At 37.4% G+C, this 72089-nt stretch overlaps 2 protein-coding genes across 4 annotated transcripts; one reads left to right on the top strand and one right to left on the bottom strand.

Moving 5' to 3' along the window:
- Positions 1 to 32819: 32819 nt before the first annotated feature.
- On the top strand, positions 32820 to 48857 carry LOC107762573 (uncharacterized). 3 transcript variants are annotated; one of them, XM_075254109.1, is made up of 24 exons: positions 32820 to 33373; positions 35288 to 35359; positions 36256 to 36299; positions 36391 to 36502; positions 36618 to 36689; positions 37154 to 37216; positions 38298 to 38375; positions 38458 to 38550; positions 38740 to 38859; positions 40096 to 40182; positions 40588 to 40797; positions 40877 to 40924; positions 41491 to 41739; positions 43093 to 43199; positions 43424 to 43668; positions 43919 to 43987; positions 44082 to 44146; positions 45297 to 45466; positions 45547 to 45625; positions 46758 to 47013; positions 47326 to 47371; positions 47511 to 47619; positions 48194 to 48256; positions 48478 to 48857. In XM_075254109.1, exons 1-24 carry the CDS (start codon positions 33044 to 33046, stop codon positions 48556 to 48558), a joined length of 2868 nt encoding a protein of 955 aa, XP_075110210.1. In that variant the 5' UTR covers positions 32820 to 33043; the 3' UTR covers positions 48559 to 48857. The 3 variants fall into 3 exon arrangements, with proteins under 3 accessions (XP_075110210.1, XP_075110211.1, XP_075110212.1); XM_075254110.1 differs by lacking the exon at positions 38298 to 38375 and having other exon boundaries at positions 32822 to 33373; XM_075254111.1 differs by lacking the exon at positions 36256 to 36299 and having other exon boundaries at positions 32827 to 33373; positions 35288 to 35392; positions 36363 to 36502.
- A 13842-nt stretch (positions 48858 to 62699) lies between these two features.
- Positions 62700 to 65492, bottom strand: LOC142180994 (uncharacterized). Its single transcript, XM_075253104.1, has 7 exons — positions 65322 to 65492; positions 64874 to 65209; positions 64340 to 64372; positions 63842 to 64156; positions 63523 to 63687; positions 63238 to 63374; positions 62700 to 63153 (listed from the first exon to the last, which is right to left on the bottom strand). The coding sequence occupies exons 1-7, from the start codon at positions 65490 to 65492 to the stop codon at positions 62700 to 62702; spliced, it is 1611 nt and encodes a 536-aa protein (XP_075109205.1).
- Positions 65493 to 72089: the final 6597 nt, after the last annotated feature.

Genomic DNA, 72089 nt, shown 5'->3' with positions numbered 1-72089 from the left:
GGAATTGAGGAATTGTAATGATACTACAGATGTGGTGCAGGATGTTTCTCCCTGCATATTTGATTGGGCTATTTTCATCACCTTGTGGAAGACCGTTCTGTCATTTCAGCTCAGTATCAGTATTACCTAAGGTTTTGAGATTTGGCATTGATTGTTATGATGATTTGTGCGTTGCTATCGCACAGTATTTGTGTAATTGTAGGATGCTTGTCTATGCATTGGGGCAGTGAATGACATGAAAAACGGTTTACTCAGTGCATGATCAGAGATTCGGTATTTTATTTTTGGCCGAAGAAAGGCAATCGGACTATAAATGTTTAGGTTTGGGTTGATGGAGTAATGAGACTTGGTCTTTTCGAGCGTGGAGGAATTTTCATCAGTAATTTGGTGTTATCTCCCTTTATCTAATGTGTTAAGTTCGCCGGTGTTATGGTCTTTGCCAAAATCTCCCTCGGGTTAGGGAAGTGTGAAATAGTGTTGAAGAAGCGACTATTAGAGATCGCAGTGTGCGGAGGTTCAGGATTGAATCGGTGTTCTTGGTGTTGACGGCTCGAGAAAGATGATCTTTGTAAAGGTCTAAAGTTAGTAACAATCTGTTAGTTCAAACGCTACAGAGATAGATTTTTAATTTAAGACAAAGCGAAGGATGACGAAGGACATATGAGAAGTGTCATGTGGTGGTTAAATTTCTAGAACGCCAGGTGTAAGAAGCAGAAGTCGAGTAGTTGCTTAAAGGACAGGGTTTGACCAAAGTGGGAGAGTGGTATAGTAGCATATGGGTTCAGTGGTAGGATAACTACATGCCTTAAGGAGTTTAGAGTGATTTGGGACTTATGGTAGACGGTGACTGCGTCTACAGACTTAATTTTAAATATTGTCTATTATACAGCAGGAGATTGGATACAATAGAAAGGAGTTGCTTGATATGAAGAAGGATACAAATGACTTTGGATTTGAAGGTATTGTCGCACCTTTAGTTGATGTCCATGAGGCGTGAACGGACTTGTACAACTGGTGAATGAGCATGGGTTCAGGATGAGTTATTGATTTCATAGTATTTGTACCCAGTGCAGCAACGTTGGAAGATGTCAGCAGGTAATTTCCACATGTGGGTTATCTCCTGTGAGCAGGCTAACAGTCGCATGGTGTTGACGAAGCTTCTACGAAGAATTCTACTGGCCATCTGGTAAGCGGTCAAATATGTAAATATGGCTAGTGATTTAGAGTGTTCGTGAAATGTTAACAGAAGGAATTTCGAGGAATTTGGCGGGTTAATTGTGCAAGATCATGTCAACGATAAAGGAAGAATCTTGGGGGGTTCCAGGTTATGCAAGGGTAGCTTCAAGCTAAGTGGGATAGCCCCACCGCCTACGATTGGATTGTACGGTTATCTACTTATGAGGTTTCTGGTTATCGGCATATTGGTGGGTTATTTCGAATAAAGAAAGAGAACATCAATAGTGATGTGAGCAAAGGATTTTAGGAATGTGTGCAATAATTGGCCTTATCGACCCATGTTCAGGCTTTGGGAAGGTTCATGATTTACGCTTCGAGTATAGATGATTTACAAGGAAAGTGATTCAGTCGGGTGCTTCTTTGAGAGAGTGTTCATGTGCTAGCAGAGCCTTGGAGTTGATTATATTTGGGACCAAGTCAGGATGGGCGACTCTCAACAATGGTTCTAGTGGAGTCAAAAGTTAAAGTGTGGTGCCTAAGGATTTCGAGTCCATAGTATGGTTGAGTATCGAGCTTTAGCAGTGGATTATGAAAAGGGGGAGTATTCCATGTTATCTTTGGTCTGAGGTGTAGTGTTGGAGGAATGGAAGGAAATAATTTAGGATTCATAAAGGAATTTTCAGAATGAGTGTACCAATTGAAGAAGCGAATACGCACACAAGGAGGGTATGAGATAGTTCGTGGGTTTTTAGATAGCATGGTCTCGTGATGTAACGTCACTCGGGATGAGTGTGGAGTTAGGTTCGTGATGTAAGGAATGAAGCTATTATTATTTCTACGACAAGTTAAGGATAAATTAGAAGAAGTTAGATTGGTTAGCAATGGTTGAATTGGCATGATGGTTGTTGATACCCAATTTTTCCCAAAAAATATTTCAAATTGCATATATGTCTTCAAAATCATGCATTGATTAGCAATTGATATTTTTCCACAATTCTCCTATATTTTTATTAATTTATCCAGCATTTTATTTCCAAGAAATAATTACAAAATTACCTCACAAATGATTTCAAAAGCATTTCTTGATGTAATGTATTATTTTTGGTCCTATTAAGACCAAACTATTTCATAATTAGCCAAATTGGCACCTTTTGGCTATAATTGCAATAACTTTGCAATATAGCCCAATCATATGATTTGTACTATTTTCATCCAGAAATTAACCATGTGTATTTTTAAATACTAAATAAACATTTTAAAAATTATTTTCTATGCATGAAATTCACTTTTGGTTTCTACACATGAAATTCATTTTAATTAATTTACATTGGGTATTTAACAAATAGCCACTTTAATTTCAATTATATCCTAATTAAATCAGACCCCAACCCAATTAAAATGGCCCAAATACCCCAGGCCCAATACCTTATCCTACCCGACCCAATCCCTTGTCTAATCTGGATCGTTGATCAATTTTAATCAACGGTCCAGATTTCCCCTTTCCTTAATTAACCCTAGAGACTATCTCCCTTCCCCCTCATTTCTCTCTTTCACTCCGCCGTTACACTCTTCCCTCACCTCTCAAATTCTCTCTGCTAAAACCTAAAACTCTCACCAGCCGTCGACTTGCCGGTAACTATGGTGGTCTCACCATCATCCCAGCCCCCATGGCTCCTTCCTACGCCGGGTTACTGCTTTCTTGAGGTCCTCAAAGGAACTAGAGGCAGTTCAACTCACTCCCATGGTTTTTCATGTCATTCTCAAGCCAATCTTGGCCTATCCGAGTAAGATCCTGCCATCTCCGGCTAGAACATGTGGTTTCTAGGCCGATTCTCTTTCTCTTTGGGTTATCTCTCTAAAACCCTAACTATTAGTTCTTGATTTCTTAGATCTGTAATAGATATGGGTATATTCTGAGGTATTTTGATGTTTTCCTTAAACATTTTTCGATTTTTCTAAAACGACTCTTCATCTTCAAACCAGGGTTTCTTAACCCCTTTTCAAAATGGCTTTTCCTTCTGATTTTAGTATTAATCTATGATTTTCACTATGTTTAAATGTTTATTTGAGTTTTCTCTTTTTATCTGAGTTATTATGTTGAAAACCCTAAGTTTCTTGGTTTTAATCCTGGATTCTGAGTGTGTTTTGTGATAATATGTTCGCTTAATCTGTATATATGCTTGTTTCTCATGAGCCTTATGATTCTCTATGGTTTTACCCTATTTTGTTCATCAGTGTCTCTGACTTTTACTTTTTCCGCCTATGTCATGTTTATTCTATTAATTCATGCTATGCTCTATGTGAATCCCTAATTTTGTGTGATTTTACCCTATTTGGCTTATTAGGGTTTCTGATTCTTGCCTATTATGTGTTTATTCCGCTTGTTCTCATAAATTTGTGTCAATTTCTCCTAAATCGGTACTATTTGCTATTTTTGAATCTTTGAATCTCTGTGACTGATCCTTCACTGATTTCTTGTGATATTCTCTACTGATTTTAACCTTTAAGATATTTTCTTACATTAATCTATGGTCGAGCATGCTGTCAACTGATTCTTAAGTATTTTCCTTGATTAGAATCTGCTGAACATAGTCTCTAATTTTTTGTACTTGTACTATGCTGAAAATATTTCCTTATTTGTTATATTCAGCCTTATGTGATTTCCTTCCTTATTTAGTATTTTCCTATTACCGTTTAAATTTAACTCCTTAATTAAAGGAAGTACTTATACTGATTTGATTCTAATTAGTACATAGTTCCATAATTACTGCTGAACTATGATTCTTGCCTTATTTTCTACCCTTTTTCAAACTATAAGTACCTTTCTCTTTCATTAGCACAAGGACGAACACATTGGTTCAAAAACTCTCTCTCACATAAAAACTCTCTTCTGCTCTCTTTTCTCTGGTTACTTGCTATTGTTCTAAGTCAGCCGGCTGCAAGCCAAGGCTGATTACTCTACTCTCTTGCTCCTCACTTTGTGTTTACTACCTTCTTTACTAGTACGTTCTGATTTCAATTCAAGTTTCAAAAATAATATGGTCCTTTTATTACTTCAATTCATCTTGTTTCTAGTCTACTTTTACTTATGGTTTTGCTGTGAAACCTATAGTTGATATGTTTACATTATTAGCATGTTATGTACTCCCCTTCCTTAGGATTAGTATGAACATGTTACCCCCTCTATGTAGTCTGTCTCCATGTGATCTTGCTCTATCTGTTATGAATCTCCTTGTAAAGTAGTTTGCACTCCTAAACTTGTGTGATTCTGGGATTGATTTTAAATTATGTTGATCCTATACTGAACCCCTTAAGCATTGTTGATTCTGTGACTATGTCTAATCAGTGTTTCTGAGCATATCTATACCAATTCCAAAGACTTCTGCATGCTATGTGTTTACCATTATGTTCTTTACCTATCCCCAATTCCCATTTACCCCTATGTGAAGGCTTGTAGTGCTAAACCTGTCTTGGTTATTTGTTCTATGTGTGATGCTGAACCTGTTTTGGTTCTGAGGTTGGTCGAATGTTTGTTGATTGCCCTACTCTTTTCAAAACTATCTTATTGAATAACTCCTCTGTCGTTTTACAAAACTATTTTCAAGTCTCTTTTCAAATTGTTTTTCTACTTAAACTTTTGTTTCAAAACTATGTCAAGCACTCTCACTCTATTCTTAGATCCCTAAGTTATGCCCCTCTAATGTGTGACTGCTTAGGGATCCCTATGAGATCTCTCTAAACTCTGATGCATTAGAGTTGGCCCTTCCACACTGCACCTACTCAAATATAGTTGTGAAATCTAGGTGTGAGCACTGCCCGGGATCCCTTGAGGTCCTTAGGGAACTCTGACACACCCGGATATTGAGAAAGGCTATGAAACAATCTGAGCAGTTGAGGTTTTGGAAATCTGGGCCTACTTCCAGGCTCCCTATAGTGTAACTTCTTATTTTTCTTTATCTATTAATGTAATGCATTCAATGTTGGTTTGTAATATTCATTGTAAACGAATATTTGGGATGGATGGTGAAAAAGGGGAGGGTAGCTATACATGTTATCAAAGAGTAGAAAACATGCTTTAGGTTTATATTTTTCTGTATGTGCATTAGAATTCATATTTAGGACCAATACATGCAAAGCATATCATGCATTAGATACCATACTCCTAGGTTTCATGTATAATGTTTTAAGCATCTCATTTTGACATCCTTATTATCACTGAGAAATCCTATTTCTAGGATAAACGACAACATTAAAATAAACTGTTACTTATGCATATTTTGAAATCATGTTGTAACCTGCTGTGCATTTAGAAATCCTGCTTTAGGAATTCTGCATATAAACCATTCTGAACCTTATATGTGCATATTAGATACCATGTTTAGGATATCGTTCATACTCGCTCAGTCACACCTAGTTAAACTACTGATACATGAAAAAGGATATAAAACAGTCTCACGTCTAATTATCCTGTTTAAGTAAAACTGGTAATAATTCTGTATCTTATAAAACTTAGAACAACATGCTTTAGGTAAAATATCTACTACCCTATTTTAATAGTTCTGGTAATAATTGTGCATTATCCCACGCCTAGGCAAGCCTTAGGTAATCAAATTTCTTATAAAACTGGAACTGCCTCTTTGTGTTTACCGCTTAATAGTTAACATGCTTAAAATCAGTAGGCAAACTGATTAGGCTAATGCTTCTAAGTTTAAAAATAAATAAATATGCATGTCTCTTGTGTTCTGATACTCACCTAGACATCATGTCTTAGGATCCTGTTTAATAATACTGCCGTAGTTTATGTTTGAGTCGTGTTGTTTACATGCATTATATGCGGAGGTAAACCTGAGCCTCTTATTTGCTCATTCCTACTTTTATTTGCTAAAGTCCTATGTGTTCTTGCTTGTCACCTTAGTATTTTCTCCTTTAAACCTTAGGGGTCTATCTAGAACTGCCTATAGGTAGAGGTCCTAATTTCCTCTAGGACCATTAAGAAGGGATGGGTAACAGCACGCATAGAGATTGCTAAATAACATTCGCTTAATAACCGCTAAGGGGTGGGAAGGGTAGATATGGATATGATGACTACGTGCTAATGTCACGTGTATCCCCTCATTGAAGAGTGTTTACCGGACATTGCGTGGGGTTATCCTATAGGCTAACCAACCTAGGACCCCTCCTTCCCAAATTCCCTTTACTTTCCATGTGTATACAATTTGTTTAAGCCTTTCCTTTGTCTCATTATTTGATTCATGTAATGTCCGAAACCTGCTCTTATTTGTAATTATGTGTTTAAAACTATTTATTTGTTAATGGACTAGTTCATAAGTATAAGTTCGGTCGGGACCCACCGTTGTGGACCGAGAGAGGTGTCTAACACCTTCCCATCAAGGTTATTTCGAGCCCTTACCCTAAATCTCGGGTAATGCAAACCAATCCAAGAGTTAATCGCTCTGGGTGCCCTAACGCACCATAATCCGTTAGGTGGCAACTCTTCAAATATGCAATTCCCAAAAGGAAACAAGTTATTTCCCCCATGAACGTCGAAACCCATACTTCTCTCCGCGGAGGAAAAAAAAGGGGGCGCGACAACATGGCGACTCTGCTGGGGATACATTTAGGCTCTTACTATAATGAACTTGTCTTTTGTGAATAAGTCCAAGCATGTTTTACCCCGTACCCTTTCCCCTTATTTGAATTTAACTGGCTATTTTAAGCATTTATGTTTCTTTTATTCATGAAACTGACTTGTCTCTTTATTTTCCTTTTCCGTAACTGTATTTCAATTATTTAAATACTGTATTTATGTTTTCCTATGTGCAAATACCTGACTACATGCTATTAATTGCTGCATAAATCATACTCCACATCATATTCCACTCGTGCGTATCAAATCCTATAGCAACGCTTAATGAGTGGTTGCGCTCTTCCTATTTATTACCCTTAAATTCGGAAAGGTTTATTTGCGGTAAAATCAATCGATCAGCGGTGCAGTCGACGGTTCCGTGCCTTTCTCCCTCAAGTTGTTCGCTTGAGGGTACCGGTCTAAAACCCCATAGTAACCTTACTCTGATCGAAATTATGCATCATGGTCAAACCTAGTCGGATCAGTTATGTTGTCCACATAATGATCCTTTAAGATGAGCCTTATCCAAAGTCCACTGGGGTTTCCATAATTCCAACGGACACAACCACATTCTGTGCATTAATTTGGAGAACTAAATGCCAATATGCTAATCATGAATGTATAAATAGTTGAGTCTGGTGGGGGAAAAGGCCTAACCCTTTTGTTTTGCAGAAAATGAGGCTCGAGGTCCCCAGATTCGGTATGGTTAGCAACATTCCACCATTGCTGCTAGATTGGTGGGAGGATCTTTCCTCAAGTGACAAGAAACATGTAAGGAAGTACCTGGGTAACTTGACTTCCCTACTAGACATTGAGCCAAACAACAAGTTGATCGAGGCTGCCACTTTGTTCTGGGATAATGAGAGGTCTGTGTTCCGTTTCGGTGACATAGAAATGACACCACTTCTAGAAGAAATTGGAGGGCTTGCGGGATTGACTTGGGATAGTCCCGGATTATTGGTGCCGGAAAACCGTACCGGTAAAGGGTTCTTAAAGATGATGAGATTGAAGAAGAATGTTGATCTGGTATGCTTAAAGGAATCTTACATACCCTTCGAATATCTGTATGAGACGTATGTCCATAGAAAGTCCTACCGTACCTACCATGATGAGATCTCTCTCACTTCTCTAGGGCACATCCATCGCAGAGTGTTCGTGTTCATTGTATGCTTCTTGGGCCTGATAGTGTTCCCAATGAAAAGGGAAAGAATCCACACTAGGTTGGCCATGGTCGCCAAGACTTTGATGGAAGGGATCAATGGACAGACATACACTATAGTCCCCATGATCATAGCCGACATCTACAAGACTCTGGAGTGCTGCCAAAGAGGGGTCAAGCATTTCGAGGATTGTAACTTGTTACTGCAATTATGGTTGTTAGAACATTTTCAAAAGGGTCACTACCACCAAGAATTTCCGCAAAGGGCTTGGAACGACCATATTGCCTTCTATCACCCCAAGCGGATGAATTACATTCCAGATAGATTTTCTCAGCCAGAAAATGCCAAAGAATGGGTAGAGTTCTTTGACAATCTGACCGATGAACAAGTGCAATGGATGTTTGAATGGTTCCCGACAAACAAATTCATCATCAGATCCAGAGATGCTCCACACTTGGTGTTGATTAGGTTGAGAGGGATATACCCGTATGTCCCTTTCCGAGTTATGAGGCAAGCAGGTAGGAAACAGGTTGTACCCAGGGTTTCCAAGATGAGCCATTTCATAGAATACTTTCAAGACAACGACGTCCCTTACAAGTGCCAAGCCCAGCACATGTGGCATTGCAAAATCATTGTGGAAAAGAATATCGTCGAGCTAGACAGGTATCATTCAGGGTGTGAGCCTCTCTACCCAGCGGTTGGAGGTCAATCTGAAGGGGATGTTGATGCCAGGAACTAGTCGAGGGAATAAGATCATAGACGAAGAAGCTGAAGCTCAAGTCAAATACAACAGGCTGTGCAAGAGGGTCCACGACTCTGAGAATGAGCATCGGGAAATACATGAAAGGAATGTGAGGTTGATTGAAGAATGGAAAGAGATGGCAGTCACTTCCAACAGGAAATTGGAATATCTGGAGCGAGGAATAGTGGAGTTGGAAGGCAAAGTCATAAAGAGGATCGAGGATTTCCAGAACGCTGAAGGAGCTGAAGGAGGACATATGGCCAGAGCCTACTTGATGTTGGGTCTGCGCGAGCTGGGGATCTATATGATGGAGTCAGGAAGATCGAATCTGGGGAAGGTTCTTGTAGGACCAAATAGGCTAGATTTACTTGCTTTCCTAAAATGTAATAAGGCTATGTGCCAGTAGTGACTTATTTTTATTATCTTAGTGTCATTTTGGGATTCGTCTATTTTTATATTATGAAATGAAGCATTTATTGGCATTTAAATTTCTCCAAATTTATTTTTCGATAGGCCTACCTCGGGCATAACGAGGTTCCCAAAGTAGGACACGAATTTTACATTTCTGCAATATATGTTTAAATACTGCAAACATTTTAGGACCTTCACTGACTTGTTACCTTTTGTTTTTGCTTATTTTGATTATTCCCATCCCCTTTGGTTGGTTCACTCATACTGGCCTCATCAACATACCACACTAAATCTAGAGGCCCTCCACCTCCTCCTCCTTCAAGCAACACAAAAGGCAGAGGAAAAGCAAAAATAGATGACTTAAGTTGTATCCGAAAGGAGAATGTTGAGAACACAGAAACCTCAGATGGTCGTAGTACTCTGGACCCAAATGATCTAGTCTTGAGATTGGAACAAAAGATATTGGAATTACAAGGAGAACTTGAGCAGGTTCGCAACTTGGGAAAATTGTTACTCACCCTAAATGTCCCCGACATCCACCAATAAAACACAAAGAACCCAGCACCTCCCCAGAACGCACAAAACTAACATCCACAAAATCCTCCCGCACTAAATCAATATGCAACTCCACCCGAAAATCTCAATCCATTGCCAATACCGACTCCGCCACAACATCACCATCAACCAACTCAGTAACCACCAACCACCACTTAACACACTCCCCAAAACATACCACAACCCATTCCCGATTCCCAAAACTCCACCAATGACCATTATTACACCCAAGTCCTTGGCACCCATCAAAGCAACCTTATATACGTATAAACCGTACCTCACTCCATGCAACACATCTCCTATACACTAGAATCCTCCGAAAAGGACCTGCTCATTAAAAACATGGTTAAAGAACTCAAGAAGTTGACAAGCCAATTTCAAGGTGTCGAAGGCGGCAAAGGAATAGAAGGTTTGAATTATGAAGACCTATGTATGCAGTCGGATGTAGAACTGCCAGAGGGATACAAACCTCCCAAGTTTAAGATATTTGACGGCACAAGTGATCCAAGAGTCCATCTGAGGACCTATTGTGACAAACTTGTCGGGGTCGGGAAAGACGAAAAGATCCGAATGAAACTCTTTATGAGGAGTCTTACCGGGGATGCTTTGTCTTGGTACATCAGCCAAAATCCCAAGAAATGGTCCAATTGGGTATGTATGGCATCAGATTTCATGGACCAGTTCAGGTTCAATACAAAGAATGCATCGGATGTTTTCTACATTCAGAATCTTAAGAAGAAACCTACTGAGACTTTTCGTGAGTATGCTACTCGTTGGAGGTCGAAAGCGGCAAGGTCAGGCCATCTTTGGATGAGGAACAGATGAACAAAATCTTTGTTAGAGCACAGGATCCGCAATATTATGAAAGGTTGATGGTTATCAAAAATCATAAATTCTCTGATATCATCAAACTTGGAGAAAGGATCGAGAAAGGAATCAAGAGCGGGATGGTAACGAATTTTGAGGCACTACAGGCCACAAATAAGGCATTACAATCAGGTGGCATATCAAAGAAGAGAGATGTTGGGGCAGTAATGGTGGCCTAAGGCCCGAAATCTCCACTTACATATCAAACACCTCCACTCACATATCAAACGCCTCTATCCACATATCAAACCCCTCAACTCACATACCAAGCACCACCGCCCATATATCAACCCTCATCTCTCAGATATTCCCAACCAGCCACTGACCATCACACCTATAACTCCCAACCATCCCATTTCCAATCACCTCCAACTGGCCAAAACTTTCCAAGACCAAGACCCAACTTCGACCGCAAGCCACCTAGATAATACACCGCCATTGCTGAGCCCATCGACCAATTGTATGAAAGGTTGAAAGCCGCAGGTTACGTCACTCATGTTCCTACTGTGGCATTAGAAAACCCATCCCAATAGGTCAATCCTAACAAAACTTGTGCGTACCATTCTGGTATAAAGGGGCACACCACTACTGAGTGTCGAACATTGAAGGATAAGATCTAGACGCTGATTGATAACAAGGTCACACAGGCGAAGGAAGCCACACCTAATGTCCGCAACAACCCCCTCCATGATCATAGAGGTGATGGTGTACATGTGATAGAGACGAACAAAGAATGAGACTCTGAGGGGTCAATTGGGCTTATTTGAGAAGGTGATGACTTTAAAGTTGCAGTCACACATACTCCTATTGTGGTACATACTCAGTCATCAATCGAGGTTGAGGTAACTGCATCAGTTCCATTCGAGGTGGAGGTGGCTCCGCCTGCAGCCACCCCCGCTCCATTTGAAGTAGAAGTGGTCACACCTTTCACTGTGACAGTATCAACCACACCTCCATTCAACTCAAAAGTAATACCCTGGGATTATGTTGCCGAGGCTCGGCGAAAAGGGAAGGCCAAGGTAGAGGAATCTGACGCTGCACAAGGAATGACTAGGACTGGAAGAGTCTATATGCCTGAACACTTGGGAGGATCAAGCAAGGATGCCACTACCAGGTGGCCCGTCATTGAGACAAGGTCAGAGGACCCCTGGAGGAAAGTAAATACAAAGGAGTATTCCGTCGTTGACCATCTGAACAAAACCCCAACTCAGATGTCTATCCTGTCACTGTTGCAAAATTCAGAGGCACATAAGAACGCTTTAATGAAAGTGCTGAGCGAGGCTTATGTATCCAATAACATCAATGGCGGAGAAATGGACAACATGGTGGGGCAAGTATTGGAAAGTCATAAGATTATCTTCCACGAAAATGAACTACCACATGAGAGGCTGAATCAAAATCGGGCATTGCATATTACAGTGCAATTTGAAGACAAATTCATTGCCAGGGTCTTGGTTGACGGATTTTCAAGCCTAAATATTTGTCCATTGGACACTTTTAAAAGGTTGGACAAAAGTTTCCATGAAATACAGGTAGGAAGCATGAACGTGAAAGTTTTCGATGGGTCCCAAAGGGCTACGATCGGGGAAATCAATCTTTGCTTGCAGATGGGGCCAACTTGGTTCGACATCAAGTTTTAGGTGCTTGACATATCGGCCTCATATAATCTTCTATTAGGCTAGCCATGGATCCATGCCACTGGAGCCGTGATTTCCACACTACATCAAGTTGTGAAATTCGAATGGAATCGTCAGGAGGTGATCATTCACGGAAAAGGGAGTAACCCCATTTACACTAGTCAAACTATCCCGACTATTGGACATAGAAGAAGGCTAGGAGGGGAAACCTATCATCATATTGAACGGGTCAATGCCATAGAGAAGGATAAATGGTGGAGCAGTAAAATAGAAAGCATGTTGGCTTGGTCTGGATATGAACCCGACAAAGGATTGGGAAAGAACCTCCAAGGTATCACTAAACCAATACAGCTGAAAAATCATGGTACCACCTTTGGGCTCGGATACTAGTACACATGGCAAGAGTATAGAAATTGGTCGCCTCCATGGCATAGACCGTACTACCCTCTCGAGCAACCAGTGCCAAATTTGGAACAAACTTTTTACCAAGCTGATACGATATGGGGGACTGCAAAAGAGGAAGCACTAGCTAGGTTGAAGAATTTGTTCTTGGAGGATGAGGACATGGACTGCAGTGCCATAATTGAGGAGGAGGAAGAAGAAGGCCACACCATTCAGACCGTAAAGAAGGGAGTTGTTCTCAGGAATTGGACCGCTACACCATCCCGAGCTCGCCGCAAGTCCCAAGGATGACTTCCCACTGCCAAATATACACATCCTGATCGATAATTGTGCCAAACATGAACTCCAATCCTTTGTAGTTTGCTTCGTGGGTTATTACCAGATCTGGATGGACGAAGAAGATGAAGAGAAGACAGCTTTTATTACATCATGAGGGGTATATTGAACTACGCTTGACCTGATTCCCATTTAAGAGGGGATGTGTAGGCAGCCCTATGGGTTCGGTCATATCATAATAAAATTTTTATTTCCCCAAGATCAAAAACTGGGCCAGAATTTTGAGGAGGGCCCTCAAAATTCCAGAGCAAGTCCAGCCAACGCCAACACGTGTCAGACGATCAGTAATCAATTAAGAAACTAGGGTAGAATTTTGAGAAGGATTCTCAAAATTCCGAAGAAGGTTCAGCAAGACCTATTATCCGCAAATAGCCGAAGGATCATCTACTAAACTAGGGTAGAATTTTGATGAGGGCCCTCAAAATTCTAAAATAAGAGAGTTGCAATACCTTTGAGACGTGTTATAGTCACTAGTTCATCTAAATGTATCAATATATTTCTGAAATAACTCTATTTTTATAAATAATTGTGTATTTTTCGAAAAACTCTATTTCCATAACAGTCAGGTGTTACCTAGGGGAACTCGAAAGGGGCTTTCAGGGTGGAGCAAATCAAGGCCGGCAGACGAAGCACGAACCAACCTCCCCCCTACAAAACTTACAATTTTTCTTTGAACGCAGGCATATCTGACATGGCAATAACATCCGCAAATACATACACGTAACAAATTCGCTATCAATCAGTACATCAGACCCCGAATGTATCCCCAGCTAAGATATACACTGATCTTATTTGCTACTTGCTCCTTGCATGAGGCTAATACTTGCCTCTACACCTGCATGAGGCTAATCCTTGCCTTCACACCTGCATGAGGCTAATCCTTGCCTCCACACCTGCATGAGGCTAATCCTTGCCTCCATACCTGCATGAGGATAATCCCTGCCTCCATACATGCATGAGGCTAATCTCTGCCTCCCTATTTGCATAAGGCTAATCCTTGCCTCTACACCTGCATGAGGCTAATCCTTGCCTCCACGCATGCATGAGGCTAATCCTTGCCTTCATACCTGCATGAGGCTAATCATTGCCTCCATATTTGCATGAGGCTAATCCCTGCCTCCCTATTTGCATGAGGCTAATCCTTGCCTCCATACCTGCATGAAATCCTTGCCTACATACCTGTATGAGGCTAATCTCTGCCTCCCTATTTGCATGAGGCTAATACTTGCCTCTACACCTGCATGAGGCTAATACTTGCCTCCATACCTGCATGAGGCCAATCCTTGTCTCCATATTTGCATGAGGCTAATCCTTTCCTCCATATCTGCATGAGGCTAATCCATGCCTCCATATTTGCATGAGGCTAATCCTTGCCTCCACATCTGCATGAGGCTAATCCTTGCATCTACATCTACATGAGGCTAATCCCTGCCTCCATATTTACATGAGGATAATCCTTGCCTCCATACCTGCATGAGGCTAATCCCTGCCTCCATATCTGCATGAGACTAATCCTTGCCTCCCTATTTTGCATGAGGCTAATCCTTACCTCTGTACTTGCATGAGGCTAATCCCTACCTCCCCACTTGCATGAGGCTAACCATTGCCTCCATACTTGCATGAGGCTAATCCTTGCCTCCCCATCTGCATGGGACTAAGCGCTTTTCAATCTAGCTAAGCTCTGCCCTTCATTTCACAAGACTAAGCTTTGTCTTGTTAACATCATTACTGCATATCATGGGCTGAAATATCGCCAATCTATCTGAAGTCGTCATAGTCTAAAAGGCATCATCCTCATAGTTCGGAGGCACCATCTTCATGGCCCGAGAACATCATTTCATGGCCTGTGAATCTCTCATCAAGCAATTCATAGCCCAGGACGTCATGATCTAAGGACGCCATCCTTAACCGTCCAAAGACAATATCCATAGTCCAACGGGAACTTGCATCATGTTTAAATTTATGCACAGTATACACTTGTATTGTTTCTATTTGCAGGTAACCCGGCGAGCAACAGCTATCCCAGCAGGAGCGATCCCGATCCAGTTCTCCCGAGCATATCAAACCTAACCTTTTCCATAAAACCATTCATTCATCCAGCCCTAGATGTTGCGTCCGTTATTGTAATGACTTCACCGGTATACTCCGCCGATGGATCCGGAAATACATACGACCGAATTCCTCTAAAACCAGGAATTTGTAGGTAGCTCAGAAGGCATAGTGCGGCCTAAGCTCTCGAACCGTTTCGCTCGGTCAAAATTGGCCATCATATCTTTACCCGACAAACTCTTTCATCCTTTCGGGTAAAGAGGGACAGCTGTTGATACCCAATTTTTTCCAAAAAATATTTCAAATTGCATATATGTTTTCAAAATCATGTATTGATTAGCAATTGATATTTTTCCACAATTCTCCTATATTTTTATTAATTTATCCAGCATTTTATTTCCAAGAAATAATTACAAAATTACCTCACAAATGATTTCAAAAGCATTTCTTGATGTAATGTATTATTTTTGGTCCCATTAAGACCAAATTATTTCATAATTAGCCAAATTGGCACCTTTTGGCTATAATTGCAATAACTTTGCAATTATAGCTCAATCATATGATTTTGTACTATTTTCATCCAGAAATTAACCATGTGTATTTTTTAAATACTAAATAAATATTTTAAAATTATTTTCTACTCATGAAATTTATTTTTTATAATTAACAACTATTTTTGTAAATTGTTTTAATTAATTTACATTGGATATTTAACAAATAGCCACTTTTATTTCAATTATAGCCTAACTAAATCAGACACCGACCCAATTAAAACGGCCCAAATATCCTAGGCCCAATACCTTATCCTACCCGACCCAATCCCTTGTCTAATCTAGACTGTTGATCAATTTTAATCAAAAGTCCAGATCTCTCCTTTCCTTAATTAACCCTAGAGACTACCCCCCTTCCCCCTCAATTATCTCTTTCACTCTGCGTTATACTCTCCCCTCACCTCTCAAATTCTCCCTGCTAAAACCTAAAGCTCTCACCGACCATCGATTTGCCGGTAACTGTGGTGGTTTCACCACCATCCCTGCCTCCATGGCTCCTTCCTACGCTGGTTATTGCTGCCTTGAGGTCCGCAAAGGAACCAGAGGCGCTTCAACTCACCCCCATGGTTTTTCATGTCATTCTCAGGCCAATCTTGGCATGTCCGAGTAAGATCCTGCCATCTCCGACTAGAACCTGTGATTTCTAGGCTGATTCTCTTTCTCTTTGGGTTATCTCTCATAAACCCTAACTATTAGCTCTTGATTTCTTAGATCTGTAATAGATCTGGGTATATTCTGAGTTATTTTGTTGTTTTCCTTGAACATTTTCCGATTTTTCTAAAACGACTCTTCATCTTCAAACCAGGGTTTCTTAACCCCTTTTAAAAATGGCTTTTCCTTCTGATTTTAGTATTAATCTTTGATTTTCACTATGTTTAAACGTTTATTAGAGTTTTCTCTTTTTATCTGAGTTATTATGTTGAAAACCCTAAGTTTCTATGTTTTAATCCTGGATTCTGAGTCTGTTTTGTGATAATATGTTCGCTTAATCTATATATTGCTTATTCCTTATGAGCCTTATGATTCTCTGTGGTTTTACCCTATTTTGTTCATCAGTGTCTCTAACTTTTACTTCTTCCACTTATGTCATGTTTATTCTATTAATTTATGCTATGCTCTATGTGAATCCCTAATTTTGTATGATTTTAACTATTTGGCTTATTAGGGTTTCTGATTCTTGCCTATTATGTGTTTATTCCGCTTGTTCTCACAAAATTTGTGTAAATTTCTCCTAAATCAGTACTATTTGCTATTTTTGAATCTTTGAATCTCTGTGACTGATCCTTCACTGATTTCTTGTGATATTCTATACTGATTTTAATCTTTAAGATGTTTTCTTACATTAATATATGGTCGAGCATGCTGTCAACTGATTCTTAAGTATTTTCCTTGATTAGAATCTGCTGAACCTAGTCTTTATTACATGTTTTGTACTTATACTATGCTGAAAATATTTCCTTATTTGTTATATTCAACCTTATGTGATTTCCTTCCTTATTTAGTATTTTCCTGTTACCGTTCAAATTTAACTCCTTAATTAAAGGAAGTACTTATACTGATTTGATTCTAATTAGTACATAGTTCCATAATTACTACTGAACTATGATTCTTGCCTTATTTTCTACCTGTTTTCAAACTATAAGTACATTGCTCTTTTATTAGCACAGGGACGAACACATTGGTTCAAAAACTCTCTCACACACAAAAACTCACTTCTGCTCTCTTTTCTCTTGTTACTTGCTATTGTTCTAAGTCAGCTGGCTACAAGCCAAGGTTGATTGCTCTACCCTCTTGTTCCTCACTTTATATTTACTACCTTCTTTACGGGTACGTTCTGATTTCAATTCAAGTTCCAAAAGCAATGTGGTCCTTTTATTACTTCAATTCATCCTGTTTCTAGTCTGCTTTTACTTATGGTTTTGCTGTGAAACATGTAGTTGATATGTTTACATTATTAGCATGTTATGTACTCCCCTTCCTTAGGATCAGTATGAACATGTTACCCCCCTCTATGTAGTCTGTCTCCATGTGATCTGGCTCTATTTGGTTTCTGGTATGAATCTCCTTGTAAAGTAGTCTGCACTCCTAAACTTGTGTGATTCTGGGATTGATTTTACATTATGTTGATCATATACTGAACCCCTTAAGCATTGCTGATTCTGTGACTATGTCTAATTAGTGTTTCTGAGCATATCTGTACCAATTCCAAAGACTTCTGCCTGCTATGTGTTTACATTATGTGCTTTACCTATCCTCAATTCCCATTTACCCCTGTGTGAAGGCTTGTGGTACTAAACCTATCTTGGTTCTTTGTTCTATATGTGATGCTGAACCTATTTTGGTTCTAAGGTTGGTCAGTTGTTTGTTGATTGCCCTACTCTTTTCAAAACTATCTTATTAAATAAGTCTTCTGTTGTTTTACAAAACTATTTTCAAGTCTCTTTTCAAATTGTTTTCCTACTTAAACTTTTTTTTCAAAACTATGTCAAGCACTCTCACTCTATTCTTAGATCCCAAAGTTCTGCCCCTCTAATGTGTGACTGCTTAGGAATTCCTATGAGATCCCTCTAAACTATCTTATTGCTTGAGCAGCTTGTACTGGGTGAGACAAGATTTTTGGATCTGGTATCAGTGCAATCGGATTATAGCATATTAAAGACCAAATACCATTATTTGGTTCATAATGGGGTGATAATTCTAGTCAAGAGGACAGATTCAATGATTTGTTGACTTGGCAGCTGGTTATGAATTTATACACATCTCTTCCGTCGTGGCAGTATTGCCAGAGTTGAAACAAGACTTATATATGTCATGAGATGCATTGTGAGCATCAGATTCGTGGAATTTCGGCTATTGTTATCAGAGGATGTTATTATGGTCATGTAAGTTATGCAATGCATAGTGTGGATTCAGCAAAGGTATGCAATCATGTATTGGTGTATCACATAGAGATTGATACGGTGTTCGTATGATAGAAGTAGGCCTAGCAGGGAATTCCGGATGTTGGATTTGAGCTCTAAGGCCTATTTGGCTAAGTAAAAGGGAAAATCTTCAGATTAGCTCAAGCTAATGTGCTCAACTGAGTTTTAATATCATGGGTAGGTGCACGAGGTGTTAAACAATGATTTCAGACAATTCCAGAGCAGTTCTTAGCACGTTCGAGGACGAACGTATATTTAAATGGGAGAGAATGTAATGACACGACCGGTGATTTTGAGCTCTAGCACATCGTTCGGTGATTTGAGGCCATGAGCAGCTTCACTTTAGGTATTATGACTTGTACACGTGGTCGAAATTGAAATCCGGGAAGTTCGGAGTTGATTTGGAAAGAAAATTATCATTTCGAAAGCTTTAAGTTGGAAGAATTGACTAAGGTTGGATTTTTTAGTAAAAGACCTCGGAATCGGGATTTGAAGGTTTCAGCAAGTTCGTATGATGATTTCGGACCAGGGCGTATGTTCCGATCGGGTTTTGGATGACCCGGGAGCGTTTCGATGCATATTTTGGAAGTTAGCATTTTGGAAGAATTTCATGAATTTGGGGTGGAGGTGTATTTTTATGTTATCGATGTCCATTTGGGATTCCAAGTCTGGTAATAACTCCGTATGGTGATTCTGGTACTGAGGGCGCATCCGGAAGTGGATTTGGGGGTACCTAGGTCATTTTGGAGTCGTTTGGAAAAAGTTAGAAATTTGGAGGTTTTTGAGAAGTTTGACCGTAAGTGGACTTTTTGATATCGGGGTAGGATTTCAATTCCGGAATTTGGAGTAGGTTCGTAATGTCAAATATGACTTGTGTGCAAAATTTGAGGTCAATCGAACGTGATTTGATAGGTTTCGGCATCGAATGTAGAAGTTTGAAGTTCTAAAGTTCATTAAGCTCGAATTGGGGTGTAACTCATGATTTTGATGTTATTTGATGTGATTTGAAAGCTCGGCTAAGTTCATAATGTGTTTTGGGATGCTTTAGTATAATTGGACGGGGTCCCGGGGGCCTCGAGTGTATTTCGGGATAATTTTGGGCCAATTCTTGGTTGAGATGTTGCTGCTGTTAGCTGGTGCTGGTGTTGTTCTTTGCGAATGCGAAGGGCCTCACGCCTTCGCGAAGAAGGAAGTGGACTGGGGGGCCTTTTTGTGCTTCGCATTCGCGATCCCTGCCCCGCGTTCCCGTAGAGTAAATAGGGGCTGAGACGGATTGTGCTTCGCAAACGCAAGGGACTTGGCGCGTTCGCGAAGAAGGATTTCCGGAGGCAGTGCAAGTTGGACTTCGCGAATGCGAGTGTATTGTCGCGTTCGCGAAGGAGGGTCTCCTGGGCAGTGAGTTGTTTTAAAACGGGATCTTGGCCATTTTCACTTCATTTCCTCCATGGGAGCAGGTCTTGGAGCGATTTTGGAGCTCCATCTTCATCATTTATGTCAAGGTAAGTGATTCCCGCATATTACATGTTAAATACTTGGATTATATATGGATTTGGGCATGAAAATTAGTAGAAATTTTGGGATTTTGGTAGAAAACCTAGAATTTGGTATTCTTGGAATTTTGACCACGAATTTAGGCATGAATTGAGAATAAATCATATATTTGAGTTCGTGGGGTTATGGGTAAAGTTTATTTTTGAAAATTTTCGGAATTCGGGCACGTGGGTCCGAGGGTGATTTTTTTTATCGACTTTTCGATCGGGGTAAGAAATTGTTATAATTGTATTATTATGAGTATTTGAGTATATAATTATGGATTTGCACAATTTTTGACTAGTCTTGAAGCGTTGGGCATCGGTTTGAGTCCTCGGAAAGGCTTGGGAGCCGAATATGGAACTTCAGAGCAAGGTAAGTCTCCTTTCTAACCTTGTAAGAGGGAATTTACCCCATATGTGAATTAAATAAATGCGTGTACACCTATTTGTGGGGGGCTACATACGTACGAGGTGACGAGAGTCCGTACGTAGCTACTATTATGCTATTGTCCGTGTAGTTTAGGACCCGTATCATGCTTTACTTGAAATATTTGCGCCTTACTTGCTAATTCAATTAATTAAGCCGTGGGAACTTGATAAAAGAAGTGTGAAAGGTTAAATTCACTTACTTGAAAGATTTAATGGGATACTTGACTGTAAATGTGAAATTTGTGTTTTCCTTTGAAAATATATTGCTATTTGTGGATCAGGCTGAACGCCTCGGTAGTAAATAAATGCATCTATGGTTCGCGCCATTCGACTCTCCAACAGTGCACAGTTAAATATTATGTTGGATTGGACCGTACGATCTCGACATGATTTGCACATGACTTGATTGATTGTCTTGGAATTATTGATGATTGATGGGGCCTCATTGGCCGGAAATATAAATTGTTAAAATATGAAAATAAATTTGAAAATCTCCTACTAATAAAGAATTGCTTACCTGCTTCATGTTATTGAGTTTATAGTCGTCTTATAAAACCCATGATTTATCATATTATCAATATATTATTGTTGGCCATAATAAGTGTCGGAGTCGAACTCTCACCACTACTTCTTCGAGATTAGACTGAATACTTATTGGGTACGCGTTATTTTCATACTCATACTACACCTTCTGTACATTTTGTTGTACATGCATATGTATGTCTAGTGGCCTTGTGGGGGCAGCGGCGTGGTTGACACGGGGATTTAGGTGAGCTGCATCTTATGAGACGATCCGCAGCCAGCAGAGTCTCCTTCAAAGTACTTGTATTTTCTTTCTATCCAAATTTGTATTCCGGATAGTAATTGTATTGTATTTTAATTCCTAGTAAATGCTCATGCACTTGTGACACTGAGTTCTTGGATGATTATGGGATATTCAGTTTTAAGATTGAAAATATTATTAATTATTCTATGAAGTTCATCTATTTATTAGTTAAATTGAAGGAAATTTATAATTTAGAAAATATTAAAATGAGAATTTAATTAACCATTTAATGTTGGCTTGCCTGACAGTGGTGTCCGGCGCAATCACGACCTTTAACGAATTTTGGATCGTGACAAGAAGAAGCTGAAATTTTATTCATATCAATGGCAATTACATTGAGTTTGAAAATACCCTCAATAAGGTAACATTTTCCTACATACATTTCATTCTTACTAACTACAATCTTATCGGAAACAAAAACACACTTAAAGCCGTTCTTGACTAGAAGTGATGTCGAGACTAAATTCTTCCGCATTTCAGGAACATGAAGGACATCGTTTAGAGTCACAATCTTCCTAGAAGTCATCTTTAAAGCTATCTTGCTCGTTCCTTTAATTTTTGCAGTAACGGAATTTGCCATAAAAACTGTCTCGTTGGGTACAACGGGAGCATAAGAAGTAAACAACTCCTTGTTAGCACATACATGATGAGTTGTCCCTGAATCAATCCACCATTCTCTAGGATTTCCAATTGCATTCAGAAAGCATGGCATACAAATCGTCTATTTCATCATTCTTCTCTATCATGTTTGCTTGGCTTTTTTTTTTGTCCTTCTTTGGTGCACGACAGTCAGCAACCTTGTGTCCAACTTTTCTACAACAACAACAACAACAACAACATAGTATAATCCCACAAGTGAGGTCTGGGGAGGGTAGTATGTACGCAGACCTTACCCCTACCCCGAGGGGCAGAGAGGCTGTGTCCAACTTTTCTACAATTGTGGCAATTACCTTTGAACTTCTTTTTGCTTGAGTAATTATTTGGTCCAGACGGTTTCTTTCTCTTTTTGCTCGTTGAAACTTCCTCAACAATATTTGAACCCATTATTGTTGGATTTTCACGAGACTTTTTTTTTCTGCAACCTTGTTGTCCTCTTTAATCCTTAGGCGAACAATAAGGTATTCCAATGTCATCTCCCTGCGCTTATGTTTCAAGTAGTTTTTAAAGTCCTTCCACATTGAAGACAACTTTTCAATAAATGCCACAACTTGAAATGCTTCATTTATGACCATACCTACAATTATAATTTTAAAATTAATAATATAATCAATATCTTTAAGAAAAATATTGATTCGATATATACCTTCGGCAAGGAGATCATGAACGATGACCTGCAGTTCTTGAACTTGAGTTATGAGAGACTTACTGTCAACCATTTTAAAGTCCAAGAACTTTGCGGAAACAAACTTCTTAAGTCCAGCATCTTCCGTCTTGTACTTCTTCTCAAGAGCATTCTACAGCTCTTTCAAAGTTTCTTTGACACTGTAAATGTTGTACAAGCCATTATCCAAACAACTCAAGATATAATTTTTGTGCAAGAAGTCAGAATACTTCCACGCCTTCATGACCACAAACCGCTCATTATCTGGAGTTTCTTCTCCCATGACTAGAATGTCCTTGCTGATAAAACGCTGCAAACTGAGTGTGGTCAGGTAGAAGAATATTTTCTGCGGCCAGCGTTTGAAGTCCACGTTGGAAATTTTTCGGGCTTTTCTGCCGGTGCCATCGTCGGTGCAGGAGTTGTGTGACTTAAAGACACAGTAGCCATAGCAACAGTAGTAGTCCCAACAGAATATTTTGTTGTTCTGTACTTATTGTCATTTTTCTGTAAAAAAAATTGACACAACCAGAATTCCTCGGGGAAGTTTTTATATCTTCAAACTGAATATAAACAACCGAGTAGAAAATCACAAGGATTTTAATCTCGGATTGAGTAGAAAGTCACAAAGACTGTAATCTCAAACTCGAGTAGAAAATCCAAAAATTTTAATCTCCAAAACAGGCGTAAAAAATCGCTAGGATTTTAGTCTTCCAAATCCTAAAGTAAGATGAACACAAATATATATTAAATTCCTTAAGCTTGTTAGTATTATGTATTCAAAACCAGAAAATCAGAAGACGTTAGTTTAAGGAAACAAAAACAGAAAATTTCGAGTCCATAAGTTTTTTGTGTGTCCTTGAGGAATTTAATCCACCCACAGCTGCCCAAACTTTTGAATTAATTACTCCCAGGATAGAACACAATAAATATTCTGTGATAGTGTCACTTCAAGTCACAGAACTTCGGCAAACTCAAATGGCGGAGCAAATCACACAAAATGCTTACATTTTTGCTTTGAAAAATAATGCAGAATGCAGAAGATAGAGGGGAGAGATTTTTCAGATTCGGTGGTGAAAAAATAATGCTGAGCCTCTCTATTTATAGCCAACAAAGTTGAGTCCCAGCAGGTGCAAAGTTGCATGTTCGTTGATAAGGTGTCTTTCCAACAGAAAGTTTGAATTTCTGTTAAGCGGAATATTTGGTCGCAAATTTTAACGTTGGAAAATAATGCCGCGAAATTTCAAATTAATACTTTCCGCGCAAAAATATTAGGAAAGAAAATATTAAATGACGGAAAAGGAAAATAAATTTGGTCCAAAAAATTATCAATCAATCATATCAATTGACCAAATCCAAATCTAAAGCCCAAGCCCGAGCCGAGCAAGCGGCACGAGGCTTGCTCTCTTCTCAACTTTTTAAGAGCTAGAAGAAGTTCTTCCATATATAAACACAAGAATTTTTCCTCTTTCTATCCAGTGAGGGACGAAGCTCCTTTATAAAAGGGACTAATTCAAAATTTTATTTTCGTCTATTTCTTTTCCCGCCATTTTCCATTCACACCTCTTTCTGTTTTAATTAATAAAACCCAACACCTACTTGCCATAAAAACATTTTTACCTGCCTTCTTAAGGTGACTCTTGCAAATAAATATCGTGAGATTTGGACAATAACAACTTTAGAATATGACATTTTAGGAAAATTCATGTTCTGTGGCAACTACATAGCTTAATTATTAATAATAAAAGAGAGAACAGTGTGGACTCTATCTCTGGCAAAGAACATTCCCTTAATGGTCATTGATCATAACAGATTAAATGGACACTTCTTCATATACCAAATCTCCTGGCCCTTTTCTTGGATCCGGTGACAATAATTTGTTTCACGATAATTTCTTCCATAACACCTCGCGTTCCAACATGAAAGAAGAAAATGACAACCAGAATAGACCTTGGACAAGAAAATCTTGATCAAAGGATTTAGAAAATATTTTGTAAGACCGCGTACCTAAGACCCTATATGGTCTGGTCCTTTCACAAAACTCGCGCACAACAGGAGTTTATTGCACCTTTGTTGCCCTTATATTGACATTAGAATTTCTTACACTATTAGTATGGTTTAACATACTATAGCAGGTTAATTATAATTTTTTCAGGATATAAACTAATGCTTATAATAGAGATTTATATGTAAATATGTAATTAACTTGATTGTATAATATTTTATTGCACAGTCAGAGTATAGTACTTCAAAAATTGTTTAACAAAATCCTTTTGAAAGGAGAGTATTATTACACTTGTATACATAGTTTCTATTTCTCATCAACTTTCAACGAGGACTCTATTCCACACCCAGCATTTCAAACATCAAACAACAATTATCTTCTTTGGTTATAAATGTCCTCATTTTGAATCAAATTTGCAGTCTTTTTCAAATATGCAGTCTGCACTTGTTGTATGAGAAGTTGAGTGTTGAGCAAGATGGAGAAGCAGGGCACGTGCAGTACTAACTCATGTTCGAATGGCGGCCGGTCTCTTTTTCAGCATTATGACCTTTTATATATGTACAACGTAATTTTTGGGCAAAGGGAGATCAGATGAACTCCTTACGCCCCCTAACTCTGCCCCTGGTAAGCCATTGATCCACCATATGGAGCTGAGCCATAAATAGAGGACGCTACTATATCTACACTCAAAATGGTATTGTGCAAGATTAGTATTGCAACTAAGGGGTCGGTTGGTAGGAGGTATTAAAAAAATAATGCAAGCATTGGCTCTATGCATTACTAATACTTTGTTTGGTATCTTTTTTCAACTTGTGTATAACTAATACATCATACTTGACATTATCCTATGCATAAGTAATGCATAGAAAACCATGGCATTAGTAATACCAAGGCTTTAATGCATGCATTAGCATGGTTAAAGACAAAATTGTCCTTAAAGTCCCTTAAAGCTAGAGAATATGGAGGACATTTTTGTAAGCAACTATTTTTTTTAAAAATTATGCAATGCATTATAATTTTAATACACCACACCAAACAATAGATAAGAAATAATATTTGCATAACTAATGCTTGCATTACTAATACATGCATTACTAATACACATTATTCCGCACTATTCTTATACACCCTACCAAATGACCGCTAAATGAGTTAGTTTTCCATGTGCCCTTCTTCCCAATCATGACCACTCTGCCTTACTATCAGTAAGATCGTACCGTCAAGCCACTCTAAACCGACGACCATACAGGCAAGTGATTTAATTACTTTCTTTAATCTATTTTAGCGGAGATATTCTGTTCTTTTTATCTGTTCTAGAAAAAATAATGCATTTTTTTTATATTCGTAAATTCTTTAACTTTGATTTTTTTTAATTTTACATTAATAACATGGTCTTATAGTTATAGAAATCACTTAATATATTTATACTTTTGATATGCGACAAATGCCCTTTTTTCTCCTTTAGTAAACCACGTGCCCGTTCAAATAAAGCAGGGGAGTATTGTGTAAATTGTAAAATATGGAGTTCATCAGTAAATGTGTTTAAATATTTTCTACGACAAATATAAATAATCAATAACGAGGCTAGAATTTCAAGCTTATGAGTTCAAAATTTTAAGCATTTTAAGTTACTGGGTTCTAAATTATTAAATTATAAATTATTCAAAACAAATACGTATAAGTTTTGAACCAAAACTACTGGATTCGCCGAACCCGTAGCTCCGGCCCCGTAAATAATAGATGTAAAACGGCCTATGACCGTAAAACTCAAACTTGAACCCATAATATTCTCTGAACGAGGTACGAAGGTAGTATTTTTCATTTAAGTAGATGAAAATGTCATTTATTATTTGACAGCGAAATGATTTTGTCAATAGTTCTGATTTAAGCAGATAAAAAGGTAGTGTTTTGTTTATTTAAATGATTATGAAGATGATGTTCAAGAAAAGTATCATTCAATAGTGATGGAAGACGTAATGTCTCAATGAATAGTAGATAAACATAGGAGTAATTTGAGTGGTCTAAATTACAGGCCACCGCTGAAAAAGCCATGGTTGAACTTAGAAATTAAAGAGAATAACATGTGATATCACAAGAAAGTTTTGATGACCTTTTTGCCTATGATCCCTTGCCGCTCCCAATTACTTAAAGCTGTGTTGCTCGAACTTTTTAAAATTGTTTTCGTATTTGTATCGGACCCTTCAAAAAATATTTTAGTATTTTTGAAGGATTTGACACGCATACAACGATATTTTTGAAAAGTCTAAGCAACATAGATTTCAAGAGGGGGATTATATAACTAATTTTTGATTACCATTTTTATCATTTAAGTACTCATACCAAATCTATTAACCATCATATTTTTATTTCCTAGTGGGAGCTACAATATGTTTCCATTTGCCAAGTAAGTTTCCAGGTTTTTCCTGTTTTAAGTTTAATTAATCAAAGTTTCTTGCTGTTCTGGTTTCTACATGTTCTTATTTGCCCTACTCTATTTAGACGCTGCATGGTTTTTGGGCACGTATGGTTCAATTTCGAATTTTCATGAAGAAGAAGCGATCAGGTCGCTCAAAACAAGAAATGGTTATGTTTTAAATATATTACAAATGTCGATTATGTTTTAAATAGCGGTCCTAAATGTAATTCTCTCCCTAACATTTTCGATTATTAAATGTGTATATACATGCTTTTTGACATATTTGGGATGGGCCTTGGGTAGGCAAGCATATCATAGTTATTGTGGAAGAGATTAAAAAATAGTATATTATGCTGGAACTTTCCGCGTGTTGGAGTTTTTGCATAATATGCTGGAAGCTCATACACAAGTGTACCGATCTCTAGTATATTATGCTGGATCGGTCCCTATTACAGCAAAATAGTGGCTATTTTTCAATGACTTTGCAAACGCTGAATATTTTTGAATGACCAGTCCGAAAACTGGCTAGCCCGTGCTATTTTAACATGAATGCCCAAGAAATGTGAGTTAGTGCACCAATAGCCATATCTAGGGTTATTGTTTAAAACATAATCAGCATTTGCAAGTATTTTAAAGTATAACCACAACGAGAGGTAGAAACCAGCTTCTTCGAACTTCGGGAAGTATCCTGAAGTTCAATTGTTGCAGTTTATACTTTAGGTCATTGACATGCAGCTTGAACATACATTTTGTAAAAAGATGTATAGGAGCATATCCTAACTATAAACTATGTGCTAAAAATAACACCGTTAAAAGTGACTGCTTAGTGTTATTTCTACCACACACACACAAAAAATGATGTAACCCCCCGCCATTCCCTTTAGAATAGATTAATTACTTTCTTCTTTATTATCCTTTTTGTGTTGGTAAAACTCTTCTTTTATTTTCATATTGTTATAAAGAGTGGTGGATGTCCATAACTCCTAAAGGAGTAATACGCACTACTTTTCTCCATTATCTCCATAACTCCCACTACTTCAATATTTATGGAATTATGGTTGTAACTCCCATATCTCCATAACCTCCCAATGATCTTCCTCCATGATCTCAAATGTTTAATGTCATGTTTATGACATTTTTTGTATACCTCTATGTAATACTATAAATAGAGGATGAGAAGTGATATTTGTTTGACTCAAAAGATATCGAAACCTTTTTGAACAAATCAATCAAAGAAAATGAAGCGGTAAATCTTAGCTAAATATAATAATCTCTAGAATGAAAGATAGATAGAGAGAATACGGATAATAAGAATCCTTTATCTTTTCCAGACCAACAAAGCTCCACCCATAGATGTTCTCAATCGTCTATGTAAGCAAATTTACATCAAGTATTATGCATTAGGAAAAGTCCCCCTTTCCAAAGTTATTGTTCGTTATATATATAAGAAGTGAAACCCTTCTAAGCTGTAAAAGACAAGTTATAAGGAAATAACACTAAGCAGTGAAATCAAGGAACCGGGAAGGTATGTCTTTAAATTATTTGCTACAATCTCTTACCGGACAAGGATTCATTGTTCTAGAAACTGATGCTACGCTACTGTGCATGGACGTTGGAGTACCCATGATCTTTTGATAGAAATGTCCATTCTATTAAATTTATTCAACATACAATTGCACAGGTACTTGTTGTTATGCATATATAATCACGAAGTGGTATTATTTTTAAAGGCTTGCTGGTAAATCTCTAGGCACTTTGGCCTATTATGCAATTAGTTGAGGATAAAATGGCGGGTTCATGTCCCATTGCATCTTTTAAAGTAAGACGCTGGTTTAAGTCCTAGTGTACCATGATGATAAAACGTTGGGTTCGAGTCCCAACGCATTATAACCTTACATGCCTTTATATAGGTAAGGCATTGGGTTTGAGTCCCAATGCACCATATTTATGATATAATGATGACTAATGAAAATAATCTTTCATGACTGTATGAATGTACGAGGGCATGACAAACGACGAAATAATAGTTGTCATCACTATGGTTACTATAAAATGAGAACAATAAGGGTTCTCAAAATAGTCCTTCAAAATGTGAAGGCAATGTTTACCATCAAATTGGTACGGAAAAATAATAAAGAATGTCGCTGATTATGATCTATTCCTTGAAGAGAATTTGAGTTGTGATAAGCATAGAGAATGCAGACCCATTTCTGAAGGTGAATGTGGCAATATGTGATAAAAGTAAGGAATAAAAACGTGCAATGCATGATTGGATCAATACCGCACAACTCACCTCTACGAGAGGTTTGAGTGAAATAAAGAGAATGAACATAATTGTGGTTATCAAAAATATTTTTCCATGCTTATAAAAAGTTATTAAAGGCAAAAGTAAAACAAGAAATGATTTCGCTTATGATGATTTTGACCATGACAATTATTATGATATGATTTTCTCCGTGAATGAGACATTCACCATATGGATGGTATGAAAAAATATTTTGTAGTACAAAATGAATTAAGAGCTCCGGAAGAACTAATTTGTTACTATCCAGATGGATAAAATTGTTCTTGATATTGTAGTAAGTCTCAAAGGAAACTTTTGAGTTTCAAATATATTAGACAAAGTGGTTGGCATATTGAAACTATAAATAAAAGGAAGATTGAATATCTTCATATTACTATAATCATACCAGGTAAATATAAAAGGTTACCCGACTTTTCTTCTAATTGTACTACAGATATATAAACATGATGATGGAATCACACGCCATAGTAAATTAAATATTTATTGAAACAAATATTAGTTGGCACGACCGGTTGACTATTCCGGTTCAATTATAATGCGAAAAATGATTGCAAATTCACATTGGCATATATTGAAGAATTAGGAGATTCTTCGAGAATTCTCATGTACGACTTGTTCTCATGATAAACTGATTACTATACCAACTGGGGTTGAGATTGTATTCCTTGATTTTTGGAACGTATAAAAGGTGATATATATGGGCTCAGTCACCTGCCGTGTGGACCGTTTACTAGATGCATCTATTGTATGGTCACATGTGCATTTGTTATCAACTTGCTATTTGATTTTTGCAATGTTATTTGCTCAAATTATTAGAGCACAATTTCAGAATATAAATTATGATAATTTATCTTGATAATGCTAGTTTAAATCCAAGTTGATTTAGCAAAAATTGTATGCCTCCAATTATAGCTAAACCATTGGTTATGAGAACAAAATTCGCAAATAGAAATTTGGTATGAGGTGTATTATTTAATATATAATAGTACTTGTACGCATCTAGCCAACAAATTATGATAAATTCTCCCCATCACAATTGGTTTAGGGTCAGGAACCAAATATTTTCATCTAAAAATATGGATGTGCTATATGATTTAATTGTGCTGCCACAACGCATAAAGATGGGTTCTTAATGAAGGTTGGGAAATGTGTTGGTGATCCCGATATTAGGGGGAAAAAATGGGCAGCTGAAAAAATGATACGTAAAAAGAATTATTATGAATACATCTAGATCCTCGTACAAGAAAATGTAAACTATTTTCAAAATATTACCAGGCACATTTGCTGACCCAAAGCTAAATGTCATATTCCAGCTACTAATGCTCGAAATAGAATAACGTCCATGATGGACAAAGTTTATGGCACGCATGAAGCGTAGTAGACAAATCGGTTCCAAAGATAAAACTCCTTGAAGAAGGAGGGAACAAATGTTCAAAATGGTCATAATAAGGAAGCAAGTGCTTTATAAGAGAACCATGACATAACACTTTATAAGACCTCATGGGAGAGGCTCAGGTACCTAAAAATAATGAGATCTCGATAAGTTATGTGTTTATTGTGCGATGATGGAACCAATGTAAAATGATAGTCGACGATGTTGTTAATATAATGTAGCGCTCAATATTATTAATATTGACGAGGATCTTGAGCTCAAATCTGTCATGGAATTTGGACAGATAAATGATTGGCAGATGAAAAATATGCAATGAAAATTAACTTCATCTGAAAAATATGAAGTTGACGGATAGTCCCAGCAGCTGAAAGAATAAAGGCTATATGGAGATATTGAAATATGATTAATATTTTTATATTACAAAAGGAATCCTTGATATAGATTTATTTATTCTAACAAATATTATCAAGGTTTTGTTGGTTATACAAATGCAGGGCATAGTTCATTGTTCAAACGATCTATTTTCATGTGAGGGTAATGCCATATTATTATTCTACAAAGTAGTTAATTGTTAATACTTATTCAAGTCATGCCAAGATAAGCAACTGATAAAGCAAGTGACTCAACACACAACAGACGTGTGACTTTTCTTTGAAGAGATGATTCCAATAATATTGAAGACGATGCTGCTTGCATAGCTCAATTGAAAGAAAGATATATTGAAGGAGACAAAATAAAGCACATTTCGCCAAAGTTTTTTTTAGAGACAATCTTCAATAGAAAGATGAAATAGATGTTCAAGAAATTCGTTCAAGTGTTAATTTGGCGAAATAATTATACACGCTTGGAATTCGTTGTTTCCAATAAATAAAGTGATGTTTTCATCAGGGGGAGTCACGTACGTGCTGCACTCTTTTTTCCTTAGCTGAGGTTTTATCCCAGTGGATTTTCCTAGCAAGATTTTTAATGAGGCAACAAACAATGGTATTACAAGATATGTGTATTCTTTTTCCTTCACTAAATTTTTTTTTTCACATGGTTTTTTCTTAGTAAGGTTTTAATGAGGCACATTATCTATGGACATCAAAGGGGGAGTGTTATAAATAATATCTAGTGGTGGATGTCCATAACTCCTAAATGAGTAATACCCACTACTCTTCTCCATTATCTCCATAACTCCCACTACTCCAATACCTATGGAGTTATGGTTGTAACTCTCATACCTCCATAACCTCCTCATGATCTTCCTCCATGATCTCAAATGTTTAATGTCATATTTATGGCATTCTTTTGTATACCTCTATGTAATACTATAAATAGAGGATGAGAAGTGATATTGTATATACTTGACACACTTAGAAGAAATAAGAAGCTCTTATCTCTTGCTCTCTATTTCTTGTCTATTTTTTTGTTTCATATTGTCATTTTGATTTAGTTTCTTAACACATATGTTCATTTTGACATGTAATAATTTTTTTTTCTTCTTGTCTCTTCTTGCCTGTTTTTTGGATATACCTTAACCAAACTATTAGAAAAATAAATTAACATTAGGCAATGAGATCATACCTTCTCTTTAGTCAAATGAATCTTCGAGCGTTGAACATAAATAAGCTCAAGATTCTTAGGTGAGGAAATATAGTTTTTTAGGGAAAAACAAACAAACTCAATAATTTCAGATTAAAATAAAATGCAGATTTGACTATACAAATAAATATTAGGTGATGACCCATAAATTCTTTCTTGTTACATTCTTCATAATCTTTCAAAAAATGGGCTAAATTCTTCAAAATTTAACACTTTTTTGTCGCACTTTATGATAGTACTTGAGGAGAGTCTTGGAGCAACAATTAAGTTGTTTTTGTATGACTTGTAGGTTACGGGTTCGAGGCGTGAAAGCGGTCCTTCTCGTGAACGCGAAATGCTTTGTGTAATGAATTGTCTTTTTTTATTTATGATACTCCCTTAACTGGGCATAAAATTCAAGAAATAAGAAAATTTTATAAATTTACATAAATATTTATGTTATTATAAATTATTTCATAAAAAGTTAATTATAACTATTTTTTAACAAACTAAAGAAAAATTTATCGCATAAATTGAACGGAGACGGAGGGTACCACTTCGTCGATTTGTATAATAAAGAGATTAAGTTAATGATATCCGTATTAGCAAATGAAATAACGAACAAGACAAAGCGGCAACCAACGGACACGACAATGACGAAAGACTCTCTCTCCTAAACCCAAAAAATTAAACAAATGAAGCAAATTCAGCTCTGCCGTCCCAGCACCAATCCTTTTATAATCACCTTCTGCTATGCTTATTATTCCTCACTCTCACTCATTAATTACTCTTTAATTACCTTTAATCGTCAAAAATCTCCCAAATGGCTTCTTCCTTTTCAATCAACTCCATAAATCCTAATACCAAATACCTCAGCCACCTTAGAAACTACTCTTTTCCGGCCTCTGTGTTAAGAAGAACTATAAATTTCCCCGTAAAAAAGAGTAGTAATTTGAGCTGTAAAAGGAGAAGTTGCAGAGTTGGGATAGTTAGGGCATCATCTTCTACTGAAGTAGTTGATGATCGTGGGAGTGCTGACGTGGAGAGGGCCCACAATGGGAAGGTTCTGAGAGTGGGCCTTATTTGTGGTGGCCCATCTGCTGAGCGTGGAATTTCTTTGAACTCTGCTCGATCAGTTCTCGATCATATTCAGGTGCAAATCCAATTTTCCCGCCAAAATTATTGTCATTAATAAAGAAATTAGATTTGTATGGTTTCTTTATCTCTTAACTAGTTAAGAACTAATTGTGGAAGTACTGTAGCTATGCTAATTTGAACATACGTTTTGGGGTTGAAATATGAAACTAGCCGTTTTTGTATTGATGAAGTGCAACTTTTGCAGAAGAGGATTAAATTTAAACTAACGAGAGCAAGATTTTTGAAAAGAATTTCTAATAATCCTGTAGTTATACTAAATTCATGTTGTGAAAATGATGCAAGTTCAAAACTTTTTTTGTGGTTGCTTATCAATTTTTTTCTTTAAATTGATGAACTGAAGAAAACATTTACGTATGTTGATTTTTACACTGTCCTAGCTTGACCTGAAAATGTTTTAAGTCAAGCTCTTTGACAGAGTGGATGTTCTGTTTTGATGCAGCAAAAAAGAAAATTGTTGCTGTAATTGCCTATTTAAAGTTAAAACTCCTTTTGATGAAGGGTCGCGGTGAGAGTTGAAACCAAATTCTCAACCTGCTGTGATATTATGATGAAGTGTGTGACCACCTTATTTAAAAGTTTAAGTTGTTAGAGAGGAGACACAATTATTTGCTTATGATTGGTCTCTATGACGCGTCTTCACGTGCTGGTTATTGAGAGAAAATTGAAGATGTGGAATTTTGCCAAGGTGGAGATTTGTTGAAATTGGCAAAATGTTTGTCCCACATCGGTGGGAAAACAAAAGTTGGGGGGATTTTCCCCCTATAAAAGAAGGCTTAATGTTTAGGATTTAAACACACCTCTCATTTGCCTTCTCATCTGTTTAAGGCATTTGTATCTTCTCTCTTTAGTATTATTTCACTTGTATTTTTGGAGTGAAATAAAATATTGGTTGTGTCCGAGGAGTAAGCAAAATTAGCCGAACCTCGTAAATTCTGGTGTTCCCTTTATTGTTGCTTTATTGTCTTATTTATTATTTGGTGGCTGTCATAATTTTTGGTATAGTAGAGGCTGTGAAAGAGGCAATTTGGCTTCAAGGATTGCTAAAGGAGCTTGGTGTTGAACAAAAAGGTATCACAATTTTTTGTGATAGTCAAAGTGCTATTCAATTAGCGAAAAACCAAGTGTATCATGCAAGGACGAAGCACATTGATGTTCGGTATCATTTCGTACGAGAAATCATAGAAGAAGGTGGAGTCACAGTGAAGAAAATTCATACTACGGAGAATCCTGCTGATATGCTGACAAAGGTGGTGACTGCGATCAAGTTTCAACATTGTTTGGATTTGATCAACATTGTTGAACACTGAAGATTGAAGATGAAGACACAACCAAAATTTGTTATTGAGAGAAAATTGAAGATGTGGAATTTTGCCAAGGTGGAGATTTGTTGAAATTGGCAAAATGTTTGTCCCACATCGGTGGGAAAACAAAAGTTGGGGGGATTTTCCCCCTATAAAAGAAGGCTTAATGTTTAGGATTTAAACACACCTCTCATTTGCCTTCTCATCTGTTTAAGGCATTTGTATCTTCTCTCTTTAGTATTATTTCACTTGTATTTTTGGAGTGAAATAAAATATTGGTTGTGTCCGAGGAGTAGGCAAAATTAGCCGAACCTCGTAAATTCTGGTGTTCCCTTTATTGTTGTTTTATTGTCTTATTTATTATTTGGTGACTGTCAAAATTTTTGGTATAGTAGTTGTGACTTATTCACACTATACATTTGGCTTCCGCAACAATTAGAAGATGTAATCTAGTACTCCATTTCTTGCTGCTGGTTGTTGCTAAGAAATAGGAGACTATTATGTTTTACTAATGTAATGATAGTTGATTGTTCCGTGTCTATTATTTGTGTTATGGAAAAATATTTGTTCTTTCATTTTGTGATTTACGCTTTCCAGTGCTTGAGCAGGGGGACGATTTGGATGTTAGCTGCTATTACATTGATAGCAACCTCAATGCCTATGCTATATCCACTGCGCAGGTTTGCAGATTAAACATATGCACCCTTTAACCCGTACTTTCTGTCCTTTTCGCTATAAGTTACTGTAATAATTGATCACCTATATTTAGGGGGACTTGGAAGCAGGGTAAGAAAAGTCTTCATTAGGAGCACTTTTCCACTATGAATTTATTACAGTCTGGTTGCTATTCAAAAAAGATTCTGGGATTATCAAGACGTGGTTGATTGATAGGTAGAGATTCTTGTCGAAATGAATATGGGATAATCTGTCTCTACTGAGATGGATGATCTCAGAATGTGCATCAATAATTATCTTAACAAGAATTATAGGTGCCGTTTTCTTGACGAAAAAAAGTAGGTTATAGAGCTAGAATTGAATTTACAGAAGCTATTAGTTCATTAATTATTATTATTGTTATTATTATTATTATTATTACTATTATTATAATATTATTGATCAGTGTGATGGTTCATTTTGTTTATGCAGTTTTATTAGTATAATAAGTTGCTTGGTAAAGAGTTCATTTTAAATTTATAAGCACTTCTGACTTATTTTTTCCTTTAGATTCTAAAATCTTCAGTAAGCCAATCGTTCCTTTTCTCCTTTTCCATTCAGTTTGATCCGATTATTGGCTCATAATCCATGAGCTTGAATTTGGATTAAACCTCAGAGGATATTTAATTCCTGCTTTCTCATTCTGCAATGTGAATCTTGGCCATTGGCCAGACCCAATATGCATTTGGAAAGAACCAATTCTCAGACTAAGTTTAACTCATTGATAGTTTATAAGCTTGATAAAAGAAAAAACTCATTGATGCTTTATCCCTTGTGCTTCTCCTAGGCACTGGGCATCTCCTGTATCTTTTGTGGTTTTGGCTATTGATAATTTAGTTTTCTTGTTAAATTTCACATATAGGTATACTCAAACACTCCTGCAGACTTTGATTTCAAACTTGAGAGGTTAGTTGTCACAGCTGAACATCCGAGCTTGTTATAGTGTAAAATTTTCCGTGCTTGTTTTAGTTGAAATGTTCTCATATTGTATTTGCAGCCTTGCCCAAGGCTTCCGGTCATTATCTGACTTTACAGAACACCTTGCTTCTTCTGTGGACATAGTTTTTCCTGTTATACATGGTCGTTTTGGTGAAGATGGTGGCGTTCAGGTTTTTGTACTGAAACACTTAAGAACTTTCACACGTGCTGATTGCTTTCTGTTTTTCAAAGCTTAAACGAATTCCTTTTCTTATGTTTTCACATGTGTCTTGATTCATTTTTTAGGAGCTATTGGAACGATCAAATATTCCATTTGTTGGAACAGGGTCCACCCATTGTCAAAAAGCATTTGATAAAGTAAAATACCTGTCGCATCTACTTTATTTTTATTTTTTCTGATCTGGCATGGTTTTCTTATATCAGTTGAGACCAACTAGAATGTATGTATTGATTACATTATGTATGCTGTTCGTTTGAAGAATGAATCCATTAATCTCAAAAATAACTTTTTATTCGTTTAAATTGTTTGGTTGTATTTGAACTCTAGTAATTTTTAATTTGAACCACAGTCCTATTCTGAAACTGAAACCTTTGATCTTCATTTTGATATTTTAGTTGATTTATGAGTGTGTTTAAGAGATATAAATTCATATTAAAGTACATCGGAACCACATGCTAATGTACTAGATTGATCATGTCAGCAAGAAATTTTTACTAGAATCGTCCATGGTCTAGCAGGCTGCTGTCCATAATGCATTATCCATCCAAACTGCTCTTTGATTAATAGATGATATTGATGCTTCTTTCAAAATTTTCAACAGTATGATGCATCGTTGGAGCTTGACAGACAAGGTTTCGTGACTGTACCTAATTTTCTCATACAGGTGTGATCTGTGTTTATTTGTGTTTCATCAAGGTCTTTTAGTTCTGCTTTTGACCTTCTGTATCATGTGCTTTCTTCTGTTTGAAGTTTCCATATGCAGGCATATATTACTACTGTTAAAAATGGTCTTCCAACTTTATTTTTTTTTGGGTCCTATTTCCCTATTCAAACTGTATCTGCTAAGTTTGACATCATATTTCTTACAAAAAGGCTTGAACTTGCTTATCTTATCTAGCTGAGGAATATTCACAACTCAGCTTGTTTCCGATTCCCCCTGATAATGATTACATAATCTGTAACAGCCCAGCCCGATATTGTCCGCTCTGGGCCTAGGCCCTCACGGGTTTAAAACGCGTCACTAGGGTCTAAGGCTTGTTAACTAATATACCCAGCATCTCTACTGTGTTTTGCCGATGTGGGACTCTGTCTAAAGTCTGGGGTGTTACATACACCCCCTCTTATGGACTCAGCGTCCTCGCTGAGGTTTGCCCCACCGCATGGGATTTGCCTAGACTCAGCACTGAGGTTTGCCCCGCCTAACCGGGATTTGCCTAAACTCAGTTGAACTCTGATCCACCATCGGCATGGCTGACACAAGAGTGGCTCTGATACCATCTGTAACAGCCCAACCCGCTAGTGATATTGTTGCCTCTGAGCCTAGGCCCTCACGGGTTTAAAACGCGTCACTAGGGTCTAAAGCTTGTTAACTTATATACTCAGCATCCCTCTTTTGTTTTTGCCAATGTGGGACTCTGTCTAAAACCTGAGGTGTTACATAATCTATCCTTATTTTATGTTGAAACTGGGTAAATCTTCCTCTTTCTTCTCTAGATTATCCAATAAAGAGAAGAAGTACCTTTTGCTTCTCTATTCATTTTGTTCTTGGTTGGTTCACTTCCTACTCGACTGTTCCTGTTTTTACATCTACTTTTTGTGTTATAGTATTTATTTTCCTGTATTTTCCCTTGTTGATATGCAAGCCAATGCAACCTACAAGAAGCTGCTTTCTTAAAATATCATTCTTACACCCAAGAAACAGAATTGTACACAAAACTAACTGTGTGGTCTGGTCCTGCTCTTAGGGAAGTGAAATGGATGAATCTGGACTGTCAAAGTGGTTTGACCAAAACCTACTAGACACTAAGTTAGGAAAAGTTGTGGTGAGCACTAAATGGAGCATTTTGGTAGTTTTGCAGCACTCCTCATCCATTATTTACGTTTAGGAGCCATACAAAATTGCAGGTAAAGCCAACAAGAGCAGGATCAAGCATTGGAGTTAGTGTTGCCTATGGTGTCACTGATTCTCTGCAAAAAGCTAACACAATTATTTCTGAGGTAATCTCTTTCTTCTCCGTGCCATTCTTCTTTTTTGTTTTTTAAGTTTGTTATATTATACCTCTTGAAAAGCATTGGTTTTGATGCTGTATTTGATGAAACTGGAAATGGAAGTCCTTTAAATGCTAGGTCGCAGTTTGTATTCAGGCATATATTCAATCAATGAACTATTTTTCATTACTTTGGCAGGGGATTGATGACAAAGTCCTTGTTGAAATTTTCCTTGAAGGAGGTAGTGAATTTACAGCAATTGTCCTTGATGTAGGTTCTGGTTTTGGTTGCCAGCCTGTTGTATTATTGCCAACAGAGGTATATAGATACTTTACTCTCTTTTTGTATTAAGTTTATTAGAGGTTTATAAATTCTCAAAAATGACGGTGAAAGCAACTAGTGCCTGGGTTTGAACTTGCATGAGTACAGTAACTGTAGAGTTTCATTGTGCTGAGGTGTTAAATTGCAGAGATATCAGATAAATAAATCCAAGAATTAGGAACATCTAACATTTCTGCCAGTTTAAATTGCTATTGTCTGTTGAAGATTGATATTTGAAATGTAAGAAATGAAGGGCACCAATGTAAAGTACTATAGACCCTTGTGGTCCGGCCCTTCCCCGGATCCCGCGCATAGCGGGAGCTTAGTGCACCGGGCTGCCCTTTTTATATACGCATTCCATAGGAAGATATCTTTAACTGCTTTCTGAATCTGTATGGTTATCATGCCCTTTCACGTCGTCCCTGATTACAGGCAGAAATTGACACAAAATCTTACATTGGTATGATGGAAAGCCAAATTTCCGTCAACTTTCTTTTATAACGGTGATAATTGTCATTTAGCAAAGTGATATTCTTTGGTTTCTCAAAAGAAAAACGAAAAAGAAAAAACTAAGTGATACTCTTTGGTGGTCCATTATTGAGCTTATAGATTTTGATACCGATCCCTTTCAGCTCTGCAAGTGTGCCAGATTAGGAAATACTTATCTAAAGTGGCTCATCATGCATTTAGTGCGGAGCAATTAGTATTCTCACATTTGAGTAATGTTAGAGCAGAAGTTACTGACAGTCTGCCGCTGCTTGCTTTTGTGGGGCTATGCTAGTACGTCGAGGACTTGAACTTCATTAAGTTATCTTTTGTAACATAGAGGGCGAAACCTTTTTTGTCAGTTCCCTAATTACTTGTTAACGTTTTCTCATGTACAAAGGATCCAGTGCTGAAAAGATTATTCATACAAAATGTTGTTATTGGAAATAAATTTGTTGAAACTGTGTTCTGCTATTAAATCGGCAAGGAACGACAAGGCTATTTACTATCATCATGGTTGATGTTTTGCTTCATGTAACACCAATTACGGACCACTGCTTATTAAGGATTGTGTAGGTCAATGAGTAGATCCTTATGTTTGATTATCATTAATGAAAGAGTTGAGAGAAAGTGTTTTCTTTCTGCCTTTTTTCTCACAAGATTTCTGATGAAATGTAGTCAATAGCTATAGCAATGAATTTCTCAATTTTTTTTATGCTCTATGTGTTTAATGGCCACCATGTTCAGGTGGAGCTGCAATCACATGGCACTGTTGATGTTAGGGAGAAAGACGCTATATTTAACTATCGACGGAAGTATCTCCCTACTCGGCAGGTAGTGTAAATTTTCTGGTTGATGGAATGTGCACCTAAAACTCTAGGGACATGTTTTACTGTTCTTTGTTTCTTTCCTTTTTCCTTTCATTTTTAAGCATAATGATGACATCCTCAATGTGATCGATAATAGCATGGCATTGAAGACATAAGTAAATGCGTTTCATATCTCTTGTTCATTCATTTTACATTCCATAGTTAAGGTTGTCTCTACCCTATATAAACACAACTTTACTAGGTTATGACAAATATCGAACGATTGGTGATACAGAGGTCCTTTGCTTTTGTTTAATTTGCTGGCATGCTTTTCTGATTTAAATCTCTCATGTCTTATCTCAAAGCTCAAAATGTACTTATAGATTTCTTCTTGCTTATATTAATCTAAACAGCACGGCAATTATTGCAGGTTGCTTATCACACTCCACCTAGATTCTCTGTGGATGTGATTTCAAAGATACGTGAAGGGGCGTCATTACTATTTCAGCGGCTTGGTTTGCGTGATTTTGCTCGAATTGATGGCTGGTTTTTGCCGCCTTCTATGAAAGCTTCCTCTTTTGCAGGAAACAAATTTGGAAGGACTAATTCTGGCACAGTTATATTCACCGATATCAACTTGGTGAGATAGCTTACTGACTGTCCCTGTATTTTCTCATCAGTATTTATGCTTGACCTGTTATGTACCTTCTTCTCCCCAGATCAGTGGAATGGAACAAACGAGTTTCTTATTTCAGCAAGCGTCAAAGGTACTCCCAATACTGGTCCTTGGTTTATTGCTGATGAACATTACGTGAAATTTCCAGCCTGCTTCAGTATAGGCCCGTCGATCTTCAAATCTTGTGGTGTCATTTTATCTGTAAAACATGTGGTATCATTAAACTTTCCATGCTATAGGTGTCCGTACAGACCATCGGAAAGTCCATTTGGCATGAACTGCCTTTTCCTCTAGAAGAATGTCCATCTGGCGTAAATTTTGTGTGCTCAATATCTTGAATAAAAAAGAAAGTGGTATGCTGTTATGAGGTTTCATCTGGAACAAATCTGTACTATCTTATATATGGAAGTTCTGATTTGTGAACAGTATCCTATCCTTACCCCCCAATCAAACATGCAAACATAAGAACCCTTAAAAAGAAAAGCAGGGGATAATAAAATTCCTTGTGAGAGAACTGGTAGATATACAGTCCATTTGAGTAACTTGATATATACCGGTATCACAACTTCTAGTGGTGGTATTATACATGTTTCCTATAAATTAGCTAGCTCCAGTCTTGCTGAATGTAATGAGTTTGTGCATATCTTTCCATGTCAGGTTGGATTTTCACACTCAAATATTCTCCGGACCATCATCCAACATGCTTGCTTGCGGTTTCCAGCTCTTTTGTCACATAATATCATATCAAGTCCCTCGAGAAGGAGATCAAAATCTGCATCAGTAACTGAAGCATTTATTAAACAACATAAGAAAGTTTACGTCATCTTTGGTGGTGACACCTCTGAACGCCAAGTATCTCTTATGAGCGGAACCAATGTTTGGCTGAATCTAAGAGCATCTGATGATGTAAGTTTTCGTGTCTACCAGACTAATGAATCTTCTATTCTGAACATAATACTGCGACTCAGGGACTGAATCCTTTTTTTTTTTTTTTTGGTAATACATAAAAGACAATTGTTGATTATTGGAATGGAATGGGGCCGAATAGTGTGGAATGGAGGTAGAGGATTCATATAGCTGACCCCGACTAGTTTGGGATTTAGGCATGGTTACATGTATTTTCATATGGTAATTTTTTTTATTCCCACTTTTGTCTCGAGCAACCCTCGCTTGTTGCCTCAGGGACTGATTCTTCAGTTTGTTTAGTATTATTGATAGCTGAATGGCTAACTTTATAGAGGCAAATGACACTACCGGAAGCTTTAAAATTGTCTTATTTCAGTTAATGAATTATGAGTTGATCATTTCCATTACCCTTAATTCATGGCTTTCTTTACTATGCTTGGGTCAGTCCTCTTGCTCCAGTGTTGCTGAAATTCCCAACACTGCCATCTTGATTTAATTTGTAGGGTTGGGGGAAACTAAGTGCTAGAAATTTACATTCAAAATCATGTCCAATTGTCTTCTATCTTACCAGCATTTGAAACTGTCTTTACATTGGTTGGTTGGAGTTCTGATGATCCCTGCGGTTTTCAAGTAGTGTTCAACTGAATATTTATTAATCATATTCAATTGATTGGTCTAAGGTTATTGACAAAAAAGATGTGTCTAAGGCACTTTCATTTCTTTTTGCCCAAGTCACTTCTTTTTTGTCTACAGCTGGTGTTTTATGCAGGCATGGGAAAGAGGGTTCTTAGTTATTAGTTCAGGTGTAGGTGTCACTGTGTCAGCAGATAGTGACATAACAATCGGTTTTATTATAAAATTCTGTTAATGTTTCATCTGTCCATGGTGCCTGTCCTGTCTATGCCTGGAGTTTAATCTGTCCCCCCCCCCCCCCACAGAGGAAATCCATATGTTAAATTGGTTGCCGTCAAGTGTTTAGATGGCCGAGTTGGTCAGGTGCCAGATTAAGGTTCTGGTCCAAAAGGGCTTGGGTTCAAAACCTCAAATCCCACTCTCAACACTAAACTTTACCCCACTTGTGGAATTACACTGGGTTTGTTGTTGTTGTAAATTGGTTGTCATCATTTTATATATGGTACTATAACAAAGATCAGATGTGTTTAGTTAGAAACAAATGATGGAAAAGATCTCTTGCCTTTGGTAATAGTTAGGACAAGAGTACAACTTCCTTGTATTCTTGTTCGTCAAATGTTGCTTTCTCTCACTTCTTTAGCAGTTTAATTGTGATCTTTTCTTAGATGTTCACAAATTTATCCTGGCAATACCATGATGTGGCAATTTTGCTGTTTGCAGCTTGAAGTGACGCCGTGCTTGCTTGCCCCTGCAACGAGCTATTCTGATGTTTCAGACTTCGGTAAACATGAAGTAGATAAGAAGTTTAAGACAGTATGGACATTGCCGTAAGTGTATTTGCTATTGCAGTAGACTACAAGTGGATTGCATATCTTATGGCCTACTTTACTCATCCTTTTTACTTTTCTTGTCGCAACTGTTAGCTAAACTTCTTTGAACTAGAATCCAACTTAGTTTGTGCTATGGCAACCTTAGGAGGACGTAAGGTTTTCATCCTCCTAGTCTTGAATATTATCTTAGTGCAAGTCGAACCCTTTTTCTTGGTGTACAGTTATTCCCTTTTGCTGAGACATACTACAGAAGAAGTCCTTGATGCGTGTCTAGAGGCAATTGAACCCAATCGGGCAGCTCTGACATCTCACTTGCGAAACCAAGTTATGGATGATCTCACGAGAGGTCTTAGAAAGCTCAGTTGGTTCAATGGGTTTGATATATCTGATGAATTACCGAAGAAATTTTCCCTGGAGCAGTGGGTGAAGCTGGCTAAGGAATCTCAGGCAACTGTTTTCATTGCAGGTCAGTAGATGAGTACATGATTATACCTTTTTGGCAACTGTTAAACCGCCTTAGTATGTGCTACTTCTTTTACATATTTATGTTTGCTTCAGTAATCTGCTACGAAATAAGTAGATAAAATAAAGTGGCATATAGTTCAGCTATATATTCATCCCCGTGAGAAAATAATAGGTTATAACACTATCAACTTTCATTAGATGTTATCTTTTAATATCTGGAAGTAATGATGCCATCGTGTTCCAATTGACAGTGCATGGGGGCATTGGAGAAGATGGTACACTTCAATCTTTACTAGAGGCCGAAGGGGTTCCCTATACAGGTCTGTATTGGCTGTTACATTTGAAAGAAAGGAGTGCAAGCCAACTTGTAATCACTAATCTATAGCTGCTCTTTTGACATTCTTATAATGGAAGGTCCTGGCGTCATTGCTTCAAAAACATGTATGGACAAAGTTGCAACCTCTCTTGCTCTAAAACATGTGAGTTGACTAATCAATGTTCACATTTTAACCGAGAAAGTATCATTTCTTTCTTCACCCCTTGCATTTTATCCGGTGAATGGGATCAAATATCAGTCAGGTCATCGTCCAATTATGCTATTGTGATTAGAAGAGCTCAGCTAATGTTGCATTATTAGCTACAAAACAAGCATGTCATTGGCCACAATCGAGATAACATTAAGTAACAGAACATCCTTATGCATCGGCATATTGATATTATCTTCTCCCTACACAAGTATTTCCTTTAAGCTATTATTTCTAAAGAGGAACATTGCTGTTCAGATAAAAGTTTGTTTTGGTTATGACGTACTTAAAGCAATTGAACTTACATGAGAGCACTTTTCCCTCAACCATGTTTTGATTAGTTTAGAAAGTTTCAGAGCAACAGGTGCTTAGACTACAGCCATAAAAGCTGGACTCCAATGATATTTGTTTAATTCATGGATCAGTTGACTGATTTGCTACTCAAGCTCAATATGTCCTGTATTTTAGTGAATGACTGAGCTTCTATAATTGAGATATACACAACTGAACTGTTACACAGTAGTAAATAAATGCCAGTTTACCACTATTAAATCCCAGCTGCAACATACACAAAAAGGTTATTGAATTGTGTGACCATCTCATCTAAAGCTTAAGCCATTAGAGAGAGTAAACCTTTATTTACTTAATTATGTCTTCAACACGCTCCCTCACGTGCGGGCTTGATTCTTTTTGATGAGCCAAGTACGCAGAAATTCTTTTTGATATTGGGTGGCGGTGAGACTCGAACCCAGGACCTCTGCCTGCTCTGACACTATGTTGAAGTGTGTGACCATCTCATATAAAAGCTTAAGCTATTACAAATAGTACACTTTTATTTACTTAATTATGTCTTCAACAAAAGTTACACACACTTCATAAAGGAGTAAATACTGGGGGTTGAAACCGAGACTTTAAAACCAAGGGCCTCGCCACTTAGGCTAGGCTTCATGCTCGAGTTATTTCTAATTAATTCGACATCTTTAATTTGAAACTTCTTCCACATGGGCTTCATCTGCATGTACCAGTGTAGTCCACAAGCTGATTTTGCATGAACACCTATTAATGTCTATCCCTTGACAAACATAAAAACTCTTTCTCTGGACAGTTGACAGACTTTGGAGTCCTTACAATAAATAAAGATGCGAGGAAGAAGGATGATCTCCTGAAAATGTCCATATCTGATCTCTGGCGTGACTTGAAGTCAAAACTTCACTGTGACACTTTATGTGTTAAACCAGCCAGAGATGGTTGCTCAACTGGTGTGGCCAGATTGTGGTAGTCTTTTGTTCCTCTTCAATTCTGTATGCAAATCTAAGAAAATGCTTCTTGCTATATTAACACTCTGCCTTATGCAGCTGTGAGGGGGACCTTGCCTTTTACATAAACGCACTTCAGGATTGCCTACCTCGTATTCCTCCTAACAGCCTATCAAAGGTATATGTGGACTTCTCTGTTATTGCTCCTCATCTACAAAGCTTTTTCTCTAAGTCACCGGCAGTATTTTATTTTCTCCAAAGCATTGTAATCAGAGTCCTTCAGTTCACAATGTGTTCGATAGGACTGTGCTTGCTTTCATTATTTTGTAGCTGATAGACAACAGGTTTGTCATGTGCTGCTTTCTCTTTAACCTGAATCATTTCTGGAAGTAGTCCTTTCATGATATAATTAATACCAGCAGCTGTAAGTATCATAAAATGAGAACATGCTTAAGAGATTAGTAGAGGTAGGTAAACACAAAGCATAGTCAGTATAGGCCTGTAGTTGCAAAGTTAAAAAAAAGGATATATACTTGCATGACTCCACAAAAATTTAATTTCAGCATGTATTGTGTAAGCATGTAGCCAGTTTTCCATTTCAGACAAAATGGAAAAATATCATATTTGTAGCTGAACCGCCTTATAAGGTAAAGTAATTCGAGCAATCTGCTGCTGTGATCATAAATTATGTGCTTGGCTTGTTGGAAATAAAACATGTCATCATGGTGTTGACGATTCAGACGAGGAATTAGGTGTATTTGCTGGATGAATATTACAAGTTGTTTGCTTATTAAATTGGATGACAATTACAACTTTTGACGGTAAACTCATAAAGTAGAACATAGATAAATTTTGAGCAGTTACATCCTGTTGCTCAATGTATAATGAGATTTTAGACCTGACACACATATATGGCTCTAAATTTTCCATAAACTACTGTCTTCAAGGAGACTCAAAACAGTACAAAAGGCTCTTAATCAAGTTACTCGAACTACAAACTAAACCTTTTTATCAAAGATCAAAAAATTAGTCCTGTCTGGCTATAGCTGTCAATTCTGTCACTATATTTCTGCTTTTCAATTTTCTAGCTTTTTAGTTTTCCAGCTGTTCTGTGAACTTCTCCCACTACTGGTTATCCTTCTCATGTGAACCTTTATTGCTTGATTGGCTCTATTTTTGCCTTTTTAGTGTAATTTATTTCTCAGCAATTACCAATCTGTAATACTTTTAGCTTTGAACACCGGATCATATGATTCTAAGGATCCCTAAGATTATATTGTATAATATATTTTTCTTGGTATCTTATACAGGCACATGGAATGATTGAGATGCCAAACCCTCCTCCAGAGCTCATAATATTCGAACCTTTTGTTGAGACTGATGAGATAGTTGTTGCATCTAAATCCAGAAACGAGATTGCACACAATTTACTCTGGAAAGGGGATAGTAGATGGGTAGAGGTCACTGTTGGTGTTGTAGGAAAACGTGGATCAATGCATTCATTGACTCCTAGTGTAACTGTGAAAGAATCTGGAGGCATATTATCACTGGAGGAGAAATTCCAAGGTATCTCTTCATTGATATCACATTTTCTAGTGTAAGTCATTCTATCGGTTATTTGGATATGCCTGTTGCAAGATGTAACCACAATTCTGTACTTGTAGCAAAAGATAAAAGAAAAGACAGCAGGTAGATGGTCTTGTCCCTATCATCTAGTTATTTCGTTTTTTCCTTAGTCACAGGTTCGTTGAGTAGAGCTTAGTGATTTTAGTTGAAACCATTAACTAATAAGCATTTTCTTGGGATACTGTGGATTCTTTCCTGTCAATGATGACAAGACATTACATGGTTCTGTCTATCAAATTCATGTGTCTGCAGGTGGAACTGGCATCAATCTGACTCCACCGCCACCATCTATTATGAGGTTGGTCACGAAGATTATTCATTTCTACCTTAAAGTAGTTCTTTACCAAGCCAGAAATTGTTCTTTGCAAAATAAACTTTTCTGGGTCTTAAAATTACCTACATATTTCTCACAATATTGCTTTTTTCTTCTCAATCAGTAGTTCCGCCTTGGAAAGGTGTAAAAAGCATATTGAACTTATTGCAAACACTCTACAATTAGAAGGATTTTCACGTATTGATGCATTTGTTCATGCTGACACTGGTGAGGTATGTTACTGTGGAGATTCTTCGAATTGATTGAAAAATACTTTATAATGTCATTAAGGAATGGTCTCTTTTCCAGCAAGTTGCAGTTCATTATGTGCCTCTCGAGATATTGTGACATACTTGGTATGTTTAATTCTATGAGTGCACAGAAAACCACGGTGAAGAGTTTGTTATGTGATTTAGAAAGCTGGAGTAAACTAAACATTTCAAAGTATTCAACGTGTTTGTAGGTCTCTTTTCTATGTGCCTTAGAACCAATTTGTTTTGCAGCCGATAAGTTTATATTGAGTGGTCGAATACTCTGTCCCACTTTGCTCGTTTGAGGTTGAATTGGGGCCAAACTGAGCATTTTAGAGGCAATATTTTCTGTCAATTAATTCAGTGTTCCTGAGTAGAACTTGAGGAATCAAAATCTAAAAATGGATTTCTGCGAACTGCAACACTTACATTTCATACAATTGATTGAACATTTTCTACGGCGAATCAAACTAAAGGTGTAATTAGGAAAGGGATATGCAGATAACAATTTGCAGATCCGTTATGAGATTTAATTGGAGTTGTTCTGTGGTTACAGGTGTTGATTATAGAAGTGAATACAGTTCCTGGAATGACTCCTTCCACTGTCTTAATTCATCAGGTGACATATTTGCTGCTTCTTCAACGATTACATAATTTTGCAATTTGGAACATAAGTCTATTCTATTTAAACGAAAGAACTCTATAGAAATTTAAACTTAGTGAGCAATGCAAATATTACATGCAAGTTCACTTCTGAAGAGATGCTGGAACCCCTAAATCTGCTGAAAACTGAATACCCTAAGCTTTAACCATTGTTATTAAGGTGTTTATTGTATTTAGGCACTTGCAGAGCAACCTCCCCTGTATCCACAGCAGTTCTTTCGCACGTTGCTTGATCTGGCATCGGAGAGATCCATGTGAAGAGTTCAGGGTGTGCATGGCTTTATTTCCTTCTTTGTATCTGTTTTCCATCCATCTATTTCTTTTCCATGCTTTGGAAGTATGCCAATTCAAGGCTGTTTGTAAAATGTAGTGAGGGGAACCTTTCCAGGATTGTTTTGTCTACCAAGTGTACATGTTGAACTACACCAAATGCAGATCTCCCCTCTTGTTCTTCTAATAATCTGATGGTTGTTTTATATTTCCACTGTGTAATCGGGGGGAAGTGCACACTTAGCCAGTAATAAGACATTTATTTACTTTTAAGTCACTATTTAAAATGCCTTTAGTCTTTAGCCACTACTTTAATAAACTTTTACCCGCCCAGACGAAAATACCCTTTTGCTCATAAAATTCAGGACCAAGTGTCCTTAACTTATGAACTTGTTACTGTAAGTTCAGGACTGACTGTCCTTAATTTATGAGCTTTTAAGTCTAAGTTTAGGACTACCTGTCTTTAACTTTTGAACTTGTAACTCTAAGTTCAGGACTACATGTCCTTAACTTTTGAACTTGGAACTCGAAGTTCAAGACTACCTGTCCTTAATTTATGTGCTTGTAACTCTAAGTTAAGGACCAAGTGTCCTTAATATTTGAGCTTCAAACTCCAAGTTCAGGACCAAGTTCAGGACCAAGTGTCCTTAAATTATGAGCTTGTTACTGTAAGTTCAGGACTAACTGTCCTTAATTTATGAGCTTGTAATTCTAAGTTTAGGACTACTTGTCCTTAACTTTTGAACTTGTAACTCTAAGTTTAGGACTACATGGACTACCCTGTCCTTAATTTCTGTGCTTGTAACTCTAAGTTAAGGACTACATGTCCTTAATTTCTGTGCTTGTAATTCTAAGTTAAGGACCAAGTGTCCTTGATAATGCTTCTATTAAAAAGATTAAAACATTTATTATTATTTTTTTTTGCTATTATAGTTGCCAATCTTTACTATCGAACAATTTTAAATGTTATTTATTTGTATATAAAAATTTTGAGTGGTCAACGTATTCGTCAGTCGTCACACTTTGTGGAATACCGCTGTACGTTCTTTACATTGGTATAACATGGACAGAGAAGAGATATAAGAAAGGGTAACACCATCTTTTCATATTAATTTTAATAGACTAGTGACTACTTTTGCTCAGCATTAAAAATGCTGAATAAAAAGTAACTACCACTTTAAAAAGTGGCTACCCCACGCAATTTTTACATGTAATTGTCTTGTTTTTATTTTGGGCTTTTTTCACTTTTAGCCCCTCGTTAGAAACTATTTACATTCGGTAGCCGAAAAAGTGTATAACATACAGAATATATATATACATATATATACAAAAAAATATACATTTTGTCGGCTATTATTTTAAGAGCGGCTATGCAATGTTATTTTCCCGTGTAATGTTTGTTTCCCGTCTCAATGTGGCTTAATCATGTATATTTTTTCATTTCCACTAAGCTTCAAGGGTTACAATTTCCTTCAAAAATCATAGTCGAATTCTTTCTACATAATAGTTCTGCATCTTTGAATGTAGGCTATGTGTCAGTTTGGACATCTGTCCATTATCATTTCCATATCAACTCCAACTATTCCTTTACATTCCTGAACATCCCCAGCATCTTTAACATTCACACCTTCAAGCATATATTTGTGCAACTTAAGACATGGAAGTAAGTTAGAAATTTTGGTGAACACATACGAGTGCAACTTATGAGGGGGTGAGTGGACGGGTAGCCATTCACAGGGATGCTATTTAGAGATTAACCAGTACTCATTTTGTCCTGAGTTTTTAAACTAAAAATCTTGACTTCAGGACAATTTAGAACATTTTTATCGAAAAATATTTGAACTGAAAAACTGAGATTCAGGACGCAACCTTTTAGAGTGGCTACCGACGTAACACATTGAGAGATTAAACAAAATTTGCTAAACTTGAGTTCAGAAGTGTTTGTGGTTCAATTGTGCAAGAAAATAGAAAGAGAATGTTCTCCAAGATCAAAGATGAGGGCTAAGAAAACAAATTGAAGGAATAGCAGGTTAGTAAGATTCTATAAGATATTAAAGAGAATATTGAAAATCGTATCGTTATTTATTGAATAAAATGTAGTTAGACCTTGTCTAAAATATTGAGCTGCGATCATCGATCGGAATGAACCACCAAAAAGAAACCCTCCCCTTTTGCAAAATAAATAAATAAATAGATAAAGCAGAAAAATAAAAGAAATAAACAGCATACACAATATATATGTGTGTGTATATATATATCCTTCTTTTCAATAGTTCATCTTGTGGTTCAAGTTTAAAGCATATTTTTAATTTAATTAATGTTTCAATCTCTTCCCGCGTGGGGAAGAGCTGTTAGGCATCTTGGATGGACTAACGATATTAAAATTTTCTTTGCGGAATCTAATAATGCTTCATTTAATGTTTGGAAAATCAAACTATTCTTCAATTTGAAAAATCTAATATATTCTACTATCTTTAGATTCCATGCAAAAATCATTGAACAAGACTGAATATCACCCCATAAAAGACTCCCTTAGATTCACTTTAATTGATTTTTTAGTTTTTGTGTGGTCTATAGTATTTGGTTTTTTTATATATCAAGTTCAAGACGGAATTAACTTCGTTTTTTCAAAGTTGCCCTTGAAATGATCTCGAAGTATCTGTTATATTTTCAATGAACAAAATAAAGAAATAGAAAAGGTTACTACGAACAATTTCATAGTTCATTTATGTTAAAAGATGGATTATTTAATATGTGTGAAAACAATCGAAAAATCAATTAAAATGGATTGAAGGGAGTATTTTTTTTCAGCTATAAAACTTGAGTTCGTATAATAAATTACTTTTAAAATACAATTATTCAACCTTTAAAGTGTTTGTGCCAATATATATTGTTTAGTTGTTATTAGCACCATTTTGGTCGGCAAACTTTCTTAGTTTTCCTCGTTGGTCCACGCAGTAGTACTCATGCTTTCTCACTTTATTCATTATAAAAAAGTCGATCCGTGTAATATAAGCTGCACAGAGATCTCATAAGATAGTCTTAAAATAACTATTTGACGAAATATTGACCTCTCCACCGTATATATCTAACAATTGTTTTATTTAAATACTGATAAATAAAATAAAAAAAAACATTCGAAGATTAACATCATTATCAAATTCTAATCTTGTTTCATTTAAGGAGAATCTTATGCGAATTTGGACTAAGCGCAACTTATCATCAAATAAAACAACCTTAAAATAGTGGTAGTAGTACTCTAATTTTTTAAGAATGCGACTCTCGAGAGTCGTAATATTTGAATTGTACAAAGAGTCACAAAGACAAATTAATAAATCTCTCTGGTCAAAGGACTGACTCAGAATTGTTGACTGGTACCCAAGAATAAAGAAAGGTCAAAACCTAATCTTGGAACACTTGCTAACTCTCTGACTCAAGGAAATTAAAACAGCAGCCAATGAAATCGCAAAGCTTTACTTCCAAGATTGTGTGACCTTGTCCCATTAGATTAAGCAAGTCATATATCTCCATCAAAGTCTCCCTTTCTTAGTGGGCGTTTGGAAATAAGAATTGTAAAATTTTCGAGAAAAAAATAAAATATAATTTTGAGTTGATTTTAAATTTTTGCGCGTAATTGGAAGAGTTTTGAAAAATAACTTTTTGAAAATTTTCAAAATTCATCTTCAAGTGAATATTGAAAATATTATGGCCAAACACTGATTTCCAAAAAAAAAAAAAAAGTGAAAAAAATTCATGGCCAAACGGGCCCTTAATATTTCAAAAGGGTACTGCTGAACGACAATTTTTTGGTGTCTTAAGAATTGCTGAAAAAAGATAAAATGTTGCTCTCCTTTTTTTTTTTTTTTTTGTGGTCATAATTTGACTTGACAGTTGACACAAAGACTAACAAAAAAAATTAAAATTTATGATCTTAAATATGCCACAATATTTTCGTGGCTATAAATTTTTTGAAAACTTATGGTATTAAATATAGCATAATATTTATGTGATAGAATATATGAGACCACCAAACTATATAGAGAGCAGGTCCTATATAGGTTTCCACAGATGAAGTTAATGAAACAGTAAGTAAATGGAACAAGGAACTTTTACGTGGAAAAATTCCTGTTCAAGGGGATAAAAACCACGACCTACACTGGTAGGATTTCAACTTCACTTTGAGCAATCTTTTAGATTACAACCTATGCAATCTAGGAATTAAACTCTTAATCCCTCACTAACTTGTAATACACATATTACAAGCCACTTTGCAATACACCTATTACAAAGACTTTAACTCATGACTAACTCTAGTCACGACACAAATACTAAAGGTTTATGATTTTCAAGGGGTTCCTAATTAAAGCTTCTAGATAAGCCAAGTAGGAATTACAATGAAGAACAATTACAAAGTTACAACTCAACAAGGACATACAAGATACTTTTTGTAGGAACTGGTCCGTAGTAGTGTTGTACTTTGTTCTTAATACACTTGAGAATTGAATGCTTGATCGATAGACGGTTGGAGTGCTTGAATGAATTCTCAAGTGTTCAAGTGATGTTTTGTTGTAATGCTCTTTGTTAATACAACTTGGATGACATCACTTGAATGATGTAATCAATTGGTTGGTCAATGAGAAGTGACTGTTGTACTGTGCTGAACTATTTGCGTGTACAGTGTAGGTAGTTCACTTTCCAACTGTAGATAGTTGACTTCGTACTGTTGTCAGGGGAACCTAAGAGGATGAGGTCTATATGTTGATTCTTTATCTTCTGAAGTCATAACAACTCACATTAGCTTAAGTCCGTTGATTTGAGTTGTGTACCAAGTGTATCAGGTTCTTTATCTGGTTCTTTGACAGTAAGTTTGTTAGATCGTCAAAACATAAAGCTAAGGTACTGTAAAACACATCAATTTCCCCCTTTTTTATGATGACAAACTTTAAAATTGACAATCATATTTAGAACAACAAAAACCAGATAGAGTAACAGGAACGACATAAGTTCCCCCTGAATTTGTGCTTTCTCCTGAATCAGTCCCTTCAATTTTGCTCCTCTCTACTCAACTCTTCCCCATTTTGGCATCATTAAAAATACACAAGCAAGCAAGCAGCATAACGAAGTCTAGCCTAGCCAACTCATGCCACTTATGTGCACACCACATGATAGAAAAGAGAAGCAGAGAAACAAAAGCATTTATAGCAAAAGATAAGAGTCTTCATTAAGATTATAAAAGATAAGCCATTGCTGTACAGCAAAGGCAAATTTGGACTATTGAAAACAGGAGCAGTGCATGTGAATTCCATCCATAGCACAAAACAAAACAATAAAAAACAAAAACAACTACCACAAAGTCATCAGAATAAAAAAGATAAACTGGAAACTGGTCACCGGTCACCGGTCACTGGTGGATTAGCCTAGGAGACACTAGATGAAGAGGGCTTTGAAGCAGTAGAAAGAGTGTTGAGAACGAGATCAATCCGAGAATTTGCTCTGCGAGCAATTTCTCCTTCAGGTTCTCAACCTGTTGCCTGAGATCAGCATTTTCTTTGGTCAGACAAGCAACCTCTGCACATGATGAACTAGAGGACCCTGGTGCCTCTTGAGCCTGACTTAGCTGAGTCTCTAAAATGACATTTGTCACACCTCCTTTTTCACCTACACCCGTAAGGGCGTAAAGGAGTTTTTCCATTTAAAGGACAATCGGAACGAGATTTAATTATTAATTATTCAGAGTCGCCACTTGAGAGATTAATGGTGTCCCAAGTCACCGGTTGTATCCCGAACCGAGGAAATTTATGACTCTGTTAACAGTCCGCGAACCAGAAATCCGAGTAAGGAATTCTGTTAACCCGGGAGAAGGTGTTAGGCATTCCCGGGTTCCGTAATTCTAGCACGGTCGCTTAACTGTTGTATTTGATTTTATCTGATTTTAATACCTGCTAGCTTATGTGCCTTTTATTCGTAAACCGCTTTTTATTTTAAAGAATTACGATATCGTGAAAACGCGTTTCGAACCCCGTCGTAATCAATGCGCCCGTGATTGTCAACACATTTCGACTTCATCGAGATTTGGATTTGGGTCGCATCAATGCGCACCCGAGTTCAGGAAGGTAATTTTATTAAGAGCGCGTTTAAAGCAACTACGCGTTTGCACTTTGCGAGGGCCATGGAATTTCAACTAAATGGCACACCTCGATTTCTAAAGGAATAAAATTAATTAAGTGAGGGCCATGCAATTGTCCTTCTGTTCGACATGGCACGCCTCAAATTGTCCCAAAGGGTTGTACCCAATTAAAGCAGCCTATGAATATTCATGAATTGTTCTTCTCTTTTGCTTTGAAATTTATCGTAAAGCATGATTTATAGAAGCTGAAATGGTGGGAAACCATATTAAAAAGAAAATTACTTCCAATCATACGGAATTGCCCAAGCATTTTACGAACAGATTGTCTCTAGCCTATTACCTCTAACCACTGGCAAGCACGAAACGAGGTATTAATTAATACTAATAAGACGAACGGAAACAGTAGGGTAACAAATCAGGATTCCCCTTTATATATTTTGAATTCGTAAAAAAAAAAAGTTGAGCCACAGGTAAAAACATTCTAGCTACAGATAATGAGATCCAAAAACAAACCAGCTGCTCTAAAATCAAGCATACCATTTTAATCCTAACGGAGAAGACACAATAAATATCCGAAAAGAAAAAAAAGTAATTCATGTACCTTAAGATGCAGTGGGCCAATGGATCAAATTAATCAATATGCAAACAACAATACCAAACGGATCCATCAGGGAATAAACATGAATCGATATTAACGTAGACCATATCCAATTTTGCGTTGAAACTAAAACTAAAATCAACAAAACCATACCATGAACAACAGAAAACATCAGAGAACAAACTCCACCATGTATACGCGAACAAATTTCAGCAAATTCATAGCACATGGATGCCTGAACAACATTTACATTTCGAGATTGAGACAAATGCCTATAAACATCATTCGAGACAAATTTGAATAGCCAAAGAAAGGCGAGAGGAAAGTTGTAGCTTAGCAAAATAGAACCACCGAAGAACAACTCACACAACTGAACCTCAAACTTAAATTTTAAGTCCAAACAATTGAAACAAACAGACCTGGACCATTGAAAAAATCACTTAACGCGAAACTAACACGAGTTCAAGCTGGTCTTTAGCTAAATCAGTAGCATATATCAACAAAACTTAAAACTGAAAAGAAGAACCCAGAGAATATAGTCCTATTCTGGAAGGATGACAGGATGAAAGGAAATAGACATATCAAACAGTGCTTATGGAACTCGTCTCGAGCTTATACGAGCAAACTGAACCCAAACATTTACAACAAGCTCTAAAGAACCCATTACTGAACTATGGATCATTTGAACAATAATAAGTTTCTTTATCAAATAGCTAATCAAACTGATTCTAACAGCAAATGACGTGTTTCACTAACTCAAATGACCAAGAATCAAATCTGACTTTGATCAAACGCATTTGTCAAAAGATCAGATTCGTACCAGTATTGCAGGGTAGACAATTTCAGAGTTTAATTCATATGTAAACTAAACTAAACAAAACCAGAATAAACATGAACACATTGTTCATTTGAAGTCGACGACACTTGATTCAGAATATTCTTCAAGCTTGAATAACCGTCAAGACATGTAGGGAATGAAAGACGACTATTCAAATCGACTTCTACTAACTGAAAATACTCAAATACATCATACTACTGAGAATGAATTCATTCAACACGAGATTCGATCCCAGCACAAATAGAGCACTCGAGACAGAAACACATAGTTCAAAGCACTAAAACAAAATAGAATCGCAAGAACAGAGAGATGAAGATTGAACCTGAAATTTCGAACTTCTTTTGATAACAGAAGGTTCGAAACACAACCAAATCAATAGCAAAGGCGAGCAGCAATCAGAAATTTAGACAGCGGCGAACTCAGCAATTTTCAAACGAGCTCCATTTGTAAACCAACTCCATCGCACGCACGATTAAACCAGAGACGATATGCGAAGAAATCGAAACTCTTTTTTTTATTTTTGTTTCATTTTGTTTTTACTCTAACGAAGAGAAATAGAAATCTGGGATCCTTTCTGTATTTTCTGGGATTGAAACTAAAAAAAAAATCCAAAACAACGAGGGTTCGGTATCAATCAAACAAACGCCGAGAATCAGAAAACCAAAATAGAAATTAGAAATCGAACCTCCGAACCTCTTTTTTTTTCAAAGAATCAGATTGAGCCCTTTTTTGAAACGAATCCCTGATGAATGTGGGGCTTGGATTGAACGAAATCAATCCAATGCCTCACATTCATCCAACGAATCATCTCTAGGACCTTCCAATCGCGTGCCTCCTCTCAAAATCGAGCGAGTGAACAGAAACGAATCTTGGCCTTAGAAAATCCATTAACAACAGCAAGAGGACAGGTAGAGGGATGCGTGGGTTAGGCCTTGATGCTCACTCGCGTGAATTTTGACGATTTATTGGGACGGATTTGAGGCCTGACTCGCATGTTCTTCAAAGAAGAAGAACAGTCACAGAGGGGTGGGTTTTGGGATTAGGGGTCTGTGGGTTTGACTGATGGACGGGTCGGGTCATGGGCAAGGAGGGGTGATTTGGGATGGGTTGGAATGGGTATTGATTTTGGGCTGGGATCCATTTGGGCTGGGGGGTTTTAAGAACGGAATTGGCCCAGATTATTCTACTCTTATTTTCTTTTCTCTTTTATTTCCTTTTTCTCATTTTTAATTTTTTTTATAATTTTTCTAATTTTTATAAAGATGTAAAACTAACATGAAATCCTAATTATTTCAAAACAAAGACTAATTAATTCCTAAAATTGTTTAAAAAAAACTATTTCATGACAAATTCACAATAAAAATCATTAAAATGCAAAAGTGAACTAATTTTGTGATTTTTCATGTTTTGTCTAAACAAATTAACCCTTAATTGATACTAAAATATAAAACTAAAACCTAAATGCAAAATGCATATTTCTGTATTTTATATAAACTAAAATACGACAATTATCAAGGAAATGACACCGAAATGCACAAAAATTGTAAAAAATAAAGAAAAATTATTTTGTTGGAATTTTTTGGGAATTATTCATATATAGGGCAAAAATCACGTGCTCACAACATTCCTTGCCTTTAACTTCCTAATCTCCTCAGTAGCACTGTCCTGGGCATTGATGAGCTGTCAGATTGTCGAAGTGCTGCCTACCCCTCTACCTTTTTCAACACATTCACATTCCTCTAGAGTAGTTTGCGAAAAGTCTGCTTTTTGGTCCCCACTTTGGGCTGTCCCAAAGGCACATTAAAGAACTTGAAGACATGCGTGAGAAGAAATCCATAGGGGATACCATTATTTCCATCCTTGAAAGCTGCAACCTTTTGCATATGCTCAATCATTATGGCTGGCAGATTAACAGATCGAAAACCATCCAATGCTTCCATCAGATATAGATCAGACATGGATGTGATAGACCTTCTCTCAGTGCGAGGTAGCAGAACTTTGTTCACCAACTCAAACATGAGCTGATACACAGGAAGCAAAGCTTTCTTATGCACCCGTTCCCTCCGCTGGACTGCTCGTTCCTTAACAGAAGACATGCCATCAGTAGGAACCTTAAGAATGTCTCCTAGCATAGCAGAGTCCATAACAATGTCTACACCATTAACTAAATCACATGTATGGTCGGATTCAATAGTGAAGAGGTCAGCATAGAAACTATGGACCTCATCCTCATAGACTTTGGGCACATCCACTTTGAACAGATGTCCCCACTATTGAAATTTGACCATTTCAAGAATTCGCCTCATACCAGCCATCTCAGGTATTTCTGGGTCAAATGTGCGACGCCATAGAACTTTCTAGTACCTCAACCTTTCTTTACCAGACACATTTTCACGCTTCACTTTCTTCACAGAACCGGGTTCCTTCATATTCTCCAATTTCCTCTTACCAAACTTCACACTAGACTTAGCCTTCCCACTTGATTTCACCAGAACATCATCATCAAACAATGACTCTTCAACCACCACTTGCTTCAACTTGTCACTACTTTTACTGGGCGTTCCAATAGCCTCCTCTGAAACACTTTCAGCAGATTGTTTATTTTTCCCAGTTCTTTTCACCAAGGAACTTGGTCCTCTTGAGCTTCCTCATCCACTTCCACAATAGGAATGTTCTTGTCACAAATAATCTCTCCATCATTGATTAGCTTTTTTTTCTTTTTTCTTGCTACTCCTGTTACTCTTATGCAGGGTAGACTCAAGAGCCACTTTTTTTTTGCAACCTTGTAGTAGGTCTTTTAGGAGAGGGCTCAGGAGTGACTACTGGCCTCCTTCTGGAAATAAACACATGTAGAGCAATATTATCCTGATCTTCTTCATCACTGGACCGCATAGCAGAAGGTACTACTTCCAAAGGCTCAGCATCAAAGTGAGGAGAAGGAGAAGGGTCAAAACTGACCTGGGAAGAAGATTGATGACTTGTTTCCTCAAGAGAGGGGTCAGGTCTTTCAAGAGGGGTCCTAGTAGTTTCTTCTGGTGCAAGTTGTTCAAAGATCACCATCGTTCCTTCTCCTACCAACGACTGAGTCTTTTCCCCTTGAGACTCATGCATAGTTGAGGTGACCTCATACATTATTCCTTCAGAAGATATAACCAACATGTTTCTATGGCCTCTCTCTCCTGAGATTCTATTGGTGCAACAAAATCCGGGACGGGAGTACCTGTAGACTGATCAATACCATCCTTAGAACCCTTTTTTGCATGTGGAGTCTCACTATTTTCTCCATATGTGCTTTGTGCTGAGAGAATATCAGGCGATAGAGAAGAGAAACTATCGATTTTGGGGATTTCAGAGTTCTCAACACTTGGTGGGAGAATGTTGTCTAAGGGAGTAGTGAGAGTGATAGAGGGTGAAGGATAATCAGGTTTAGGAGTATCACTTGAAACAGTGGTGGAAGAGGGAATGGTGAGAGGTGTTTCACTATAAACGGAGGAGTCAAGGGTTTGCTCTAGGGTTTTCTCTTCAATTGTGGGAATGATTGGGTAATCTTCAGCCATGGTAGAGAATAAGTTTGAAATTTCTAGAAGGGCTGAAGAAGAGAGAGAGAGAGAGAGAGAGAGATGATCATGAGAGGGTTTTAATGATAGAAGAGGCAATTTTGAGGAAGAGAGAAACCGGTTCTGAAATGGCGATAGTTTTGTGGGGAGGTGCAGCATTTCAGAGGGAAGTGAAAGGATTTGAATGAAAAGACGTGACATGCAGGGTCTAAAAAGGTTGATGACGTGGCAATCATTTTTTTATTTATTTTGAGATATGCATGAGAAAAACACAAGACTACTGACTTGTGGTACAAGAACCATGTTTTTGATCGATCTTTCAAAAATGCTCAACCCTCTTTCATTGCTTATGCATTTCCTCAGCAACTTCTATAATAATCATGCGTGTCTACCTGTAATGGTATAGAAGTGAGTTAGACTTGGCCGGAAAACACTTTAGCTAATTTTACCTGTATGTAATTTTCATAGCTATATAGTAGGAATCAGGTTCCCAATTAGGCTTTATTAGCCCCAGTGCCAATCTGTTTCTCTCAAAGTGTTCTCTACTTAGTGCTTTGGTGAAAATATCTACAATTTGGTCTTCTTTGCTGCAAAACTTCATACAGATAAGTCCCTTCCCACGTTGGCTTTGAGAAAATGATATCTCACATCAATGTGCTTGGTTCTTTTATATTGGACTGGATTCTTGGCCATGTTGAGTGCACTTATGTTATCATACAGAAAAGACACATAGTTAGTATACACTCCAAAATCTTCTAATTGTTGTTTGATCCATAAAAGCTGAGCACAGTAGGAGGCTGCAACAACGTATTCTGCTTCAGTTGTTGAAAGAGCTACTGAATTTTGCTTCCTTGTGCCACATGAAATAAGACATGATCCTAGGAAGTGAGCCATTCCAGATGTGTTTTTCCTGTCCACAAGATAACCTGCATAGTCAGCATCAGCATACCTAATAAGATTAAAATTGTCACTTGAAGGGTAGTACATAACGAGGTCCTGCGTTCCCTTAAGATATCTTAAAATTCTTTTGGCAGCCTTCAGATAAGATTCCTTGAGATTTGACTGAAATCTTGCACACAGTCCCTCACTAAAGACAATATCTAGCATGCTGGCAGTGAGATAGAGAAGAGACCCAATAATTCCTCTATTCACTGTTTGATTTACAGGAGAGCCAGATTCATCCATGTCCAGTCAAGTGTCAGTGGCAACAGGAGTGTAAATTACTTTTGATACTTCCATATCAAATGTACCCTTCGTGGAGTGCTTCACTTGAAGACCCAAGAAGAAATTCAACTCACCCATCATGCTCATCTCAAACTCACTTCCCATGAGTTTTGCAAATTTCTCACATAGTGAATCAGCTGTTGCCCCAAAAATGATATCATCAACATATACCTAAACAATGAGTAGGTTCCTCCCCCGTTTCTTTAGGAACAAAGTATTGTCAATTTTTGCCTCTTGTAAAACCATTTTTTAAGAGAAACTTTGACAACCTTTCATACCAAACTCGAGGAGCATGCTTCAATCCATACAACGCCTTGTCCAATTTGAACACATATTCAGGGTATTCATGACATTCAAAACCTGGAGGTTGCTTTACATACACTTCTTTCTTGAGGAAGCCATTTGTGCTTTTGACATCCATTTGGAACAGAGTGAATTCTATATGTGATGAAAAGGCAATGAGGATTTTGATAACTTCTATACGAGCAACTGGAGCAAAAGTCTCATCATAGTCAATTCCTTCCTCCTGATTGTAACCTTGGACAACTAACCTTGCCTTGTTCCTTGTAGTATTCCCATGTTCATCAAGCTTGTTCCTGAATACTCACATGGTTCCTATGATGGTACGTTCTGAGGGTCTAGGTACCAGGTGCCACACTTTGTTTCTTTCGAATTGATGCAGCTCATCTTGCATAGCTATGATCCAGTCTGCATCTTTTAAGGCTTCCTTAATATGTTTGGGCTTTATTTAGGAAAGAAAGGTTGAGAAGGCAAGCGAATTTCTGGCTTTTGATCTAGTTTGGACTCCTGAATCCAGAGGGGTAATTATGTTTTCAAGAGGATGAGAGCTTTTATGTTTCCAATTGGGCACTTGAGCTTCATTTATAGACGAGCTGGGTAATCCTTATTGGTTTTCTTGTATTCTTCTTTCAACTACCCGTGAAGTACTTTGAACTGCATCAACCACTCTTTCTTCAGCTTCAGTGGTTGTAATTGTAGTACATGGTTCCTCTCCGACTGATGAGAAAGAGGTTGTATTGTCTTCACTTGTCTCCTTCACTTGACTCCTTCACTTGACTCATCATATCTACCTTTCCATTTGCCATATTAATAACTTCTCCTAGAACCATCAGAGGCTCTCCATCTTGATCATCCTTGTTGTTTTTCTCATAGGAAGGGTAGGACTCGTCAAAGATTATGTGGATACTCTCCTCAACAAATTGAGTCGGCTTATTGTATACCTTGTAGGCTTTACTTTGAGAGGAATATCCCAGAAAGATTCCTTCATCACTCTTGGCATCAAATTTTCCAAGCTAATCCTTTCCATTGTTGAGAATATAACATTTGCACCCAAATGTTCTTAAGTGAGTCAGCTTGGGCTTCCTTTCATTCAGCAACTCATAGGGAGTTTTGTTCAAAAGAGACCTGATTATGCACCTGTTCACCAAGTAACATGCAGTGTTGACAACTTCAACCCAGAAGTTCTTATTAATGCCACTATCGATCAACATTGTTCTTGCCATTTCTTCAACAGTTCTGTTCTTCCTTTCTACAACTCCATTTTGTTGTGGAGTTCTTGGGGCTACAAAGTTATGGGTAATGCCATTTTTATTGTAGAATACATCAAACTTATCATTGTCAAATTCTGTTCCATGATCTGATCTGATGCATGCAACTTTTGACTCCATATTCAAATTTTCTTCACAAAGGCTACAAAAACTTCAAAAGTTTCATCTTTTGTTCTAAGGAACATGGTCCAAGTGAATCTTCAATAGTCATTCACTATCACAAAAATGTATCTTTTCCTCCCCTACTTTGTACTCTCATAGGACCACATAGATCCATATGAAGGAGATCAAGTGGTTTTGAGGTGCTGACATCCTTCTTTGGCTTGAATGAGGATTTCACATGCTTCCCTCTAGCGCAAGCATCACAAACCTTGTGCTCTTTGAACTTTGACTTGGGAAGACCACGAACCAGGTCCTTTTGAACTAGTTTATTCAGTAGAGAGAAGCTTGCATGTCCCAGTCTTCTATTCCACGGCTTAGCATCATCATCAACTACTTTCAAGCAACTCAAATCACCACTTTGTAGGGACTTAAAATCAGCAACGTAGATATTCTTGTATCTTTTGGCCATAAGTACCACTACACCAGTTACTAGATTTGTAACTGTGCATATCTTTGACAAGAATTCCGCTGTGTTTCCCTTATCACATATTTGAGAAACACTCAAGAGACTGTACTTGAGACCATTTACATAGTACACATTCTCAATAGAGTGAGTGAGTTATTTCCCAATCTTACTAACTCCAAGAATGTACCCCTTTTTCCCATTGCCAAAGGATATACCCCCTCTTTGCAAGGCTTTTAGTGAAAGAAAGTCCATAGTATTTCTAGTCATGTGCTTTGAGCATCCACTGTCCATAAACCATTGTTGACCACTTCTTTTTACTATTTCCTACACAAGGAGATGAAGGATTAGATTTAGGAGCCCAAGCAAGTTTGGGTCCCTTGTAATAGACAAGAGGATGAATAAGTGCTCTTCTAGTTCATGCAGGTAACTTGTGCTTTTTATGGGCGGCACCTGGTCCTCTTTCAACAGTTACTCTTTCAGCAAAGACTTTGTTTTTCTGAAGAGACTGAACCATAACTTGGCAATTTTCTTTGAAATGCCTTTTGTTCCCATAGTAGGTACACAACCAATTATCAGGTACAGTAACATATTTGCTATGAGGATTATAAGGAGTTCTCTCCCTTTGAAACCCTATTCCCTGCCTGTTTCAACCATTGTTCACGTACATGGCAGTAATAGCATCCGAGGACCAGGTTTACTTAAGAGACTTCTCAAGATCATTTTTTACTCTTTTCAGTTCTGCTTGAAGCTGCCTATTTTTCTCAAAGTTCAGCACATAAACTAGTTTTTACGACGTTTAACTCATTTTCAAGTCTAATATGTGCTTCGCTAGCAACTTCTTTTCCTTTCTCAAAATTTCCAGGCCTACATTCTACTTTGATTTCCTCTATTGTTTCCCTCAAGTCTATAATCACAACTAAGAGGTCATCTCTTTTATGCTCCAACGCATCAACTTTCTCCACTAAGTCATTCTTTTCTTTACTGAAATTTTTGATGGTTTCTTTTAAATAAACAACTACTACCATCAAATTATCTCTTTCATGTTCTACACTAGCAATTTTCTTAGTTAGAACATCCTTTTCATTTTCCAGATTATCTATGGTTTCCTTCAAGTCAACCACACAGACTACCAGGTCATCTCTAGTTTATTCAGCATCTCCTAACTCTATGGTTAAAGCATCCTTATCATCTACAAGACTATGATAGGCATCAATTAACACATTTGCTAATGACATGAGTTTCTTAGGATAGTAGTATTTCAGATTTCTCTAAACATCCCTAAAATTTACCTCATCATTGTCATCATCCTCATCACTGTCTGACTGAGCCATCAAAGCAAATATTTAATCATATTCATTGGCTTCACTATCAACTGCCATCATAGAGTTATCACCTGCATCATTTTCTTCTTCAGACTCACCGGAGGAATCTCCACATGCTGCAAGAGCTTACTTCACAACATTGTTAGTGGCGTCCTTTCTTTTGAAGCATTTGTCAGGAACCGGGTTCCTCTTGGCTACTTTATGAGAGTTGTGTTTGAAATGTTCTTGCTTCAAGAGAGGGAAATCCTTGATGAAATGCCCTGGCTTTCTAAATAAATGACGGAGGTTATAATTCTTTGGTTTGTTGGAACTGCCTCTCTTTGGTATACCTCTATTTCTTTGAACCATTTTCTGAAACCTTCTGGTTAAGTAATCCATGTCACTGTCCTCCTTAATGGAGTCATTGCTTTCAGCCTTGAGTGTCAGGTTCTTTTCCTTCTTTGGTTCTCTTCTTTCACTATCCTTGTTCTACTTCATTTCGTAGGTTTTCATATTTCCAACTAGCTCGTCTATGGTTAACGCCTGCAAATCTTTTGCTTCAGTAATGGCATTCACTTTACTCTCCCATGAACTGGGCAAAACATTGAGAATTTTCCTCACAAGCTTGCTCCTAGGAATGATTTTACCAAGCGAGTATAGCTCATTTATGATGGAAGTGAATCTTGTATGCATGTCTTGAATAGATTCATCGTCCTTCATTCTGGAAACCTCATACTCAGTAATGAGCATGTCAATCTTGGATTGCTTTACTTGAGTGGTTCCCTCGTATGCTGTTTGTAAAGATTCCCATATCTCCTTGGCGGATTGACAGGCTGAGATCCTATTGTATTCATCGTCCTATACAACACACCAAAACTTTCTTGGCACGAAAGTTTTTCTCTATAACTTTCCTATCTGCATCGTTGTATTCTTTCCTCGTCTTAGGCACTGTCTCACCGGGGTCTCCGACCTTCTTTGTAGGGAGGGACATAAGGACCATCACAAATAACATCCACAACTCGAAATCTTCTGCCATGATAAAGTCACACATTCTTGTCTTCCACCACCAATAGTATTGCCCATTGAACCTAGGTGGTCTGTAGGTAGACTGACCCTCTTCAAAATTTGGTGGAGCAGCCATGAGGATCCTTTCTAGGTGTTAACCCATTAGAAAGAACCCGCTCTGATACCAATTGATAGAATATATAAGTCCACCAAACTATATAGAGACTATGTCATAATAGGTTTCCATAGATGAAGTTAATAAAACACTAAGTAAATGGAACAAGGAACTTTTACGTGGAAAAATTCCTACTCAATGGGATAAAAAACCACAACCTACACTGGTAGGATTTCAACTTCACTTTTAGCAATCTTTTAGATTACAACCTATGCAATCTAGGAATTAAACTCTTAATCCCTCACTAACATGTAATACACTTATTACAAGCCACTTTGCAATACACCTATTACAAAGACTTTAACTCATGACTAACTCTAGTCACGACACAAACACTAAGAGTTTATGGTTTTCAAAGGGTTCCTAATTAAAGCTTCTAGAATAAGCAAAGTAGGAATTATAATGAAGAACAATTATAAAGTTACAACTCAACTAAATACATACAAGATACTTGCTGTAGGAACTGGTCCGTAGTAGTGTTGTACTTTGTTCTTGATGCACTTGAGAATTGAATGCTTGATCGATAGATGGTTGGATTGCATGAATGAATTCTCAAGTGTTCAAATGATGTTTTGTTGTAATGCTCTTTGTTAATACAACTTGGATGACATCACTTGAATGATGTAATAACTTGGTTGGTCAATGAGAAGTTACTGTTGTACTGTGCTGCACTGTTTGCGTGTACAGTGCAGGCAGTTCACTTTCCAACTGTAGACAGTTGATTTCGTACTACTATTAGGGGAACCCAAGAGGATCAGGTCCCTGTGTTGAATCTTTATCTTCTGAAGTCACAACAACTCACATTAGCTTAAGTCCGTTGATTTGAATTGTGTACCAAGTGTATCAGGTTCCTTATTTTGTTCTTTGACAGTAAGTTTGTTAGATCATTAAAACATAAAGCTAAGGTACTGTAAAACCCATCATTATGTGACTATACACACTTCTAATTACTAACAGTTAAAAAATATGTCATTACTTCTAATTACTAATAAACAATAAAAGTATGTCATTCCTTTTTAGACAAATTAATAAGGAAAATCTAATATTCATACAAAGTGGAATGAAGTATTTGTACTCTCATTGTAAAATGGCTCGAAAAATCGGTCTTTCTGCTCCACTTTATTTTTCATTTAAAAGCAATAATTAATTGTATCAGCAAGTAATTTTTTTTACCTTCCCAACAATAATACATATATCACAATTTTTGTAATATGACCAATATTTTGGCTAGTGGAGTTCATCTCATACAAACATAAGCCTATTTGCAAAGTAGACCTTGCTCGCAATATTCTCCGGGGCCCAAAAATATTACATTATATGGTGGATATCATTTGTACAAGTTGTATCTTTTCTTTTACAGCTTGGAGGCCAATGTTTTTTTGTCTATAAAAGGAAAGGTCATTAGTTCATTTTAGACACACCAACAAGACTTGAGTTTTCATTTCTTGTTTCTTCCTCTCCTTCTTTATTGAGAGTTGTTTGCAGAGAGTTGAATATTAGGAAACTTTTGTGTGATCTCCTTATTTTGGAGTGATCTTGTGAGGTTATTCTCTCGGGGGTATTTGGGATTATCTTTTGTACTCTTGTTGATATTGTAGGCATACAAATTTATTGGATTTAAATTTAATAAAATAATTTGGACTATATATTAAATATGTCAGTTCAACTAAATATGACGGGCTAATATAATTGGATTAATTATATAAGTCCAAGACATATGGGTCAATAAATAAGTCCAAATCTATTGGTCTAGCCCATTTAATTGGGCTACAAGTAATGAGCCAACTTCCTAGAGGCCCAGTTTGGTGCCACATGTCAGGTGACGTGGCACACCAAGTCAAACGAAAGAGCCAATGGGATCGCATCACGTGTCAAAATGACAAGGCATGCCAAGTCACATTAAAAGCCAATAAATTTGCGCCACGTATGCAAGTGACATGTTCTGGCCAATTAAATGCGTCCTTGTCAATTTTCAATCTCATTGGTCGGAAAGAGTTTGTTCTTATCATAACTCTTCCCTCCCAAAACTATAAATAAGGATCTTCATAACCCAAAAAGGAGACCAGAAGTTATAACAAGAAGCAAGAGAGAGCTCGTGGATCAAACGCCGCAAATTTCTCTACAAGTTTCAAGCTTCAAGCAATCAAGTTCAAGTTCAAGAAATCATGTTCAAGCTCAAGAACGATGATTAAATCAAGATTCAAGAAGTACGAGTTCAAATCAAAGTTTGTGCTAGTTGAATTCAAGATAATCGTTCGTGATAAAAATATAGATTCAAGATCAAGCTCAAAGGCCCTTGAATTTATTTACTATTGGAAGGAAGAATCAGAGGATTCATAGAGATTGTAACACTCAAATATTTGAAATAAAATACTACAGTAGTTGCAATATTTTTCGATCTTGATTTTATTTTCTCGATGCAAATTTAGTATCTACAAACTCTGGCACGCCCAGTGGGACAATCTCTACCTTTCATCTCAACTTTTCAATCACCAAAGTTCAAGAACATTGAAATGGCTTCAAAGAAAATCAACTCCAGTTCAACTTCCACCAAGGCTGCGAATTCCAGGTTCTATGCTGATATGGAAAGCATCCTCGATGTTACCTTTGAAAGCTTTAGACCAATTACGAGGAGCAAAGCAAGCTCATTAGGACAACAAGCACCCCAAGTGCCATCCGCATCAACCTCTATTTTCGGATCTTCATCCTCAAAAGGAGAAAGATCTTCCACAAGCGCACCTGAAGGAGGAAGCGATGTTGCTGAAAAGATCAAGAAAACTCTTGCTCAGCTTGACCTCTCCGGATCTAAGCACTCTACTGTAAAGGAAGATGATGATGCTTCAAGTGATGGATCCTCCCAACTTACACCACATAGCGTGGGCCAATCAAGGATCAATCTGTGCAAAAATTGATGCTACTCTCCATCACCCACGATAATCATGTAAGCCATGGTGACAAGCACTTCATCTGTGGAGGAGCAGTTAGAAAACTTGACGGAAGCAATCGTTGGCTTGATCAAGTGCATGCAAAATCAAAATGCTATAATCGACAAGCTAATAGATTAGATGGAAATCCTGATGGAAGAAGAATCTACCCACGCACCTAGCAAGCTCCTAGAAGTTCGAGAAAGTGATTCTCCCCAAAGACAAGTAGCATCCGCTAAAGCTATCCATGTCTCATCTGAAGGGATGATTCCAATCGATCAACTGAAGGAGTTTATTGAAGTAACCATTAAGAACAAGTATCAAGTTGCTGCCAAATCCTCCCTTACATATGCAAAGTCGTACACTGCAAGGTTCGATATGTTGAAGATACATGCTAGCTATCAACCTCCAAAGTTTTAACAGTTTGATAGTAAAGGTAATCCAAATCAACATGTGACGCACTATGTTGAGACGTGCAACAATGTTGGGACTTATGAATATTACATTATCAAGTAGTTTGCCCGCTCGCTAAAAGGAAATACTTTTGACTGGTACACAGACCTCGAGGCTGGATCTAACGATAACTAGGATTAATTAGATCAAGAGTTCCCCAATCGCTTTTATAGTACGAGACGTATCGTGAGTATGATAGAACTTACAAATACTCGTCAACGAAAGGGTGAACCAGTTATCGACTTTATCAATTGTTGGAGAAATGCCAACCTCAACTGCAAAGAGAGGCTTAGTGAAGCTTCTGGCATAGAGATATGAATCCAAGGTATGCATTGGGGACTTCGCTACATCTTGCAAGGTATCAATCCTAGCATATTTGAAGAACTTGCAAGTCGTTCCCACGACATGGAGTTAAGCATGGACTCCGCTGGAAATGAAAGGCTTCCTATCTATGAGCCTTGCAAAGGGAACAACAAGCAAGAAGTCAGGAAATGGAGCAAGTTCGTACCCAGGTCTGAAAACAAAGAAGCTATGAATGTCAACACATCACTTATGAAGTTCACAACGAAGGTGAGCAAGAAGAAAAGAATGAAATCCACTTCTTTTCAAGATAAACCAAGTGGTAAGTTGACTCTAAAAGAAATTCAAGAGAAGGAGTACCCATTTCTGGATTCTGATGTGCTAGAAATTTTTGAAGAACTTTTCGAGTTAAATCTCATTGAGCTTCCAGAGATGAAGCGGCCGAATGAAGCTAGTAAAACGAATGACCCAAATTACTGCAAATACCGTCGACTTGTGAGCCACACTCTAAAGAAGTTCTTTGTCTTTAAGGACAAAGTTATAGACTTGTCTCGTGAAAAGAAGATCGTGCTTGAAGATGATAAAGGAAACACAAACCAAGTATCTATCACTTTTGGCTCATTTAGTTCGGATGAATTATGTGGTTTTAAAGAAAGTAAAGATGAAGGATTATTGGAGAACAACAAAGTTGAAGTCAATAAACCTGATGATGATGAAGGTTGGACGTTGGTGACTCGTCGTAGGCGCCATAAAAGGAGCTCACGAAAAGAATCGATAGAACAATCAATAAGGAAAATGATGGTAAAAAGACCAATGAAACAGAATCCAGTTAGGCATTTGGGGAAAGCAAAAGTGGAGGTGCACCACCCTCAAAAGCCAAGACATCCAATGACCTTGGAGGATTACTTGCCATGTTGGTTTCGCATGAAGATTTCCCGTGATGGTATTGAGGCCTCTTGTTGCAATGCTGATAAAGGGGAAGAAAAGAGTGATGACCTACCGTTGGAACCTTCTTCAGAAAATCTCATCGAGTCTATTCCTCAAGAAGTTAACACATGCGAGGAAAAAGTTACGTTCACAAATGACGACCTTCTACTAGGTGACACTCTTCATAGCCGCTCGTTGTACATGGTTGTCTATATGTGTGATGAAAGAGTAAATCGAATTTTTGTTGATGGAGGATTTTCAGTGAACATCTTGTCAAATTGCACTGTGAAAGAACTTGGTATTTCCATGAACGAACTCTGAAAAGTCGTTTGATGATCAAAGAATTCAACCAAGAGGGGGGAAAGAGCCATAAGTGCGATCAGGTTGGGAATCACCATTGAAGATATGCAATCAAGTGCATGGTTGCATGCGATTAATGCAAAGACTTCATACAACGTCTTGCTTGGAAGGCCTTGGATACATGAGAATAAAGTGGTTCCATCTACCTACCATCAATGTTTGAAATACTACAAATGTGAAGTTGAGAAGAAGATAATTGATGATGACGAGCCATTCACCGAGGTTGAGTCACACTTCGTTGATGTAAAGTTCTACTTGAAGAACTGCATTGTAAAGGAGCTAAAAGCTGATGATGCCATGAAAAGCAAGAATGACGAGCCCACAACTAAAGGGATGAGGTGACTACTGGTAGAGCCAAAGCTATTACTGAGGAGGTGTAACCTAACTTGAATAAATCTTATAGAGGGGATACTGCATCTTATGGCAAGAAAGTAACTCATGCACTCCAATATGTCCCTAAAAGTAAGAAAGATGAAGATGAATCATCTAATCTCCAAACTAACATTCTAAAGGAATTAACTCTTCCGGTAAAACGAATTGAGGCAATAAAGTCGTCCTCAAATCCACTTGCGGGGTTTGTGGCCTAAAATTGTTTGCAGAATGTGTCACTCCGTATAAAGCAAACAAATGAATGTTTTGATCCTAACGCTTACAGGCTATTTGCAAAAGTTGGATACAATCCCAATGAGTCATCAAAGTTAGGGAAGCTCCTATCAAAAGCTTCTACGAGGAAACCATGTGAAGGTTTGGGATACAAGCAACCATCACCAGTGTGCATCTCCATAAGAAGGGCGAACACCAATCATATCACTGTAGAAGATAAATCTGTCGCTTCTAACAGGCCTTCTATTTGATAGACCTGGAGAATCAACTGTGAGTACTTCCATTTGAGAGATTGGGTCCATTAAAGAAAGGGAATAAGTTCCAGAGAAATTATCGAAATACAAGGACACCTGCTTCGCCCAAAATTCAGAAGATCTCTAAGGATTTTTAAAGTCTGGTTCCTTCTAGAATGAGGCGACACACAAAAGTCATGGTTTTGTGTAATGAGGTTCTAAAGATGAAGCCATACACTGTGATCTACACTAAAGAATGTGATGAAGACGAAGCAAGTGTGGGTTCTTCGTATCATGTTACTGCACAAGGCGAGCACGATTTTTCATCTCTAATAGAGGATGACGAGAAATTGGACAATGTTTCACCATGTTATCACATATCCTTCAACGACGGGGACCCTTAAGAAGATTAAGATGCAGAAAATGCTCCTCCGGAACTTGAAGAAGGGGTGAAGGCAATGATTGATTCCTTAAAAGAAGTTAGCCTTGACACTAATTAAGAACCAAGACCCACCTACCTAAGTGTTTTACTAGAAGTTGATGAAGAAAACACTGATATTGAGTTACTCAAGGAGGTTAGGGATGTCTTTGCTTGGAGTTACAAAGAAATACCTAACTTGGACCCTAAAGTAGCAGTCCATCACCTTGAAGTCAAGAATGGCGCTCGTCCTGTTAAGCAAGCTCAAAGGCGCTTTAGGCTGGACTTGGTCCCCCTGATTAAACCGAAGTTAACAAACTCATTGAAGCTGGATTTATTC

The sequence above is a fragment of the Nicotiana tabacum genome, chromosome 5 (genome assembly GCF_000715075.1).
Source record: "Nicotiana tabacum cultivar K326 chromosome 5, ASM71507v2, whole genome shotgun sequence".
Lineage (NCBI taxonomy): Eukaryota > Viridiplantae > Streptophyta > Magnoliopsida > Solanales > Solanaceae > Nicotiana > Nicotiana tabacum.
The sequence above is the reverse complement of the archived record's forward strand: the minus strand, read 5'-3'. Positions and strand labels throughout refer to the sequence as shown.

What these genes read in the sequence shown, in the direction of transcription:
- LOC107762573 (XM_075254109.1), top strand. Translation starts at nt 33,044, where the DNA reads ATGGCTTCTTCCTTTTCAATCAACTCCATAAATCCTAATACCAAATAC. An exon ending in ACTGGAGGAGAAATTCCAAG is followed by an intron (nt 47,014 to 47,325) that starts GTATCTCTTCAT and finishes ATGTGTCTGCAG; the next exon opens with GTGGAACTGGCATCAATCTG. An exon ending in CCACTGTCTTAATTCATCAG is followed by an intron (nt 48,257 to 48,477) that starts GTGACATATTTG and finishes TATTGTATTTAG; the next exon opens with GCACTTGCAGAGCAACCTCC.
- LOC142180994 (XM_075253104.1), bottom strand. Translation starts at nt 65,492, where the DNA reads ATGGCTGCTCCACCAAATTTTGAAGAGGGTCAGTCTACCTACAGACCA. An exon ending in TTGAAAATGAGTTAAACGTC is followed by an intron (nt 63,688 to 63,841) that starts GTAAAAACTAGT and finishes TGAAACAGGCAG; the next exon opens with GGAATAGGGTTTCAAAGGGA. An exon ending in ACAAAGTCTTTGCTGAAAGA is followed by an intron (nt 63,375 to 63,522) that starts GTAACTGTTGAA and finishes CTCCTTGTGTAG; the next exon opens with GAAATAGTAAAAAGAAGTGG.